The 71,494-nt window shown below is 47.1% G+C and overlaps 2 protein-coding genes and 2 pseudogenes across 6 annotated transcripts; all 4 read left to right on the top strand.

Annotated features, from left to right (window-relative positions):
- The first annotated feature begins 23,902 nt into the window (after nucleotides 1-23,902).
- Nucleotides 23,903-27,899, top strand: LOC125552502 (uncharacterized). Its single transcript, XM_048716083.2, has 9 exons — nucleotides 23,903-24,214; nucleotides 25,451-25,760; nucleotides 25,858-25,942; nucleotides 26,042-26,083; nucleotides 26,192-26,360; nucleotides 26,811-26,863; nucleotides 26,986-27,198; nucleotides 27,424-27,470; nucleotides 27,687-27,899. Exons 2-9 carry the CDS (start codon nucleotides 25,540-25,542, stop codon nucleotides 27,739-27,741), a joined length of 885 nt encoding a protein of 294 aa, XP_048572040.1. The 5' UTR covers nucleotides 23,903-24,214; nucleotides 25,451-25,539; the 3' UTR covers nucleotides 27,742-27,899.
- Nucleotides 27,900-31,913: 4,014 nt separating this feature from the next.
- LOC125552503 (uncharacterized) lies at nucleotides 31,914-44,852 on the top strand. 4 transcript variants are annotated; one of them, XM_087518770.1, is made up of 9 exons: nucleotides 31,914-32,118; nucleotides 36,868-36,933; nucleotides 37,049-39,301; nucleotides 39,391-39,512; nucleotides 40,094-41,755; nucleotides 41,938-41,986; nucleotides 42,076-42,314; nucleotides 42,427-42,531; nucleotides 43,923-44,852. In XM_087518770.1, the coding sequence occupies exons 3-9, from the start codon at nucleotides 37,094-37,096 to the stop codon at nucleotides 44,149-44,151; spliced, it is 4,614 nt and encodes a 1,537-aa protein (XP_087374896.1). In that variant the 5' UTR covers nucleotides 31,914-32,118; nucleotides 36,868-36,933; nucleotides 37,049-37,093; the 3' UTR covers nucleotides 44,152-44,852. The 4 variants fall into 4 exon arrangements, with proteins under 4 accessions (XP_087374896.1, XP_087374895.1, XP_048572042.2 ...); XM_087518769.1 differs by having other exon boundaries at nucleotides 36,868-36,953; XM_048716085.2 differs by lacking the exon at nucleotides 31,914-32,118 and adding an exon at nucleotides 34,726-34,916.
- Nucleotides 44,853-49,657: 4,805 nt separating this feature from the next.
- LOC147976401 (uncharacterized) lies at nucleotides 49,658-52,111 on the top strand (annotated as a pseudogene).
- Nucleotides 52,078-53,810, top strand: LOC147976400 (uncharacterized; annotated as a pseudogene). Its single transcript, XR_015601484.1, has 2 exons — nucleotides 52,078-53,207; nucleotides 53,318-53,810. The product of XR_015601484.1 is annotated as an uncharacterized LOC147976400 (transcript).
- Nucleotides 53,811-71,494: the final 17,684 nt, after the last annotated feature.

Here is a 71,494-nt window from a genome sequence, read left to right as displayed (position 1 = left end):
AAATTCAGAGTGAAGTTGAAAATCATCGTAACAAGAAAATAAAGTTTCTACGATCTGATTGTGGAGGAGAATATTTGAGTTACGAGTTTGGTGTACATTTGAAAAATTGTGGAATAGTTTCGCAACTCACGCCACCCGGAACACCACAGCATAATGGTGTGTCCGAACGTTGTAATCGTACTTTATTAGATATGGTGCGATCTATGATGTCTCTTACAGATTTACCGCTATCATTTTGGGGTTATGCTTTAGAGACGGCCGCATTCACGTTAAATAGGGCACCATCAAAATCCGTTGAGACGACGCCTTATGAACTATGGTTTGGCAAGAAACCAAAGTTGTCGTTTCTTAAAGTTTGGGGCTGTGATGCTTATGTGAAAAAGCTTCAACCTAATAAGCTCGAACCCAAATCGGAGAAATGTGTCTTCATAGGATACCCAAAGGAGACTGTTGGGCACACCTTCTATCACAGATCCGAAGGCAAGACATTCGTTGCTAAGAATGGATCCTTTCTAGAGAAGGAGTTTCTCTCGAAAGAAGTGAGTGGGAGGAAAGTAGAACTTGACGAGGTAACTGTACCTGCTCCCTTATTGGAAAGTAGTACGTCACAGAAAACTGTTTCAGTGACACCTACACCAGTTAGTGAGGAAGCTAATGATGATGATCATGAAACTTTAGATCAAGATACTACTGAACCTCGTAGATCAACCAGAGTAAGATCCGCACCAGAGTGGTACGGTAATCCTGTTCTGGAAGTCATGCTACTAGATCATGATGAACCTACGAACTATGAAGGAGCGATGGTGAGCCCAGATTCTGCAAAATGGCTTGAAGCCATGAAATCTGAGATGGGATCCATGTATGAGAACAAAGTATGGACTTTGGTTGACTTGCCCGCTGATTGGAAAGCAATTGAGAATAAATGGATCTTCAAGAAGAAGACTGACGCTGACGGTAATATTACTGTCTACAAAGCTCGACTTGTCGCAAAAGGTTTTCGGCAAGTTCAAGGGATTGACTACGACGAGACCTTCTCACCCGTAGCGATGCTTAAGTCTGTCCGAATCATGTTAGCAATTGCCGCATTTTATGATTATGAAATTTGGCAGATGGATGTCAAAACTGCATTCCTGAATGGATTTCTGGAAGAAGAGTTGTATATGATGCAACCAGAAGGTTTTGTCGATCCAAAGGGAGCCAACAAAGTGTGCAAGCTCCAACGATCCATTTATGGACTGGTGCAAGCCTCTCGGAGTTGGAATAAACGCTTTGATAGTGTGATCAAAGCATTTGGTTTTATACAGACTTTTGGAGAAGCCTGTATTTACAAGAAAGTGAGTGGGAGCTCTGTAGCATTTCTGATATTATATGTGGATGACATATTACTGATTGGAAATGATATAGAATTTCTGGATAGCATAAAGGGATACTTGAATAAAAAAACTCAATGAAAGACCTCGGTGAAGCTGCTTACATATTAGGCATTAAGATCTATAGAGATAGATCAAGACGCTTAATTGGACTTTCACAAAGCACATACCTTGACAAAGTTTTGAAGAAATTCAAAATGGATCAAGCAAAGAAAGGGTTCTTGCCTGTGTTACAAGGTGTGAAGTTGAGTAAGACTCAATGCCCGGCCACTGCAGAAGATAGAGAGAATATGAAAGATGTTCCCTATGCTTCAGCCATAGACTCTATCATGTATGCAATGCTGTGTACCAGACCTGATGTGTGCCTTGCTATAAGTTTAGCAGGGAGGTACCAAAGTAATCCAGGAGTGGATCACTGGACGGCGGTCAAGAACATCCTGAAATACCTGAAAAGGACTAAGGATATGTTTCTCGTATATGGAGGTGATAAAGAGCTCATCGTAAACGGTTACGTTGATGCAAGCTTTGACACTGATCCGGACGATTCTAAATCGCAAACCGGATACGTGTTTACATTAAACAGTGGAGCTGTCAGTTGGTGCAGTTCTAAACAAAGCGTCGTAGCGGGATCTACATGTGAAGCGGAGTACATAGCTGCTTCAGAAGCAGCAAACGAAGGAGTCTGGATGAAGGAGTTCATATCCGATCTAGGTGTCATACCTAGTGCATCGGGTCCAATGAAAATCTTTTGTGACAATACTGGTGCAATTGCCTTGGCAAAGGAATCCAGATTTCACAAGAGAACCAAACACATCAAGAGACGCTTCAATTCCATCCGGGATCTAGTCCAGGTGGGAGACATAGAGATTTGCAAGATACATACGGATCTGAATGTTGCAGACCCGTTGACTAAGCCTCTTCCACGAGCAAAACATGATCAGCACCAAGGCTCCATGGGTGTTAGAATCATTACTGTGTAATCTAGATTATTGACTCTAGTGCAAGTGGGAGACTGAAGGAAATATGCCCTAGAGGCAATAATAAAGTTATTATTTATTTCCTTATATATCATGATAAATGTTTATTATTCATGCTAGAATTGTATTAACCGGAAACATAATACATGTATGAATACATAGACAAACAGAGTGTCACTAGTATGCCTCTACTAGACTAGCTCGTTGATCAAAGATGGTTATGTTTCCTAACCATGAACAAAAGAGTTGTTATTTGATTAACGAGATCACATCATTAGTTGAATGATCTGATTGACATGACCCATTCCATTAGCTTAGCACCCGATCGTTTAGTATGTTGCTATTGCTTTCTTCATGACTTATACATGTTCCTATGACTATGAGATTATGCAACTCCCGTTTGCCGGAGGAACACTTTGGGTGCTACCAAATGTCACAACATAACTGGGTGATTATAAAGGAGCATTACAGGTGTCTCCAAAGGTACATGTTGGGTTGGCGTATTTCGAGATTAGGATTTGTCACTCCGATTGTCGGAGAGGTATCTCTGGGCCCTCTCGGTAATGCACATCACATAAACCTTGCAAGCATTGCAACCAATGAGTTAGTTGCGAGATGATGTATTACGGAACGAGTAAAGATACTTGCCAGTAACAAGATTGAACTAGGTATTGGATACCGACGATCGAATCTCGGGCAAGTAACATACCGATGACAAAGGGAACAATGTATGTTGTTATGCGGTCTGACCGATAAAGATCTTCGTAGAATATGTAGGAGCCAATATGGGCATCCAGGTCCCGCTATTGGTTATTGACCGGAGACGTGTCTCGGTCATGTCTACATTGTTCTTGAACCGTAGGGTCTGCACGCTTAATGTTACGATGACAATTATTATGAGTTTATGCATTTTGATGTACCGAAGATTGTTCGGAGTCCCGGATGTGATCATGGACATGACGAGGAGTCTCGAAATGGTCGAGACATAAATATTGATATATTGGAAGCCTATATTTGGACATCGGAAGTGTTCCGGGTGAAATCGGGATTTTACCGGAGTGCCGGGAGGTTACCGGAACCCCCCGGGAGCCATATGGGCCTTAATGGGCTTTAGTGGAAAGGAGAAAGGGGCATCCCAAGGTGGCCGCGTGCCTCCCCCTCCCCTAGTCCTATTAGGACTAGGAGAGGTGGTCGGCCCCCCTCTCTCTCTTTCCCCCTCGGGGAATCCTAGTCCAACTAGGATTGGGGGGGAGTCCTACTCCCGGTAGGAGTAGGACTCCTCCTGCGCCCTCCTCCTGGCCGGCGGCCCCCTCCCCCTTGGCTCCTTTATATACGGAGGCAGGGGGCACCTCTAGACACACAAGTTGATCATTGAGATCGTTCCTTAGCCGTGTGCGGTGCCCCCTGCCACCATATTCCACCTCGATTATATTGTAGCAGTCCTTAGGCAAAGCCCTGCAACGGTAGAACATCAAGATCGTCACCACGCCGTCGTGCTGACGGAACTCCTCCCCGACGCTTTGCTGGATCGGAGCCCGGGGATCGTCATCGAGCTGTACATGTGCCAAGAACTCGGAGGTACCGGAGTAACGGTGCTTGGATCGGTCGGATCGGGAAGACGTACGACTACTTCCTCTACGTTGCGTCAATGCTTCCGCAGTCGGTCTGCGTGGGTACGTAGACTACACTCTCCCCTCTCGTTGCTATGCATCACCATGATCTTGCGTGTGCGTAGGAAATTTTTTGAAATTACTGCGTTCCCCAATAGCAGTATCGGACTCACGTGGCCTCCAAGGAGAGTCGCCGCCGCGATAAGAAGATCATGAGGGTGTTTGGAGAGGATGTTTCTGGCGGCTCTGAGGAGCACATCACTCCATAGGCTGAATGGATGGCAAAACAAGGCTACAGGTGGACTGATTCTGAGGAGGAGCACATTCCCGCGGCCGAGTCTGACGAGGAGCGTGCGAGCGACTACTCTGCTTGAGCCACCACTTGTGTTGTAGGTGTCCTCTCTGCCTTTTTGGCATCTTGATGCCAAAGGGGGAGAGAGAGTAGGGATTTGCCGTGTCGTGTCATGTTTTCTTCGCTTGTGTTTGGTTTGTTGAACCGTGTTTGCTTTGGTTTGGTTTGAGTTTATTTGAGCGTGTGAGACTTATCTATCATATGGTGTAAGACATATGCACTCTATCTATTGCACCTTACTGAGCTTATGATATATTGTGCTACTTAGTTCATGCTCTTATCTACTATCATGCTTAGCGTTAGCATTATTATTACAAGATATGCCATGTCTATAAAATATAGGGGGAGTGTTGATCCTAGTATATGTGTCGTGCAGTCCAAAGCACTCATCTAACTAGCACACATCTAGGGGGGCGTCTATATTTTAGAGATGTATGGTTTGCTCATGTTCTATTCTTTCTCCCTTGTGCAAATCCCGTATTGTCATCAATCCACCAAAAAGGGGGAGATTGTAAGGGCATATTTATCCCTAAGGTGTTTTGGTGATTGATGAAAATGCATTTGCGGACTAATCGTGTGTCTCGAGTATTTCAGATATTTCATGACTAGGCACGAGACGGTTAGGAGCCCCTCGAAGATTATTGAAGACGTCGTTTTTCTACGTTCCTTTTTTGGTGGATTTGAGTCGTAGGAAAGCCGTACTATTAAGAAGGGGTCCGCTTTGGAAAGATTTGGGTGGAATCGTCACGTACACGTTTACTCCCCTTTGCGCCGCCTTTCCTTTAGCACCTTGGAGCATCCTTCGTTTCTTCCTGTTTGTGCAAAAAGAAGTCTTCCTATTTGTTGTTGTTCTGAGGCTTGCGGTAGTACTGCTCTTCGGAGCGGTAGTACCGCAGGCCACTGCGGTAGTACCGCATGCCTTTGCGGTAGTACCGCAGGTGGTCACGGTAGTACCGCTCCTTGGGAACCGTAGTACCGTGAGCCCTGGTCCGGCACAACACTAGTAGCGGAAGTAGGAGCGGATGTAATTTTTTACATCCGCTCCCCGCGCGGTAGTACCGCCTGCCTTCAGCGGTAGTACCGTGTGGGACTTTTTGCACTATTTGGTATTCAGCGGAACTAGCTGTAACACCCCGGATGTAACTTTCCCTATTTGTACTCCAACTCTTGCCGTTTCCGGCATTAAGTTATCTTATTTTCTCGGGTTCGGGTCTTTGTCTCCGTGTGTTGTTGTCGTTGTCATGCATCTCATATCATGTCATCATGTGCATTGCACTTGCATACGTGTTCGTCTCATGCATTCGAGCATTTTCCCCGTTGTCCGTTTTGCATTCCGGCGCTTCGTTCTCCTCCGGTGGTCATTTCTAGCTTTCTTTCGTGTGTGGGGTTTAAACATTTCCGGATTGGACCGAGACTTGCCAAGAGGCCTTGGTTTACTACCGTTAGACCGCCTGTCAAGTTTCGTACCATTTGGACTTCGTTTGATACTCCAACGGTTAACCGAGGGACCGAAAAGGCCTCGTGTGTGTTGCAGCCCAACACCCCTCCAATTTGGCCCAAAATCCACCAAACTCTGCTCCATCATCTAGAGCGTTCGATCACGATCGCGTGGGCGAAAACCGCACCTCATTTGGACTCTCCTAGCTCCCTCTATGCCTATATATATACCTCCCCCTTCTAAAAATCCCGGATCCCCTCCATCCCTAACCTCAGATCCATTTCCACCCGCCGCCGCCGGACAAAGGCGCCACCGACGGACGTGTCCGCCCGCCATGTCCGCCGCCACGTGTCGCCACCGGGTTCGCGGAGGCGCCGCGCCCACATCCCCGCGCTCCGGCCCGCCGGGCCCAGGCGGGGCCCTCCCGGCCCAGCGCGCCGCCGCCCACCACCGACAGCCGCCGCCGCCCCTCTTCTCCCGATCCGGTCGCCGCACTCCTCCCAGCCCCGCCGCGCCATCACCGGAGAGCTCGTCGGCGCGAGCTCGCCGCCACCCGAGCTCGCCGGCCCGGCCACCGCACGCCGCCACCGCGCCCTCCGGCCGCTCCGCCGCCTCCTCGCCTCGCCTCCGGCCAGATCCGGCCGCGGGAGAGCCGGATCCGGCGATCCCCTCCACTCCGGCCGCCGTCCGCGCCATCTCCGGCAAGCAGCGCCGCCGCCTCGGTTCGCGTGCCGGGTCAACCCTAGATCCGGAGGTCGAAATTTCTTCTAAGTCCCTGTTATTTTTCAGTCCAAGTGCACATGTTCGCGGCTCCATAACTTTGCATCCGTAGCTCCGATTCATGCATATAGCATATCAAAATGTTCATCTCAGAGAGTACATCATTTCATTCCATTGCATCTTTTTCATTTGAGTTCATCTTGATGCCCGAAATGCTGTTAGAATAGGGCTACTTGAGTTAATTGTCAGATCTGCTACTCCGTTTAGCACTTTTGTCTTTTTTGCCATGATTATTGTGTGCATGATATGCCCGTGAGTTCTACTTATGTTTTGTTAAGGGTTTTGTCATCTTTCTAGAGGTGCAATCCATGTATTTTTAGGATGTGTGTGGTGACTTGTGCAAGCTTGCAAAGTGGTGCACTTGCTAATTCTGTTTTCAGGGACTTAGTGATTTCACCAAGTCCTGGAGCTGTTTATCTCATGTTGCCATATGTTCATGTTGTTTCCTAGTGATCTGTTCCTCTTTTGAGGATGATCAGTAAGGGAGTTTTGTTAATATTGTAGTGCTCTATCCATCCATGTATTTGTTTGCAATTATGGAGCAACCTAGCTTGAGTCAATCGAGCTCTACTTTTGCTACTTTGTGAATCTGGGCAGATTGTCAACTTGTTTGCAATTTTATCGGTGATGTTGTAGTTGATCCGTGCATGCTATGCTATTGTTCTTGCCATTTCTAGCTTGAATTTTGTGCCTTCTTGATGGGTGTATGCTTGTATTGCCATGACTTGCTATGTAGTGAGTGCATCGAGCTCGTAAACGTGCCTACTTGAGTTATATTTCAGCATGTGTCAGTTTTTCACAAAGTCTGAAACTGATTATGTTTTTGCTATGTTCACATGCTTGCAATTGTATTTTCTGACCCCTTTTGGCTCAAGGTCACTAAGGGACTTTTGTTAAGCTCTTTGAGTAGCTCCATGCCATGCTTTACTTTGCCATGTTCAGGTCCTGTAGCATGTAGTTTTGTTGCTCTGAAGAGGGCTACCTGATCTGAAATTCCAGGCGAGTGTTAATTTCACTAAGTCTGAGATCTGTTCGTCATATGCATTTTTGCCATGCTTGTTTGAACCTGTTAATGGATGATTTGGCCGTAGCTAAGTGCTAGACTTTTGTTAAGCATCTTGTGTGCATCCCTGCCATGTATTTTGTTGTCATATTTGGCGGCTGTAGCATGTTCATTGCGTTGCATTTAGATGCCTACTTGCTGTAAATCGCAGACCGGTGTCATTTTTGAATCGCTTGCCATTTCCAAACCGTAACTCCGATTCCCGCGTTCTTTATATCGTTTTCAAGCGATTTCACCTCATCTTTCCAGTGGCACACTTAGATTTCCATGTTGAGGCCAGGTTCATGCATTTCCTGTCATATCTTGCATTTTGCATCCCGCATCGCATTCCGCATAGCATATCATCATTTCATCATATTGCTTGGTCTTGCACGTGGTTGATTGTATCCTTATTGCTTGTTTGTCTTGTTTGGGTAGAGCCGGGAGACGAGTTCGCTAACGAGGAGCCCGTTGAGTTTGCTTTCGAGGATCCAGTCAACTCTGACAACTGTGCAGGCAAGATGATCATACCCTCGAAATCACTACTATCTTTGCTATGCTAGTTTGCTCGCTCTTTTTCTATGCCATTGCTACGATACCTACCACTTACTTGCAAGCCTCCCAAATTTCCATGTCAAACCTCTAACCCACCATGGTCCTAGCAAACCGTTGATTGGCTATGTTACCGCTTTGCTCAGCCCCTCTTATAGCGTTACTAGTTGCAGGTGGAGATCGGAGGCCGTTCCTTATTGGAATATTTATTTTCTTGTTGGGATATCATCATATTATCTTGTTATCTTAATGCATCTATACACTTGGTAAAGGATGGAAGGCTCGGCCTCTCCCCTAGTGTTTTTTTCCACTCTTGCCGCCCTAGTTTCCGTCATATCGGTGTTATGTTCCCGGATTTTGCGTTCCTTACGCGGTTGGGTTATAATGGGAACCCCTTGATAGTTCACCTTGATTAAAGCTTTTCCAGCAATGCCCAACCTTGGTTTTACCATTTGCCACCTAGCCTCTTTTTCCCTTGGGTTACCGGAGCCCAAGGGTCATCTTATTTTTAGCCCCCCCCCCCCCCGGGCCAGTGCTCCCTCTGAGTATTGGTCCGAACTGAGCTGCCTGCGGGGCCACCTCGGGGAAACTTGAGGGTTGGTTTTACTCGTAGCTAGTCTCATCTGAGTGTGCCCTGAGAACGAGATATGTGCAGCTCCTATCGGGATTTGTCGGCACATTCGGGCGGTGTTGCTGGTCTTGTTTTAACCTGTCGAAGTGTCTTGAATTACCGAGATACCGAGTCTGATCGGAACGTCTTGGGAGGAGGTCTATTCCTTCGTTGACCGTGAGAGCTTGTCATGGGCTAAGTTGGGACTCCCCTGCAGGGATTGAACTTTCGAAAGCCGTGCCCGCGGTTATGGGCACATGGGAATTTGTTAATGTCCGATTGTAGATAACTTGAACCTTAACTTAACTAAAATGAATCAACTGAGTGTGTTACCGTGATGGCCTCTTCTCGGCGGAGTCCGGAAAGTGGACACGGTGTTGGAGTAATGTTTGCGCAGGTTGCTCTCTAGTTTCTCGCTCGCGCTTTGCCTCCTCTTCTCGCTCTCTTTGGCGAATAAGTTAGCCACCATATTTGCTAGTCGCTTGCTGCAGCTCCACTCATATTTTACCTTGCCATTCCTATAAGCTTAAATAGTTTTTGATCGCGAGGGTGCGAGATTGCTGAGTCCCTGTGGCTCACAGATTACTATTACACCAGATGCAGGGCCTGATGATTCCGCTCCAGGAGACGCGTATGAGCTCAAGTGGGAGTTCGATGAAGACTCTCAACGTTACTATGTTTCCTTTCCCGACGATCAGTAGTGGTGCCCAGTTGGGGGTGATTGGGACCGTGTCGCATGTTGGGTTCTCTTTTATTTTGGCGCCGTAGTCGGGCCATGAGTGTTTGGATGATGTAATGTTATTTATATACTTGATTGACGTGGCGAGTGTAAGCCAACTATGTTATCTCCCCTTTGTTATTATTTATATTACATGGGATGTTGTGAAGATTGCCTAACTTGCGACATATGCCTTCAATGCGATTATGCCTCTAAGTCGTGCCTCGACACGTGGGAGCTATAGTCACATCGAGGGTGTTACAAGTTGGTAATCAGAGCCTTCCCCGGCCTTAGGAGCCCCATTGCTTGATCATTTTTAGCGGCCGAGTTGTGTCTAGAAAAATGTTTTGAGTCTTTTAGGAATTATATATCGGAGATATTAGGAATTCTTTTTACTTCCCAGTCTCCTCAAATTTCACTAAAAAAAATTTAGGATCACGCGGGTGTCTTGGAATTGTTCCGATGGTTTTATGATGAGAACATTGTCTTGGTGCCTCCTGTCAGGGGTTTAGTGGAAGTGTCCCGGGGAGTTGAGCTCTGAGGTGTTGTCATCATAATTTTATCGCTGCAGTTCTGGAATACCTGAGTTTAGTACGCCGACATCGAAAATCTCTTTTATGCAGTTCATTGGTGTGATAACCTCGACGCCACCCAGTACTGGGGCGGGAGTTCGGGAGTATCGCCATGACTTGTATAACGGATGCTTTTTGAAGGTTGAGGTAGATGGTTTCCGAAGGTTTCTTGGTTATGTGTTGAAGGATGGATACAGCTGGATGTCGGATTTGCTAGTTTGGGTGAGATACTATGCTTCCCCTGTATCCCCAACACCTAATTGCATAACCGGAAAGGTTCGGGAGTTTCATAGGTGGGAATTCTAGTAGCTCTAGTTCTTCTTCCACGGATATTGGTTTGAGATTGGGATTTCTTACCGATTATTCGTTCTTGATCCGTACCTTGTTGATTTATTTCTCTACCTTAATTCTACGTGGCTTCTCAATTTATGGATATGTGACCATTTCAAGAGGAATGCATTCGTTCATTTTGTTCGGATGTGAAGACTATATGTTGCAATTTTCATTCCATTGGATTCAGCTTCAATATTTCTCTATCATTGTGCTAATGGTGGTCAACCTCTTCAGGATGGCTCCTCCAACGCGCACGACTCCGAATCTTGATCCGCCACCACCTCCACCTCCTTCAGAGGCATGGCAAGCTATGATGGCCGCAACCAATGCAAACACATAGTTGATCATGCAAATTCTCCAAGAGCGCAATCAAGGCAACCAAGGGAATCAAGGCAGCAACCAGAGTCACTTTGCTACACTCAACCAGTTCCTTGCTACCGCGCCAAAGACTTTCAGCAATTGTGTTGAGGCAACCGATGCTGACGATTGGCTTGTGGATCTATGTAAGCATTTCGAGTGCAGTAACGTCAGGCCTGAGGACTTTGTTAAGTTCGCTTCCTTCCAACTCAAAGATCAAGCTGCAGAATGGTTCCAACAGTACAAGGATTCCAGAGGTGGACGTGTTATCACTTGGGATGATTTCCGTCGAGATTTCCGAGCTCATCATATTCCGCAGAGCGTGGTTGAAAGCAAGCGTGAGGAATTCCGCAATCTGAAGCAAGGCTCTTTGTCTGTCTATGACTACAACAAGTTGTTCCAGAAGCTCGCCCGCTTTGCCAAGCAGGACGTCCCTGATGAGAAGAGCATGATATACCAGTTCAGGGGTGGTCTCAGAGAAGATATCCAGCTCGCTCTTGTTCTCTTTGAGCCCTTGAGGTACGATGAGTTCTACAACATGGCACTGAAGCAAGAGGCTGCTCAGTTGAGGTGTGATGCTTCCAAGAAGCGAGTCAGAGGTGTTACTCCTTCTTCCTCTACTCAAGTGGCCAAGCAGCAGAAGTATTGGCTTCCTCCTCCTCCGTTCCGTCAGCCGTATCAGCAGAAGAGTAAAGGTGGCAGTGGTTCTTCCCACCCACCCAACCCTGGCTTTCAGAACAAGACTTCGTCTCAAGCTCCAAGATTGAGTGCTCCGTATCACCGTCCACTTTCAGAGGTCACGTGCAACAAGTGCCAACAGAAGGGTCACTATGCCAACAAGTGTTTCAACCAGAGGCGTCTTCCTCCTCCTCCTCCTGTCAGATCGGCAAGTACAGCTGTGGTCAAGCATAACCCCAAGCATGCCAAGGTCAATTTGATGAATGCAGCTCAGGCAGAGGACTCGTCAGATGTGATCATGGGTAACCTTCCTGTTAATGATATTCCCGCAAAAGTACGTTTTGACTCTGGTGCATCGCATTCCTTCATGTCATTCCCATTTGCATCGGAGAACAATTTTAGTAATAAGGCTTTACCCAGAGCTATGCAAGTCGTCTCTCCGGCTAAGCGTCTGAGTTCTAGTTTGACGGTTCCGGATATTTCTATCTTGATGCGTGATTTCAAGTTTCTGGCTTCTCCAATGATTCTTGGTACCTCGGATATTGATCTTATTCTCGGGATGGATTGGCTTTCTAAGCACAAGGCTCAGCTTGATTGTGCAGCCAGGCAGATTCAATTGACTCATTCGTCTGAGGATGTAATTGCCTTTGCCGCTCGGGATAATACCATCCGTCTGTTTTCTCTCAATGAGAAGGGTGAATTGGATGCTATCTCTCAAATTCTAGTCGTTTATGAATATCAAGATGTCTTTCCAGAAGAGCTTCCAGGAATGCCTCCGCACCGGCCAGTTGAATTCGTTATTGATCTTGAGCCTGGTATGGACCCTGTGTGCAAACGTCCTTACAAGCTCGGACTAGAAGAGTTGAAGGAGCTGAAGAAGCAACTCGATATTCAATAGAAAATGGGTCTCATCCGGCCTAGTGCTTCTCCGTGGGGTTGTGGTGTTCTTTTTGTGAAGAAGAAGGATGGAACGGACCGACTTTGTGTTGATTACCGTCCAGTGAACAAGAAGACCATCAAGAACAAATATCCACTTCCCAACATCAATGAGCTGTTCGAACAACTCAAAGGTGCCCAAGTATTCTCCAAGCTTGATCTCCGTATGGGTTATCACCAGATTCGCATTCGTGAAGAAGATATTCCCAAGACAGCATTCAGAACAAGCTTTGGTTCTTATGAATACACTGTCATGTCTTTTGGCCTCGCCAACGCTCCTCCGACGTTCTCTCGCATGATGAACTTCATCTTCAACGCCTACACCAATGACTTTGTTTTGGTCTATCTCGACGACGTTCTGGTTTTCTCCAAGAACAAGGAAGATCATGCCAAGCACTTGTGTTTGGTACTCGATAAGCTCAGGGAACATCAGTTCTACGCCAAGTTCTCCAAGTGTGAATTTTGGCTTGATGAGGTTCTTTATCTTGGTCATATCATCTCTGCCAAGGGCATTGCCGTGAATCCTGAGAAGGTGTCTGCAATTGTGAATTGGGAACCTCCTCAGAACGTGAAGCAACTCCGTAGCTTCCTCGGTCTCGCAAGCTATTGCCGAAGATTCGTTGAAAAAATTTCTAAGATCGCGAAGCCTCTCTCTAATCTTCTTCAGAAGCACGTCAAGTACGTTTGGTCTCCGGAGTGTGACATTGCTTTCAACACTTTGAAAGAGAAATTGATCACTGCTCCAGTTCTGACTCCGCCTGATGAATCCAAGCCGTACGAGGTCTTTTGTGATGCCTCTCTCCAAGGTCTTGGCGCAGTATTGATGCAAGAGAAGAAAGTTGTTGCTTATACATCTCGCCAGTTGAAGCCTAATGAGAATAACTACCCCACTCATGATCTCGAGTTGGCGGCAATTGTGCATGCTCTTTTGACTTGGAGACATCTTCTATTGGGAAGAAAAGTGGACATTTTCACTGATCACAAGAGTCTCAAGTACATCTTCACTCAGCCTAATCTCAACCTCAGGCAAACTCGATGGGTCGAAATGATTCAAGAGTATAATCCGAGTATTGAGTATACTCCAGGCAAGGCCAATGTGATTGCTGACGCTTTGATCAGGAAAGCTTACTGCAACAGTCTGATTCTCAAGCCTTATCAACCCGAGCTTTGTGAAGCTTTCCGCAAACTTAATCTACAAGTTGTTCCTCAAGGTTTCCTCGCCAACCTTCAAGTCTCTCCTACCTTAGAAGACCAGATTCGCCAAGCCCAGCTTCTTGATGCTATGGTGAAAAAGGTGAAGATTGGGATTGCCAAGAGTCAACCCAAGTACAAGTGCTACCGCCTTGATGACAAGGACACTCTTTTCTTCGAGGATCGTGTTGTGGTACCCAAAGGTGACCTCCGTAAAGTGATCTTGAACGAGGCTCACAATTCTCTCCTCTCCATCCACCCTGGGAGCATGAAGATGTATCAGGACCTTAAGCAGGCTTATTGGTGGACTCGAATGAAGCGCGTGATCGCTCAATTCGTGAATGAATGTGATGTCTGCAGAAGAGTGAAGGCAGAACACCAAAGGCCAGCAGGTCTCCTCCAACCTCTTGCCATTCCAGAATGGAAGTTTGACCACATTGAAATGGACTTCGTGACTGGGTTTCCAAAGTCCAAGCGTGGCAATGATGCTATATTCGTTGTCATCGACAAACTCACCAAAGTGGCTCATTTTCTGCCTATCAAAGATTCGATCACTGCAGCTCAATTGGCGGAACTCTATACCTCTCGTATTGTCTCTCTGCACGGTATTCCTCAAGTGATCTCTTCAGACCGTGGCAGCATCTTTACCTCAAAGTTTTGGGATTCTTTTCAGAAGGCCATGGGCACCAACATCCGTTTCAGCACAGCTTTCCATCCTCAAACTAGCGGTCAAGTCGAGCGTGTCAACCAGATTCTTGAAGATATGCCCAGGGCTTGTGTGATCTCCTTCGGCATGAAGTGGGAGGATTGTCTTCCTTATGCTGAATTCTCCTACAACAACAGTTTTCAAGCAAGTTCGGGCAAGGCCCCTTTTGAAATTCTGTATGGCAGGAAGTGTCGTACCCCTCTCAACTGGTCTGAAACCGGTGAACGTCGGCTTTTGGGTAATGACTTAATCATAGAAGCAGAAGAAATGTGCAAAGTCATTCGTGATAACCTCAAAGCAGCCCAATCCCGCCAGAAAAGCTACTATGATAGTAAGCACCGTGATTTGGCTTTCGAGATCGTAGATCATGTTTACCTCCGTGTCTCTCCTATGAAAGGTACTCGTTGCTTCAGTATCAAAGGGAAGCTTGCCCCCATATACATGGGACCTTTCAAGATTGTCAGCAAGAGAGGCGACCTCGCCTATCAACTCGAGCTTCCTTCAAACTTTGCAAATGTTCATGACGTGTTCCATGTCTCTCAGCTTCGAAAGTGCTTTAAGACTCCTGACCGCACCGTCAACTTCGAGGACATTGAGCTCCAAGAAGATCTCTCTTATCGTGAGAACCCAGTTGCTATTCTTGAAGAGACTGAACGCAAGACTCGCAACAAGTCAATCAAATTTCTCAAAGTCAAGTGGTCACACCATTCCGACCGTGAAGCTACCTGGGAACGCGAGGATCACCTCCGTTCTGAGTACTCGGCGTTCTTTCAGCCCTAGATCTCGGGACGAGATCCTTTCGTAGTGGTGGAGTGTTGTAACACCCCGGATGTAACTTTCCCTATTTGTACTCCAACTCTTGCCGTTTCCGGCGTTAAGTTATCTTATTTTCTCGGGTTCGGGTCTTTGTCTCCGTGTGTTGTTGTCGTTGTCATGCATCTCATATCATGTCATCATGTGCATTGCACTTGCATACGTGTTCGTCTCATGCATTCGAGCATTTTCCCCGTTGTCCGTTTTGCATTCCGGCGCTTCGTTCTCCTCCGGTGGTCATTTCTAGCTTTCTTTCGTGTGTGGGGTTTAAACATTTCCGGATTGGACCGAGACTTGCCAAGCGGCCTTGGTTTACTACCGGTAGACCGCCTGTCAAGTTTCGTACCATTTGGACTTCGTTTGATACTCCAACGGTTAACCGAGGGACCGAAAAGGCCTCGTGTGTGTTGCAGCCCAACACCCCTCCAATTTGGCCCAAAATCCACCAAACTCTGCTCCATCATCTAGAGCGTTCGATCACGATCGCGTGGGCGAAAACCGCACCTCATTTGGACTCTCCTAGCTCCCTCTATGCCTATATATATACCTCCCCCTTCTAAAAATCCCGGATCCCCTCCATCCCTAACCTCAGATCCATTTCCACCCGCCGCCGCCGGACAAAGGCGCCACCGACGGACGTGTCCGCCCGCCGTGTCCGCCGCCACGTGTCGCCACCGGGTTCGCGGAGGCGCCGCGCCCACATCCCCGCGCTCCGGCCCGCCGGGCCCAGGCGGGGCCCTCCCGGCCCAGCGCGCCGCCGCCCACCACCGACAGCCGCCGCCGCCCCTCTCCTCCCGATCCGGTCGCCGCACTCCTCCCAGCCCCGCCGCGCCATCGCCGGAGAGCTCGTCGGCGCGAGCTCGCCGCCACCCGAGCTCGCCGGCCCGGCCACCGCACGCCGCCGCCGCGCCCTCCGGCCGCTCCGCCGCCTCCTCGCCTCGCCTCCGGCCAGATCCGGCCGCGGGAGAGCCGGATCCGGCGATCCCCTCCACTCCGGCCGCCGTCCGCGCCATCTCCGGCAAGCAGCGCCGCCGCCTCGGTTCGCGTGCCGGGTCAACCCTAGATCCGGAGGTCGAAATTTCTTCTAAGTCCCTGTTATTTTTCAGTCCAAGTGCACATGTTCGCGGCTCCATAACTTTGCATCCGTAGCTCCGATTCATGCATATAGCATATCAAAATGTTCATCTCAGAGAGTACATCATTTCATTCCATTGCATCTTTTTCATTTCAGTTCATCTTGATGCCCGAAATGCTGTTAGAATAGGGCTACTTGAGTTAATTGTCAGATCTGCTACTCCGTTTAGCACTTTTGTCTTTTTTGCCATGATTATTGTGTGCATGATATGCCCGTGAGTTCTACTTATGTTTTGTTAAGGGTTTTGTCATCTTTCTAGAGGTGCAACCCATGTATTTTTAGGATGTGTGTGGTGACTTGTGCAAGCTTGCAAAGTGGTGCACTTGCTAATTCTGTTTTCAGGGACTTAGTGATTTCACCAAGTCCTGGAGCTGTTTATCTCATGTTGCCATATGTTCATGTTGTTTCCTAGTGATCCGTGCCTCTTTTGAGGATGATCAGTAAGGGAGTTTTGTTAATATTGTAGTGCTCTATCCATCCATGTCTTTGTTTGCAATTATGGAGCAACCTAGCTTGAGTCAATCGAGCTCTACTTTTGCTACTTTGTGAATCTGGGCAGATTGTCAACTTGTTTGCAATTTTGCCGGTGATGTTGTAGTTGATCCGTGCATGCTATGCTATTGTTCTTGCCATTTCTAGCTTGAATTTTGTGCCTTCTTGATGGGTGTATGCTTGTATTGCCATGACTTGCTATGTAGTGAGTGCATCGAGCTCGTAAACGTGCCTACTTGAGTTATATTTCAGCATGTGTCAGTTTTTCACAAAGTCTGAAACTGATTATGTTTTTGCTATGTTCACATGCTTGCAATTGTATTTTCTGACCCCTTTTGGCTCAAGGTCACTAAGGGACTTTTGTTAAGCTCTTTGAGTAGCTCCATGCCATGCTTTACTTTGCCATGTTCAGGTCCTGTAGCATGTAGTTTTGTTGCTCCGAAGAGGGCTACCTGATCTGAAATTCCAGGCGAGTGTTAATTTCACTAAGTCTGAGATCTGTTCGTCATATGCATTTTTGCCATGCTTGTTTGAATCTGTTAATGGATGATTTGGCCATAGCTCAGTGCTAGACTTTTGTTAAGCATCTTGTGTGCATCCCTGCCATGTATTTTGTTGTCATATTTGGCGGCTGTAGCATGTTCATTGTGTTGCATTTAGATGCCTACTTGCTGTAAATCGCAGACCGGTGTCATTTTTGAATCGCTTGCCATTTCCAAACCGTAACTCCGATTCCCGCGTTCTTTATATCGTTTTCAAGCGATTTCACCTCATCTTTCTAGTGGCACACTTGGATTTCCATGTTGAGGCCAGGTTCATGCATTTCCTGTCATATCTTGCATTTTGCATCCCGCATCGCATTCCGCATAGCATATCATCATTTCATCATATTGCTTGGTCTTGCACGTGGTTTATTGTATCCTTATTGCTTGTTTGTCTTGTTTGGGTAGAGCCGAGAGACGAGTTCGCTAACGAGGAGCCCGTTGAGTTTGCTTTCGAGGATCCAGTCAACTCTGACAACTGTGCAGGCAAGATGATCATACCCTCGAAATCACTACTATCTTTGCTATGCTAGTTTGCTCACTCTTTTGCTATGCCATTGCTACGATGCCTACCACTTGCTTTCAAGCCTCCCAAATTGCCATGTCAAACCTCTAACCCACCATGGTCCTAGCAAACCGTTGATTGGCTATGTTACCGCTTTGCTCAGCCCCTCTTATAGCGTTACTAGTTGCGGGTGGAGATCGGAGGCCGTTCCTTATTGGAATATTTATTTTCTTGTTGGGATATCATCATATTATCTTGTTATCTTAATGCATCTATACACTTGGTAAAGGATGGAAGGCTCGGCCTCTCGCCTAGTGTTTTGTTCCACTCTTGCCGCCCTAGTTTCCGTCATATCGGTGTTATGTTCCCGGATTTTGCGTTCCTTACGGGGTTGGGTTATAATGGGAACCCCTTGATAGTTCACCTTGATTAAAGCTTTTCCAGCAATGCCCAACCTTGGTTTTACCATTTTCCACCTAGCCTCTTTTTCCCTTGGGTTACCGGAGCCCAAGGGTCATCTTATTTTTAACCCCCCCCCCCCCGGGCCAGTGCTCCCTCTGAGTGTTGGTCCGAACTGAGCTGCTTGCGGGGCCACCTCGGGGAAACTTGAGGGTTGGTTTTACTCGTAGCTAGTCTCATCTGAGTGTGCCCTGAGAACGAGATATGTGCAGCTCCTATCGGGATTTGTCGGCACATTCGGGCGGTGTTGCTGGTCTTGTTTTAACCTGTCGAAGTGTCTTGAATTACCGAGATACCGAGTCTGATCAGAACGTCTTGGGAGGAGGTCTATTCCTTCGTTGACCGTGAGAGCTTGTCATGGGCTAAGTTGGGACTCCCCTGCAGGGATTGAACTTTCGAAAGCCGTGCCCGCGGTTATGGGCACATGGGAATTTGTTAATGTCCGGTTGTAGATAACTTGAACCTTAACTTAACTAAAATGAATCAACTGAGTGTGTTACCGTGATGGCCTCTTCTCGGCGGAGTCCGGAAAGTGGACACGGTGTTGGAGTAATGTTTGCGCAGGTTGCTCTCTAGTTTCTCGCTCGCGCTTTGCCTCCTCTTCTCGCTCTCTTTGGCGAATAAGTTAGCCACCATATTTGCTAGTCGCTTGCTGCAGCTCCACTCATATTTTACCTTGCCATTCCTATAAGCTTAAATAGTTTTTGATCGCGAGGGTGCGAGATTGCTGAGTCCCTATGGCTCACAGATTACTATTACACCAGATGCAGGGCCTTATGATTCCGCTCCAGGAGACGCGTATGAGATCAAGTGGGAGTTCGACGAAGACTCTCAATGTTACTATGTTTCCTTTCCCGACGATCAGTAGTGGTGCCCAGTTGGGGGTGATTGGGACCGTGTCGCATGTTGGGTTCTCTTTTATTTTGGCGCCGTAGTCGGGCCATGAGTGTTTGGATGATGTAATGTTATTTATGTACTTGATTGACGTGGCGAGTGTAAGCCAACTATGTTATCTCCCCTTTGTTATTATTTATATTACATGGGATGTTGTGAAGATTGCCTAACTTGCGACATATGCCTTCAATGCGATTATGCCTCTAAGTCGTGCCTCGACACGTGGGAGCTATAGTCGCATCGAGGGTGTTACACTAGCCACGGACGTTTTTATGTCCACGGCCTTCCCAGGCTGGTCCAACCCTGCCTTGCGGTAGTACCGCAAGGGTGTGCGGTAGTACCGTAAGGCCTTGCGGTAGTACCGCTTGGCAGGCGCGGTAGTACTGCTTATCGCGGGCTGGTTAAGTGGATAACGGTTGGATTTCTCTCTCCACTATATAAGGGGTGTCTTCTTCTCCGTGTTGACTACCTCTTCCAACCCTAAGCTCCATTGTTGCTCCAAACTCCATTTTCGCCCGATCTCTCTCCCTAGCCAATCAAACTTGTTGATTTTCTAGGGATTGGTTGAGAAGGCCTCGATCTACACTTCCACCAAGAGAAATTCGATTCCCCCCACTAATCCCTTGCGGATCTTGTTACTCCTGGGTGTTTGAGCACCCTAGACGGTTGAGGTCACCCCGGAGCCATATTCCATTGTGGTGAAGCTTTGTGGTGTTGTTGGGAGCCTCCAATTAAGTTGGGGAGATTGCCCCAACCTTGTTTGTAAAGGTCCGGTCGCCGCCTCCAAGGGCACCAATAGTGGAATCACGGCTTCTCGCATTGTGTGAGGGCGTGAGGAGAATACGATGGCCCTAGTGCCTTCTTGGGGAGCATTGTGCCTCCACACCACTCCAACGGAGACGTACTTCCCCTCAAAAGGAAGGAACTTCGGTAACACATCCTCGTCTCCACCGGCTCCACTCTTGGTTATCTCGTACTGTTACTTGTGCAAGCTTATTTGTGTTGTCTCCCTTCCTTGCTTGTGTGCTTGTTGTTGTTGCATCATATAGGTTGCTCACTTAGTTGCATGTCTAGACAACCTACTTTGATGCAAAGTTTAATTTGCTAAAGAAAAGTTAAAAATTGTTAGTTGCCTATTCCCCCCCCCCTCTAGTCAACCATATCGATCCTTTCAGCCGCCTCCTCCTCTCTCCCACTAAGGCCCAATAAGGCCCATACACTCCCCGGGGGGTTCCGGCAACCTCCCGGTACTCCGGTAAATGCCCGAACTCACTCGGAACCATTCCGATGTCCAAACATAGTCATCCAATATATCGATCTTTATGTCTCGACCATTTCGAGACTCCTCGTCATGTCCGTGATCATATCCGGGACTCCGAACTACATTCGGTACATCAAAACACATAAACTCATAATACCGATCGTCACCGAACGTTAAGCGTGCGGACCCTACGGGTTCGAGAACTATGTAGACATGACCGAGACTCATCTCCGGTCGATAGCCAATAGCGGAACCTGGATGCTCATATTGGTTCCTACATATTCTATGAAGATCTTTATCGGTCAAACCGCATAACAACATACGTTGTTCCCTTTGTCATCGGTATGTTACTTGCTCGAGATTCGATTGTCGGTATCATCATACCTAGTTCAATATCGTTACTGCCAAGTCTTTTACTCGTTCCGTAATGCTACATCCTGTAACTAAATCATTAGTTACATTGCTTGCAAGGCTTATAGTGATGTACATTATCGAGAGGGCCCAGAGATACCTCTCCGATACTCGGAGTGACAAATCCTAATCTCAATCAATGCCAACTCAACAAACACCATCGGAGACACCTGTAGAGAATCTTTATAGTCACCCAGTTACGTTGTGACGTTTTATAGCACACTAAGTGTTCCTCCGGTATTCGGAAGTTGCATGATCTCGTAGTCAGAGGAACATGTATAAGTTATGGAGAAAGCAATAGCAGTAAACTAAACGATCATCGTGTTAAGCTAACGGATGGGTCAAGTCAATCATATCATTCTCTAATGATGTGGTCCCGTTTATCAAATGACAACTCTTTGTCTATGGATAGGAAACTTAACCATCTTTGATCAATGAGCTAGTCAAGTAGAGGCATACTAGTGACACTCTGTTTGTCTATGTATTCACACATGTACTAAGTTTCCGGTTAATACAATTCTAGCATGAATAATAAACATTTATCATGATATAAGGAAATATAAATAACAACTTTATTATTGCCTCTAGGGCATATTTCCTTCTATATGACCAAACTAGAGCACACTTGTAGTTCAAATTTGAATTACTCGATGTAAATCACTAGAAAATTCAATAGATCAAGGAAATATAGACAAAAAAACTCCCAAATTCATTAAAATTGGGCAGTTAGAATTCCGTGTAGTCTACTTTAGGTGAAAACTAAAAGGGCAAAATTTATAATCTTATTTCTCGCACTTGCTTAACAAATAAAGTCATCTTGGGCACTCGAAAAAGGAAAAATAAATTATTGTTGTGGTATTGACAGTTTATCATTCCCCCCCACAAGCTAGTGCACCTAAAAGGCTCCCATGCAAAAGGATTTCAACTTTTTGAGGCTTTTTCATTTTCTATAATTTCTTCAGATTATTGTCAAAATTACATGGATGACTAATAATATAAAGTGGTTTGGAATTTGACATTTCTTTGTGGCTACTGCCAACATTCCTAATGTGCAAGCTAAAAATTATTTTCAGAATTTATAGGACCAAAACTAGAGCACACTTGTAGTTCAAATTTGAATTACTCGTTGTAAATCACTAGAAATTCAATAAATTAATGAAATATAGACAAAAATACTCTCAGGTGGAATTCCATGTGGTCTACTTTAGGTGAAAATTGAAAGGGCGGAATTTATAATCTTATTTCTCGCACTTGCTTCACAAATAAAGTCATCTTGGGCACTAGAAAAGGAAAAATAAATTATTACTGTGGTATTAATAATTTATCATTTTTTTCCACAAGCTAGTGCACATAAAAGGCTCCCATGCAACAGGATTTCAATTTTCTGAGGCTTTTTCATTTTCTATCATTTCTTTCAGATTGTTATCACCATTGCATGGATGACTAATCATATAAAGTGGTTTGGAATTTGACCTTTCTTTGTGGCTACTGCCAACATTCCTAATGTGCAAGCTAAAAATTATTTTCCAGAATTTATAGGACCAAAACTAGAGCACACTTGTAGTTCAAATTTGAATTACTTGATGTAAATTGCTAGGAATTCAATAAATCAATGATATATACAAAAAACTGAAATTCATGAAAATTTGGCAGCTGGAATCCCATGTGATCTGCTTTAGGTGAAAACTGAAATGGCACAATTTATAATCTTATTTCTGGCTCTTGTTGACAAAAAAGTCATCTTGGGCACTAGAAAAGGAAATTTTACTTTTTATTTGTGGTATTGCTAGTTTATCAATTTTTTCCCACAAAGTAGTGCACATAAAAGGCTCCCATGCAATTTTGAAGCTCTTTTCAATTTCTATAGTTTCTTTTAGTTTGTTGTCAAAATTGCATGGATGACTAATCATATAAAGTGTTTTGGAATTTGACCTTTCTTTTGTGGATATTGCCTACATTCCTAATTTTCAAGCTAAAAATTGCATGGATGACTAATTTTACATGTGCTTCCACAAGAAGTGCATATTTGCTTTGCGTGAAATCATAGTTGTTCTGCTGGAAAAAAAATATGCTTTCATGAGAAGCACATATTTGCTTATCGTAGAAGCACGGATCTGTTCTGAGTTTTTCAGAAAAAATAGTGTGCTTCCATAGGAAGCACATATTTGCTTCTCTGAGCTTCTCGGGGAAAAAAGTGTTCCCACAAAAAGCACAAATTTGCTTTGCGTGGGAGCATAGATTTGCTTCCGCGAGAACTTATCCAAAAAGGGGAAAACACAGCCTGTGCTTCTAAAAAAATGGAAAATCGCAATTGTACTTTCGGCTCTAGTTTTTTCTTTCGTTTTTTGCATTCGTTCTTTTTTGCGCAAACCAATTGTTTTTTGTTTTATGTATTTGTTTTATATTTTTGTTTTTTTGTTAAAAAAGTACGTTGAAATCTATTAACATGAGATCTAGTTTTGAAGACCTCGACACGAGAAATCAAACGCTAAAAACGGTTCGGCATTTGGATGTGCGATTCAAAAGATGAAATATTTTGGAAAAACAAATTGTGAAAGAAAAACTCTTAGGTTACGACAAATGACATCTATGCAATGCGCCATATATCGATCTAGAGAAGGGGAAGTGACATTCGCAAGGTTTTCTAGGCTAACACACGTTTACTTTTTATTGCTCAATAATGTTTAGAGAAATACAATTGATAGAAAGTTGCAAAAGCCATAAATGACGTCTTTCAGATAAACTAAGCGCATGTTTAGTGATGCTATGTGCCTCCAAATTCGATGCTCTTCCTTCAAAAAGGAAAGAGCATTCTTGGAATTCCTATGCCATAATCTTTATCTCCCGGATGATATGACCATGTTTTTTGCCCGTCCCATCCTTTATGTTTGACACGACACCTTTACAGTTTGATGCAACAATGGTGCTTGTTTGTAACAGGTCAGATGGCAGGGCCATGGCCTCTCGGCAGGCTAAAGCTTCAACCGTAGTGACACATTTGCAAGTGGATCTGCAAGGTCGACAGGGTGGGCTGTGGGATTTTAGACCGGCCATATACGACAGGAAATTACAGATGGGACTAAGAAAGAAAAGCCCAACAAAACTCGTCCCGACCCGTCTAGCCCAACAAACAATGCACCTGATTCTCAAGATTGTCTCAAAAAAAAAACCTGTTCTCAAGGGGGGAAAACGCACCTAGGGGACACTGGGACAGACGCGCCGAGCCCCTGCGCGTCCCCGACCTCGGCGGCTCGGCTCCCGATCTCGCTGGCTGTCTCGCCGGACGCCGTCAGCCGTCGCTGTCTGCCTCGTCATCGCTAGACGCCCAGGAGCCGCCCCTGCCCGCCCGGCCCGCCCAGCGCTCGGCGCTACTGCGCTTCCCTAGCGCCCCTGCAAGCCGGCGCCGGCCGCCCAGTCCGCCCTCCACCGATTCCGGCACTCGGCCGGCAGTAAGCCTTGAGCTCGATTTGAGGACTGAAGGTAAGTTGTCCACTGTGGCACTGCCCATTCCCCAATTTCTGATTTAGGGTTTGCTCTTTGCTGTCTATTGCATCAATCAGGTGGAAGAGTCAAGTCTATTGTTGCGTTAACTGAACAACAGGACTTGCTATCCAGTACATGCACACACAGTCCTGTGAATACATACACATAATTTTGCTACCCAGTACATGAACACCTGATTATTGACAAATTAATGACTTGTCTGATTGTTTGCCACTCTAACATGTTACTCTAACAATGCCACTCTTTACAAATTAACAATGCCACACAGTCTTTCTTGAACTTCTCAAGGTATGTATTATGTAGGCTTCTCTTAGGCAATTGAGAATTTTAGTACTCCCTCCGTCCGGAATTACTTGTCCACAAATGGATAAAAGTAAATGTATCCAGAACTAAAATATGTCTAGATACATCCATTTCTATGACAAGTATTTCCGGACGGAGGGAGTATGTCTGTAAGACCATATTGATCTATTTCTATCTGCTATTGGTAAATTAATTAGAACGTTGGCATGTCATATTCGTTGTCAAAAGAAAAGGTTGGACCACCCTGCTCGTTAGGGCCCCTTTATTGTTTATGTGACAATGTACGAGACTTGACTTATGTGATTAATTTAGTAGGATAGCAAAATTTGATTATTGGCTAGCACACAGGTTTGATTTTGACCTGCAAAAACTGAGATGCAGAGTAAATCACATTCATTGAGATTTACTGACCCGATACAAGAAATGGGTGGAAAGATAATACAAAGAATGAGAATTAGGAGAAGACAATACAATAATGGTCCTTCTGAATCGTCCTTGTTGAGAGAGACTTGAGACAATTTGATGGACCAAATGCATATGTGAATGGTATCGTTGATGTTGGACCTTGCTGGACTTTCTTCTTTCGATTTGTGAATTGTTGATCAGTGCATGCCTATATTATCTTGTAGTATATGGTAATGTATTGCTAGTTCTTTAGCAAAGGTCATGTCATATGTTTCTTGCACCGAGCCTTGACCAGCTTGCGTGCTTCACGAGCTTGGCCGGAGGCTTGGGCCTGGCTTGTTGTATCTTCGAGCCCTGAGCTTTCTGTCCAGCCCTAGTTGTGTTGTAATATTTGGAAATTTCAAACATTTTTAGTTAACTCTAATGTTGTGAGACTTGATTAAGCTATTCATATTGCTCTTCTGGTCAATTTCTTATTACTGTGTTATGTCGGTTTTTTTGTAGGTGGCCCACTGGATTATTTGTTTCTAGCTCAGCCACTGCCTCAGAATAGTTTAGGACCTGAGAAGTCCTTTACTCCATTAGGCAAAACAATGGAGGACTGTGCAGCCACCCCTGTTCGCCGCCCTGCCGACCCCTCTTCCCCATCCCCAACCCCATCTCCCTTATCTCTGCGCCAGTGGCGCCCAGCGGCGCAGCGCAACCTGCGCAACCAGTGGTCGCGCCTGCTTGCCGCCAAGACCCGGTGGCTGGACGCCGCCGCCAGCGGCCGCTCCCATGCCGCCACGCTCGTCAACGCCTACCTCTCCCGCAGGTTGCCCCCTCTCTGGCTCTGTGTTTCGGCGACGCTTGAGTTTTTGAGATTTTATTAACTAGTTACTGACTGCGCCTTGTGCTTGTCATTTTGTCAGTTACATGCCAGGGATGGATTTGGGGGTGCTCAAGGACATGCCCAGGATCCGCGACAGGGCGAGCGCCAAATTGACCCACAAGGAGGTAGCTACGCTGTCGCCAGGAACTCAGCCAATCCTCCTCAGCAGCATGGTTTAATTTTCTTGTTCATCCCCTCATTTTCATGTCCCTTGCTTGGTTCAGGTGCAATGCCGCGAGATGCTTCTATCAGCCTACAAGGAGATGGTAATGCTTCATACAAAGCCCATGCTTGTTCATGTCATTTTAGCCGGGACCCTGTAAGCCATTAATGGTTGTTTGACTTTTGGTGCTCTTCCTATTTCCTGGTAATAGGTCTGTGCCATGTCCGACTTGGTTAAAGCTTCTCATGCCATGCGGTGTTTCTCCAAAGTATCTTCTGGTAGCCCACTAGTCCGATTTACTGATCGGCAGGATGATTTGAATGATTTAGGGGATGGTGGAGGAGCTCCAGTATACAGATGGATCTCCATGTTAGAATTTGGTGGGTTACTCGCATTTTTTTATGCAAAACTGGATTAAGTTCCGTAATCTTTATTTCCCCTTCCCACGTGACATTACTTGCTTTTAAGAGATTCAGAAATTTTTATTCTGAAAGACGTACTAGGATTCGGATAGACAGATGAACTTTCTTTTCATTTGTGTTTGGCATGACAGAAATGCATTCTTGGAATCAATTTTGTGTAGTTTGGGAAATAGCTCCAACTTAGTCAGAAAATCAAGTGAATTTTATATAGTTAGTAAATAATTTGCAAGTTATTCAGTGTAGCACTGCCACATTAGATCAAGTTGACTGAATAAATATCTGGTTTCTTATATCCAAAGTGATTTGTCCGTAATTTCTTTCTAAAATAGCTACTCAAGATCAGATCTTTCTGATCCAGCAAGATACGGCTAATATATTGATTTGTTGTTATTCGTGACTTGATCTCAGAAAACCTCGCCAAAGAGCTTGTTGAGATGTTTGTTTCAGAGCTACGATTGAAGGTATGCCATCACACAATTCTGCTATGTTTTAGCTTGTGCACTTAGAAATCGCATTTTTTTACATCCCTGTTTCTCCTGAACTTTTGGAAAAATCCTGACAGTGGAAATCATTTTTAATGTAGAGACTGATTGTCTTGGACCTCCTGTCAATTAACTTAAAAGAAGGTGCAGATCCTTCATTAGAATGGTCAGATGAGTTATATGACGGGGAATTCAACGAATTTCAGAGGATTGGCCTGGGGTCTGGAGACAGCTTCCCACTACCTGAGAATTGGAAGGCTGATGTCTTACAGGCACGGCGACCTGGACATACCCCATCCCATGAGGTTTTACAGGTGTTGATCCAATTTTTGCAATAGCTTTGCATTTATTCCCTTAGAAATCAACTGTCTCTGTCCTGATGTTTAGATCTTTAATTGTTTGTTTGGTAGACATAGCATTGTGTTGGCTCATTGTAAATAAAGGATGAGAGCACCATCTTTGGATTAGATCAAATATGTTGTGCTCATTGCAGCATGCTTTCTAACAAGGGTTGTGTCTTTTCAATTATTATTTTACAGGTTTATTTAACCTCTTGGCTTGCTAATGTGAACATCAAGACGAGTAGGTAATTGCTCCATCTGCTTTAGCTTTGGATTTTACAAACTAGTATAAGGATACCTGAATTTCGAAATTAAGCTGTATCATATACTCCCTCCGTTCCAAATTACTCGTCGTGGTTTTAGTTCAAATTGAACTAAAACCACGACGAGTAATTTGGAACGGAGGGAGTACTAGTTTTGTTGATAGTGTGATAGTATTGATCTCTTGATTTTATTTTCAGAATTGACGAAATATTTGAGCTTGTTGAGGAAGAGATGCAGATCAAATTGCGTTGAAGATTTCGATTCATAGAATTTAAGTGGGAACCATTCGGGAATGTTCAGGGGTTCTTTTTCATTAACGGAAGTGATTTAGGCTATTTAGCCAGTGTGGTCTGCCCTAAGAAAGAGGGCTCATATATAATACTTATCAAATGCATTACTGTTAGCTTGAATACAGTTTGTGTAACAAGGCTGAGCCACGAGCCCACCGGCTCCTGAAAATCCAGAATGTCTTGCCTTGCCCCTGTGGTTGGCGTTCCATGGAGTACGTAGTAGCTGAAAACAGCCTGACACTGGACTCTGCTTCTAGTGCTGATTTCAGGATCTGCTGGGAAGACGTGGGAGAGAAATCAAGCACAGTGTGGGCGAGTATCCGAGTTTCTCCATGTTCTCGTGGAAGTTATATATGACAGGGAATCTCCCAGGCCTTGTTTTGGGTGGTGCCGCCTCGCCCGTTTCCAGCAGCACTCTTCTTCTCCGGCCACAAATTCGAAGCTAAAGAAAATGCCATTGCCATGGAGGAGCAATTCACTGGTGCTCGCCCAAGGTTCGATGCTAGTAGTAGACAGGAGGAGCCCAGCTTATTATTGGCAGTAGCATATATCATGATTGGCTGCAAGGAAGAGAGCAGAGGAGTCAGGAGGAGGACCCCAGAGCTCTGTTGAACGTGCCCATGCATGCTGCCCCGGACAAACGAAACGATCCAGGAGCTTTGTCTGCCGCATGCCCTTGCCCTTGCCCTTGCCCTGTTCCATTCCACTCCATTTAAAGAGGGAGATGGAAAAAGAAACTGAACGTCCACATGAGATATCACGTCCCTGTTCCCGGGCGGGACACTGGTCAACCATGTGGCTCCTGCAGTGCCTCTCTGAATTAAAACCACAGGACCTTTTGGCTCCTGCTTGCGACAGGCTGCTGGTTTCCTCCGTTTCTTTTCTCCTGGGATCACATGACCGCCCACGTCAGGCGAATGGACAGACGGCCGTGGCACGGCATCCAGTCCGGCCCGGCAGGGGGGGACACATTATTCTGTTCCGTGGCCGTGGGGAGAATGATGCCACTCCGGACGCGGCGGCCAGCAGCGGCGTGCGATCCGTGTCACGAGCTGGTCAATCCAATCCAATCCAGCCGCGTGAGTAGGAGTACTAATCAATCAATGCCCCGTGAGAAAGAAAGAGAATGTCGTTCCTTGTCGTCTCCACTTGGGGATCTGTCGGGCTCCTCTCCTGGCCCTTTCCGATGTTCTTTTCGAGGGCGACCAAGTTGTCATACTACTCCTGCTTATAAATATACTACTAGTCCACTCGATATCGCATCAGGTCCAGCCACGAGTCCACCTGCCTCTGCCTCTGCCTCTGCCTCTGCCTGGCAGTGTCGTTGTCCAGGTGCCATGTCTGTCCTGGTCCTGGTCCTGCTCCTGCTCGTCGTCATCATCGGAAAGTGCGGCGCGCACGCACGCACGCACGGACGCGTACGGGGGACGAGAATCCGGCCCTTGTTTATGGGGGGGAAAGAGGAAAGTCGCGCTTGCAGTTGCGTTGCAGGGTGTCCATGTCAGCTTGAAAAGAGCCGGCCAACTCGAGTCAACCTCAGGCTTAGCCAGCCGGACGTGTGTTCGGTTTTAATTCTAGGCTGGAGGAGAAAGAGAGGCCAGAAAGCAGGTTCCCATCCATCCAACAAAAGGCTGGGATTACTTGATCCTCTCTCTCACTCTCACGTTCGAGCTCAGTGAGTGAGCGAGTGACGCAAAGTACAAAAGGGGCGCGCTCACGATGTGACCAGATCAAATGACCCTCCCCACTTTTGCTTGCATTTATTTATATAACGCACGCACGCACGCACGCACGCACACAGAAAGGATTTCCCCATGGATGGAAAGTTTGTTCGGTCGCTTTACCTTATCCGTCCAAGAAGCTTGGAGCAAGCAAGCTTGTGATTGGCCATGCAGCTGGCTGATTCGGCCCCTGCATGCATGTGACGTTGCCACCACCGCCACGTCTGCCGGCCTGTCTGACCCGACCCGACCCGACCCTCCTAACGCTGCTGACTCGCAGGCGGGCAGCCGACACCGGTGGGCGCTGCCGGCCGGATAGGGCAACGAACAGGTCACGGTCTGTGCGTCGACCGATGCCGCCGTCCATCCAATGCGTGCAGTGCACCTGCGAGGCTGTGCCCCTGTGCTTGCGACTGCAACGGCCGCTTGTCCTGTGCTGCCCCTGCACCTTTTGTGGCCTTGCTCGGGTCGCAATTAAGCGAGCAGGGCCTGCCATGCCCTGCCCGCATCACCATCACCCCCACCGTGTCCTGTAGCAACTGACTCACTGGTCAGTCACTGCTGACCGATCGACTGATTCTGATGCCGCGAGCTGCCGCTTTGGCATACGTGGATGGACTGGCCAGCAGTGGCAGGGGGCATGCAGGGGATGTTCCAAAGGCCCCAGCAGCGGGTGTACTACTGCTGCTCCACTAGGATGGCATAGTCCCCGGCGCCCAATGGCATGTCATGTGACGGTACGTGCGCGCGTGCGTGTGCGTGCGTGTGATGTTTGATGACGAGATGGAAAGGGCGGTGTACTTTATAGTGAGGTGTGCCCACCGGGAACAGCATGTAGGAGTACGTGTGGCAGGAGGAATGGAATGGAATGGATGATGAGCGTGTCATCATAATAACTCCTCCTGTTGTTGGCGGCTTCTTTAACAGACGGTCTACGTACACGGACGGCCTCACGTCCTTCTGTTAAGCCATCGGCACTTTCAAATTTGGATGAGGGCGGGGACTAGCTGGGCTGCAATGAGGTGAGCGATGGCCATGCATGGTGTCGCCTCGTATGTCCCCAGATGAAACTTATCAAAGCCATTTTTTTTTGTTCCAGCTAACACAATAGGAGTGTTGATCATTTGTTTTCTAGGTGTCTTATATATAATACCTAGGGTGCTTTCAGTGACGTAGCCAGGATTGGGCCAAGTTCTAGGCCAAACACTAGCTACTACGCTAAACAGTGTTAAAACAGGAGGAGTTAATCCTGTTAGAAGTTTATCAGTTGGTGCATACTTGCCTTAATTAGGTGTTGTAACATTCTCTTCTTATTCTATCACTATGTCTTTTATGTCAGGTGTTGGAGCATGGTGTTGCTTTTAACTAAGTTTTCACTATGTGGAATGATCAATATCCAGTTATCTATATTCTTGTCCTAGTTGGGGGGGGGGGGGGGGGGGGGTCCGTCGTCCCTTCTAACATAAAACTTGATAAAACTCTATCACGCCTAGATTTTGTATCCACGTGTAAAGATAATGTAAGGGTGATATTCTTCTTATTAACGTGTGCCGGGATGGGCAACATGCCACTTACCCGTGTTCAATATGCAAGTTCGATGGAAGATTTGTTATGGTGGAATTCTTTGAAAATGTGCTACAACCATAGGCCACAAAATTAATCCATGTGTTTCCAAGCCAATAATTATGGCCTTCCCATCTATTTGCTCCAGATAAACACTTGTTCTTTCCTGAGCTTGAAGCACATGTTAAACATTCAACATTTCAGTACACAAATACATAACTCGTTAGACACAACTAAATCTTGCAAATGCAAATGGAGCTAACTTATTTACTATGCTTATACCAAGTGGTTTACCTAGTTGATTTGCCCTTGGTATGCATATGTAACTATAAGATACAATATGATGTATGTGCCTTTTTTGCAAGTACCATCATGTATACACTCTTGATTAAGTTAAAGAGCGGAATACTTCAGCCATGAAAAATGCTAAAAATGACGCCTAATGATAATGCAGGCACACGTGAGATATGTATGCTACCAAAACGACAACACACCAACTGTCTCCATCCCTCGCAACCGCAAGAATGACAATACATCATTTATGGCCAGCCTAGACCTCGACGAAAACGACAATACAAAAGTATACCACTTATGGACACACACTAGATGGTGCCTCACACTCCAGCTACGAGCGCATACCTCGTATGACACGTGGTGGATCATGGGGAAAATGCATCTGAAAACATTAAAAACATATACACCATGGCCATACAACCTCTCCACTTAAAGTAAAACATATCGAACTACCGTCTCGCAACTCACCCCCGCCCTCAACATAATACCCGTCTCCGCCGCCCCCATCCCCATCAATATAAATTGAGGACTAGGGCGCAAGATAGGTCTTGCCTTGTGTTGTACCCCTCTACCCTAGTTCTGCGACGGCGTGGTTAGGCGGCGAGGAAGATAGGGCTAGGCGGCTCATCTGGGACAAAAGGGGAGGGCTCGCCCTTACTAATCCTAGAGCGATTGGGTAAGGAAGAGAAGAGGGGGCGGGCTGGGAGTTCTGGCAGCAAGTCTATTCCCTTCTTCTTGAACGGATTTCTCACGATCACAAGGTATAAAATCCAGATCTATGTTTTGGGGGTGGAGATCCAGATCTATTTTTCTGGGGGTGGAGATCCAGTTCTGTTTGATCTTAACGGGATAGACCTCACTAGATGGTAATCTTAGTGTCTGATTTACCTTATTTTGTAATGAGTTTCATGCCAATTTTTGCGCCGCGACTTGTTGTTAGGATAAAATATGTGTTGATGGCTGTGTGCAGATATTTGTACATATAGCCCACTAAATCGTGGATTGCGCCGGTAAAAAACCCTATGGATTACTACTTCTATGGCGTGCCATGGCTGTAGTATCATGAATCGAGGGATCTCCTCCTTGTGTTTGGCAGTTGATTTCAATTCACGTGTGTCTTTTTTTTGCGAATCACGCGTGTCTTTCTTGTGTAGTTAACTTCTTAGGTTTATGATTGATTACCATGACTGAATAATAACAGTTGGGCGAACAACTAACCCCCTTTTTTAATTAAAAACTAGGTAAAACCAAATTTGTTATACACCGTGTTTGTTGTGGCAATCGATGTGCTCATTCTGTTGCACTTTGTATGACATATTAGTGAATTTACTAGTTAAAAAAACTTGTTGAACTAAAAATAAACCTTTTATTTATTCATGTCATGGACGTTTGATTTAAGCAGTGGCGTAGTCATAGTTTTCATATACTCTCCATTCATGTAATACTTCATGTAGATCATTGTATTATAACTTTTATTCAGTCTTGCTTCATAGGCAATGAGAGGAGAAACATGTTAGTGTGGTGGGACACAACATAGAAGATACTTTTTTCATCAACTTCTACCGTTGCGTGTAGGAACAAAAGGTGAAAGAGATGTTTTTTCCTATGCACCAATACATAAAGGGACATGGTGAGCACATAAACAATGAAATATATAAGAATGATACAATTTGTTTGCCATACTTAAGGTTGGAAGGGCACCTTGTTTCCCATTCTTGCAAACTTTTTAGGGGTCATGACACTTGCTTCATGAGAGTGTGACACTAACATCTTCTGTAGATTTATGTGTGTGGTGGTACATATTATGAGATGTCATGTTCTTATTGACATCCTATTGAAGTCATGTGGTTATAGGACTAGTAATGAAGTCAGGTTTTTTGTCTACAATATATGCAATATGTGTAGAAAACGATAAGAGGGTAACCTCATCTCATGTTCAATGGCTCATTTAGTTAATCCTACCCCTGTTTGGGTCAGCGGGATCAACCCCAAGCCGCCCACTTTGTGTAGCGCCTTCGGGCACATCTGCCCGGTTCTAATCATGATTCAATCCCTCGGACCACCCATTTGCTTGGGCTTTAAATCTTCTTCTTCCATCCCATAAAAGAAATCCCCAGACATTAACTGGGGTGCGAGAGTGAAGATCATTCAACCCGTGCAAGGATGGGATCCCCTGGAAGATTGAATCCCAACTGAACCGAATGAGTGAGGCCTAAAAGAGGTCATCACAAGCTACATGGTCTCAATGACACAAAAATCGCTCTACCCAATTCAACCAAATTCTTTTAACTCCTCTTCCTAAAACCAATCTGATCAGTTCACTCTCTTACAACATACCCATATATATTCTACCTCTGTATTTAAATATAAGACGTTTATGCAAAAACGTCTTACATTCTGACACGGAGGGAGTATCTTTTATCCTAGGGATTATAGTACTCCTATTATGTTACCTTGGGGCAAAATAGCCAACCACACTTACTTTGAGCGGTAAAAAATGAGCTTGATTAGCCCACTGTCCTGCAAACCCACACTTTGAGCGGTGAAAATTCTTCCAACCCATAAAAAAATCCCAGACATTAGCCGGGGTGCAAGAGCGAAGATCATTCAACTTGTGCAGGGATGAGACCCCCTGAAAGATTGAATCCCAACTGAACCAAATGAGTGAGGCCTAAAAGAGATAATCACAAGCTATATAGTCTCAGTGACACAAAGATTGCTCCACCCAACTCAACCAATATTCTTTTAACTCCTCTGCCTAAAACCAATGTGATCAGGTCAGTTCACTCTCTTACCACATACCAGGTATATACTACATCTGTATCAAAATATACGACGTTAATGCAAAAACGTGTCTTATATTCTGGTACGAAGGGAATGTATTTTATCCTAGGGATTATAGTACTCCTATTATGTTACCTTGGGCAAAATAGGCAACCACACCTACTTTGAGCGGTAAAAAACCAGCTTGATTAGCCCGCTGTCCTGTCCTGCAAACCCACACTTGCTTTCTTGAGCGGTAAAAAAAGGGGTTACCCATGGCACTCACCGCTTTCCTTTCTCCGCGGGGGGGCTCGCATCCCCGTAGCGGCCTTTCCTCCTTTTCTTTCCCACCCGCACCACGCGGCTGTCCTTTTCCTCCCCTAACGCCGTTACCCGCCCCCGTCCCGGATCCGACGGCCCCGAGCCCCGCCCGCCCCCATCCGACGGCCCCGATCGCCCGGCCGGGCCCACCGCCGGGCGCCTTCGTTGAAAACTTCGCAGGGCCAGTATACCACGCTTTATCTTCGCCCGTCCGTCGCGAGCGAGCTAGAGAGAGAGAGAGAGAGAGAGCTGCTGGCTGCCCGATACTACTCCCGGCTCCGCCCCCCCCCCCCACCCTCCCCCGCTCCTCTCTCCTCGGCGCCGCGGAGCTCCAAACCCTCGCCATTTGGCCGCGCCGAACCCTAACCCTAGCCCGCCGGCCGCCCCCCCCGCGGAGCACCCCCGCGCCGCGGCCCGGGGCTGACGGCCGCGCCGATCCGATCCGCACGCACGCCCGGCCGCCGCGCCGATCGAGGTAGGTCTCGCACGAATCGGCCCGGAATTCGCGGGGGCCTCTCCGTTCCTGGCTGCTGCTCGCTCGTCTGCCGCGCGTGAATCGGGCGGTCCCTGTCCGCCGCTGCAGCTGGGGGAATTATTTTCGGGTGGGGGAGTTTTAGGGTTTTTTTCCCTCTCTCTCGGGGGATCTGCGCCGGTGGGCGAATTGGGAGCTCCCCGGCGGTCGATCTCGGGGGCGCGTGGCCTCCCGCGCTCGATAGGCTGCTGGTTTCTGGGGCGCGTGGTGGGTAATTTGCGCGCGACGGGCCCGAGGTTTGGGTCGATTCGAGCTTGAGCTCAGCTCACCTCGGCTCGTGCTCGTAGTCGAGCGTTGGTTGGAGCTTAGCTTGAGCTGCCCTCTGCTCAGTGCTCCGGGATTCGGGCGTCTGCTAGTGGGCAGGGAGACGTGGGGGGATTTGGGGATGCTCCAGCAGATGCGCGACGCTTGGTTTCTGCTGTTCCCTTCATTTTTTTTGTCGCGGACCTACTTTCCCCTGTCTCCCTCCCTCTGAGCTCCGAGCTCTGAGCGGCTGCGGCAGCGTCCGGGCGGATTCTCTCTTGTCTCACTTGCATCTTTCAAGATTTGTTCAGCTGTACCCCTCTTCGGAAGTTGTATGTAGGAGAAAGATGTGATTTTTAGGCTTTAGCGAGGAGATGGGAGTGATTCTTGTGCTAGCATCGAAACATTGTAACTTCATTTTGTCTTAGTTTGCTTGATTTGCTCCCCGTATGAGGGGCATGAGGTGTCTGCCGTGAGATTTGACTGTCCGTTGATTGTAACAAGATGATGTTGTCTTTGTCCTAGTGTTTCTCATTAGAGATTGTGGTGCTGTGTTAGTGTTTCGGTTTTGGATAATGGTTGTGTTTCGTGCGAGGTGAAAGATGTGGTTTTGCCTGTGCTAGTTAAGAGTATTTCTTGCCAGACACTCATGATATAACCCTGCTTTTAGTGGCCGACCATCTAGATAACGAGCTCAAGTAGGATAATTGCCACGTACTTGTTCCTGAGTTGTTTTGAACCTTTATCCCTTGCATTGTGCTAATTGGCTTCACTTGCCACCCACAAGCTAACAAAAGTGCAACAAGTTCACAGTTCAAGCTTAAATTGCACCTCCGTCTATTTCAAAACTGTTCTTTTCTGGCATGGGCGCACACTTGAGGTTGTGGATGCCCATATTTAAGCCACCCTCACTAATTAATCAACCATGCTTCTTAGGGCGCTCCCAATTCGTTGGCTCTTAACGCGTTATCATAGGTAGTGAATTTTTTTTAGAGATAATCACCACATTGCATCGCATATTACATTTTATTGGTTTAGGACCATGTTTGCATCTCAACCTTGTGGCCTAATTGTGGAGAGAAGGGAATGATTTTGTCCGATATCATGCTCCACTGGCCTTTTGGCCTCCGGAGTAAAAACTAGGGAGATAAGCCACACTGGATCAGAGCATTGAGTACACCGCATAGGGAAACGAGCTAAGAGCCGTATCTCCACTAACATACAACTTCCCTCTCTCTCTCTTCTTTAAATAAAGTGCCACCTCAGCATTTTGTCTGATATTGTGCTAAGAGACAAGCATTGGGAGTACCCTTAATTCTAATGCATCTACGCCGGTTGTTTTCAGTTGCAGCTCTAGGGACTTGAAAGGATAACCTTGATTAATTTTCTTATCGCTGTTAAAACATGTTTATGGCTTTAATTTGAATAAGTTCCAAACCCCACAATAGATATGGTTGGCCAAGGTAGTTGGCATATGCACCATTACTTTGCATGCTTTTGATGCTGAAGAATTTTCCTCAGTAGGCTTAAAGTGTTGTCCTCGTGAATCATGAATGCGTGGTCCTTGTGGAATATACTGAACTGGTACTGATTCATTTACTGTAGAATCTTTGAATAATGTTCTTATGTAAACGTTCTTCAAAATGGGCAGGCTGCAGATAAATAGAAGGGACATCTACAGATTCGTTTAGCCTGAGTAAATTCTTGTCAGTCCAGGGTGAGCCTTCTTTGGATGCTGTAAGTTCAGTGGAATCATATTCATCATACTAGGAGGCAGTCGTATCTGGTCGTATTGTCATTTGATATGAAACTTTGGGATTTGCCAATTGCAGACAGTTCACGCTTTCACGGGCATTAGACCCGTAGGGACTTCGGAAATGTCACAGTTTCACCACACACAGCATGGGGGTGATGGTGATTTTCAGATGTGGCAACAACAGATGATGTACAAGCAATTGCAGGAGTTCCAGAGACAGCAAAATGCCCAGCAGATTGATCATGGAGCCAGAATGCAGCCCTCTTTTGGACAGTTTCAAGCTCCAGCAAGAGCAGCACCTGCTGATCAATTGCCGGTGATAACAAATGAAATGCCAAACAATGAGGCCACGGCTTATGCGTGGCCACAAAATTTTGCTAGTGGTGACCCAAGGTTGCCAGGCAACTCACAAATGGTGAATACAGGTAGCAACACAAACTGGGAGCAGTATGGTGGTGCTCCTGCCATGGGCAATTTCATGAATGGTTCGGTATTTCCAAATACTCAAAGTCAACCGATGCGACCAATGGGGTTAGCTACACAGCAAATGAACCAGTCCTTCTATCAAATACCTGCTACCAGCAGAGGCGGGTCTGTTAACCAGTACCCCCAGTTCTTAGGGATCCCTGCTGATCTCCAGAATGCAATGACAAGGGCAAGTACTCATCAGCCTGAAAAGGTATCAAGGCCATTTAGCTCGTTAATGGATGAACCTAGTCCGCAGGAGAAAGGTGCCTCCAGTTCTATGCAGAATTTTCGAGGAAAGGGAGGCTTCTTAAGCAATAGTCCGTTACAAAGTCAAGGTGATAATAACAAGGCAGGCAGCCCTGTTCCAGTGAATCATCTACGACATGGTTTTCAACTCCAAGATTTTCATGGTAGGTCAAACCAACTCCAAGCGGGCCTGCAAGAGAAATCAACAATGCAGGTAGCGCCAGCAAGTGGTGGCGCTAGCCTTGACCCTACCGAGGAGAAGTTCTTGTTTGGGGATGATGAGGATAGCAACTGGGGAGCTTTGTTGAAGGGAGACAACGATCATGGTAATTCTTTGGATAATGATAACTTTGGTGGTGCTTTGCCATCTCTACAGAGTGGGAGCTGGAGTGCCCTTATGCAGGAAACATTACAGTCTTCAACCAGTAAAGATAATCCCAAGGAAGAATGGAGTGGCCTCAGTTTGCAGAAAACACAGACAGTTGCCAATAGCTCAACTTTACCAGCTCGTGACCAAAGTAAGCTTGCTGCATTAAGCGGTGGACTACAGAATGCACGACCCTCGTCAGCATCTAGCTATGGTGATGGAACAATGAATAATCCAGATTTTACCAGTTTTCAGCATGCTACAAGAAGTCCGTACGAGCAAAGAGACAAAACACCACATGAATCTCCTCGTGCAACTGTTACCAATCATCAGTCAACTGCAGAAGCCAATAATGGGTATATTCAGCAGAGCTTGAAGCAAAAGCAGTCTGATGAATATGGGAGACAAGAACAGGTGCATTTGTCAAATGGCAATTGGGCTCAGCAGAAATCTGAAACGCCAAGAAATAGCTCACACTCAACTGGTGCACCATCAAGTACACATGGATTTTGGATGTCACAACAAAACACTGTTGATAACAATATCAACCAAGAGTCGAGCAATAGCCAGAATGACTGGAAAAGCAACAGCCCCCTTGGACAAGACATCAGCAGTACCCAAAATGTCTTTAATAGTGATGGAAACTTTTGGAAGTCAAGTGGAGGTAATGCAAATTCAGTCCACAGGCTTCAGCAGATGAAGCCTGATATAAGCACTTCGCAAATGCAGAAGGACAGTTCTGATGGTAAAGGTGTTAGTATGATGGGATCAAGCATGTCAACAATAAACCCGAACCAGCATCAGATGGTTATTGGTCGAACGGGTGAGCATGGCGGGGTAAACCATAACATTGGACGTAGGGGTTCAGAAACCTCAGAATCTTTAAGAAGAAGTGCTGAGCCAAGACCAAATGACTGCAACCAGGAGTACCAAAATGCAATACATATGGAAAGGCCAGGAAACATTTTAAATCCTGGGCAGCATGTGAACAGTGACCATGCTGCCAGGAGGCATCCTTCCTTTGCTGCAAAAGAATCCCAAAATTTGGGATCAGGTCAGCAAGCAGGGGGATCTTACATGTTGCAGAATCATGCTATGGACAACACCGGGGGAAACATTAGGCATTCTCCGGGTAATCCAGTTTCGAACAATCAGTTTCCGCCTCAGTCACTTCAGGGACAAAATAACCTGAAACCACGATTTATCACGAACTCCCAAGTTGCTGCCAATATGGCTTCAGTTAATGAGGTATGGATATCTTGCTTAAACAAGCTTTATTATTTACTCATTTTGTTCTCTTGTAATATTACTTATGAAGCTACTTTCTTAATTTTTAGAAAAAAATGCTGGTGGGGGATGAACACTTTAAATCTCGACATGGTGTCACTAACAGTTCCAGTGCATCACCCTTTGGAGTATCTGATGCCGGTCAGTCTCAGAATAGAGCAGTTCAGAACAGGTACTTACTCCTTTTCATTTGTAACTACTCTAACCAGGTTATTCCTGAGTAAATCCTAAATATCCCATCGTTGAAGTGTTAAAGCTTTACCTATGCAATTTATTTTGTGCTCTTGTTTCTCTCGACTTGTAGAATAATATCTGGTTAGTTTCGACAAGGTATGACTACCACTAACGAAGAAGGCCCACATCCTTGTACGCTACCAATGACAGTATATTTTTTCCAAATAGTATCAGAAGTGTAGGATCATATTAGTATTGCAGAATCATATATGTATGGAAATGGTCTGGAGAGTCGTTATAGTATTGAAATAGTCTGGAGAGTTGTTATAAGTATTGAAATGGTCTGGAGAATCATGATTGTACTGAAATGGTCTGGTAGGATAAGGGTATCGTAAGATTCTAAGATACATATCGGGACACTGACAACAATGCTTTGATCTATTCCAGTAATAGTCAACATTTTTTGTACCACATGATATTATCTTTTGTCATGATTAGTCCTTCCAACAGTTTTCACTAGCAATTTATGCTTGTTGTTCTTTATGATAACTGACAAATATATATGTATGTTTAATGTAGTCAACATATGCTGCAACTTCTTCATAAGGTGGACAACTCAACAGATAGCAATGCACTTACTGACATGGCCAACAGTCCTCTTGATAATGTTGCTAATACTCAGCAGCAACTTAATCAATCTTCTTTGCAAGGATTTGGATTAAGACTAGCACCACCGTCCCAGCGACATCCAGCTTCAGATCAATTATGGTCTAGTCACACTAATGCTGATGGCAAGCAGCCTGAACACTCAGCAAGGGGAGAACACCAGGCCCAGCTACCTTCCACTGCCACCAATTATTCGTCACCTGCTCATCCAAGCTCACAGCCGACACCATTTCATTCTTCGGAAATGGGTGGTACTGGACAGCCAGCTGCACATTTCCCCCAGTTAAGTTCCGGGCAGCAATATCCCGTGCCAGACGCAAGATCAGGTTCTGTACCCATGCCTCAGCAAGACAGCACAGCAACAGTATTCAAGAACGTATGGACAAACATATCGGCGCAACGTCTAGCTGGCGGTACCCAATCTAACAAGATAACACCCAATATTCTCCAGTCTATGATGTTTTCCAACAACCCCAACTTATGGGGTTCGCAAAAGGCAGACGACCAAGGACAGAAGGCTTCAACACCACCTGATGTAGCCACCAGTTCTGCCAATTCACATAATCAAGAGACAAAACAAGCTCTGGACAGTGATGCAGGGTTAGCCTCTTCTGAGATGGCAAATTTTGATTCGACTGGAGCTGCTGTACCCAGGGGGAATCAAACCCTGCAGAAGCATTCTTCAGACGGGAACTTTGCCATTCCTGCTTCATCCTTGGCACAATTGCGTCAGCAAGGTATCATGAACCCTAGGCAGGGAGAGAGCCCTGCAGCTAACTTTCAGGTTATGAATACTTCTCACAACACTGGTACTAATATGAGTGGCATTGGGTTACATGGAAATCCAACACCTTCAAACCTCCAACAGACAAATTTTGCTCTTCTGCATCAAATGCAAGCAATGGGTCATGTGGATGTTGATCCAGGCAATAAAACTGGAAAGATGCTTAAACCAAATGAGATTAGTTCTGACGCGTCGCAAGTTGACTGGAAGTCTGCTCAGAGGTTTGCACATGGAGCCACTAACTCACTCAGGTCGTCCATAGATAACATTGGCAGTACTAGTGTCCAAGGGTCATTCCCTTCAGACATGAAAATGCTAAGCTTTGCTCCAAGGAACAATGAGGAGAGAAGTACAAGCATACCTTCTCAGATCCCTTCTAGGGAAGTTCTCTCTCATGGTATGGTCATGCGTAATGATCATCAAAGTCAAGTTCAGTCTCTTGGGACAAATGCATCATCCAATTTGATTGAAAGAAGTGAGAGACCTGGGATAAACCCTCAAATGGCACCCTCTTGGTTTGAACATTATGGAAACCAAAGAAATGGTCAGAATCATTCTGTGTTTAATGCTCAGAAGACCCCAACTCCACCATATAATGTTCCAAAAGCTTCTTGGTGCATGGAAAATAACTCTCTCGAGGATAGAGCTGATGCCGGCCAAGCTGCCAGGCCTTTGGTGCCTAATATGAAGACAGCTTTGGTGACAAGGCCAAAGAAGCGCAAATTTACAGAACGTGCTCTTGTTTCTTGGCATAAAATCACTGCAGGCACTCAAAAGTTGAGAAAGACAAGGTGAATTTTCTCCCCTTGCAGGGCAGTAGTTTGCAGTAGTGTTGAAGCATATTTTCTGTCCTCTTACTGTTACTGTCAGCACCAGTAGTTTATGTGACTTGCAGTTATTTATTTGTTGAGTTGTTTATCTTATGTTGCCTTGATGTTGCTAACAATTGTAACCATCTTCAATTGCTGGACAGCACGAATGAGATGGATTGGGCTTGGGCAGCAAATAGATTAATTAAGAAGGTTTGCACTGCTATACTATTTCAGCTACTTTACGTCTTGCATATTGGTTCAAAGGGTTTTCATTTGACACCAATTAAATTTCTTAACAGTCCGAGGATGATCCAGAAAGTCTGGAAGATGCCCCGGTAAATTATTTACCGCGCAAAAGGCTAATTATGACCACAAAGTTGATTCAGGAAGTTTTCCCTGCTATACCAGCAAGAGTTCTCAGAGCACAAGCTGTATCAGCTTATGAAAGTGCTACATACAATATCGCAATGTTCACTCTAGGAGATACATGCATCATCTCATCAGATAACTCTCGCGCTCTTGCAGATAATGAAAATAAGTAAGTCTCTGTAAACTGTTTTTTTTTGCTTATTCTCTTGTGGTCATGAAAGTAAGATTTACTTTTATAACCTCATTGCTGAAAGGCTAATTATTACACTGTCATTGATCAGCCCATCTGAACAAAGAACAAGTGCCAAGCAAATGGAAGACAAGTTATCAAAGGTTGTGGAAGTCTTTGTTGGAAGAATCAAGAAAATGGAAAACGACTATCTGAGGTACGAGCACCCTCCATCCCCACCCCGCCCACGCACATTGCTTATTGGCTAGCTAGTTTAAAAACAACATTGCTGTTTTCCATTTATTTATGGGCTCCTGTGTGGTGTGTGCGCGTGCATACAAAAATATCCAACATAATTTGGTAGAACATCAGGGCCTCTTTGATTCGTAGGATTTTGAAAACATAGGAATAGGAAAAGTGTAGGGTTGGAGTGGCATGCCCATTTGAATCCTATAGAATTAGCAATGATTGTTTGATGCCACGGGAAAAACAAAGGAATTGTAAAAAGAGGTTCGAGTGGATGTTAAATTTCCTATGAAATGTAGTACAGAAGATTCCATAGGAAAAATTCCTATGGGATCCAATCCTATGAATCAAAGGACCAACATAGGAAAAAGTCCTAAGGATTTCAATCCTCCAGAAATCCTATAAAATTCCTTTGAATCAAAGAAGCCCTGAGCATGTTAGAATATTTGTACATGTAAATAGTTGTGTAGTAAAAATAATTGTATGCACTGTGCTAGAAAGATAAAAGATTGCCAGAAGGGAAACATTTGGGGCCTTCTGGACAGCTAGATACACCAGTCAATTTTGAGGGGCTTATGAGATGTTAGCTGGCTTGGTTCTTCCTTTCTTTTACTTACTTTCGCTAAGATCTTAACTTCCATTTATATTGCGTTTTCATGTGAAGAATAATAATGTTCGTCTACTTCATCATAACATTTTAAACCTGGGCTTGGTTGTTGATGATATATTTAAATATCTCTAGGGCCCTAATTCTTTTTGACTTTGATCATATGGTAGGAATGGTCGTTGATATGTTGAATCTATACCAATATAAAAAGACCCAAAGGGGCAGATCCAACTGATCTCGACCATCGAACTAAGTCAATCCAACGACCTAGACTGCTCCAATGGCGAGCGTTAAACGTGTTTAACGTGCAATTAATTCATACCAAATATTGCATTAATCACAGGATTAACACAGAAATAATATCATACCTGATATACGCATGCAATTAATATATTGCCTAAATATTAACGTATGTTGCACGTGCGCATTTACTAGTCATAACAAAATGAACAGTGAATATCACTTAGATATTTTATTTATTCAAATAAAGTTACACTGTTTCCCTATTTTTCTCAAGAATTTGTTCTTCAACTTGCATGTTTCATATGCCTGGCAATAGTCTAATAACCAACAGTTTACTATGTGCAGAGACTTCAGTTGCGGCACATTTCTGAAAACCTTAACTGCATTTGTTGATCTTTAATTCCTTGTGCACTCTCACTCATGACACCAATTCCATTTTACTACTTTGTTGTTGACTTATCTCTGTTTAATTGATGATAGTTCTCTCAACACCGTTTTCCCTCTCGTTGCAGCTTGAGCAAGAGGGCTTCGATGCTAGATGTGCATCTGGAGTGCCAGGATTTGGAAAGGATTTCAATCGTAAATCGTCTGGGAAGATTCCATGGCCGGAACCATGCAGCTGGTGTCGAGGCCTCGTCTGGCTCACAAATGGTTTCTCGCAGAATTTTCCCTGATAGACATGTCATGTCTTTCTCCGTGCCAGGAAATCTTCCCGAAGAGGTGCACTGTTTGGCACTCTAGTGCATTGATTTCTTGCATTGTTCCTCAACCTCTCCTCAGATCACCTCTCTGGCTACAAGTGTGGTTTTCCAATGCTCCTTTTTCTCCTGCAAAGCATGGCGTTTATACAGAACGGTCAGATCCAGGGGTGGTTTGGAAATCCCAACCGTCGCACATGCCACAGAGACGCCAAGGGATGTGTCCAGCCGATCAAACTTAGTGCGGGCTGTTGTTATTTCTCCCTTGTATGAAGTATAGGTCCCTGTATATTGTTGAAAGTATGAAGGAAAAAGAAGCCGTGGGCCTCGCATCATTTTGCTGATGAAGGAAGGGCGTTAGCTTCACAATTCGTTAGGGAAGTCGATGCTTACTAGCTTTAGTACATCTAGTGGAAATTTCCGCTACTTGTCATCTTTTTATCCATGATGATGAAGAAAGAGTGTTGGCAGTTTAGAGGGGTGAATAATAACGAGAGCCTTGTCCTCTGGGTTCTTTTGTTCCTTTAGGAATGGGATGCAAATTGGCTAGCGGTGTCCAAGTCGAACTGACCTCTCCCCCTTTGTTGTTACTTGTTAGTCAGCAGTTGATTACTTGTGTTATGTAGTGCTGAGAGCAATTCATGGAATGAACAAAAACGCCGGGTGAAGCGCTTGTAAAATGTTGTAATCTTATATAAATCCCTGCGATGTTGAAAGCCCTAATGGGTTCTTGTAAATTTTAAAGTGCGATATCACCGAGGCCGTTTTATCATGTTCTGAAGCAGAAGTTGGCGTGGCAAGGATGTCTGCAGCTACTATTAGATGTCTGAAGAGTGCTGCTGATCCTATTCGGCTTAGTTGCTGTACATGTTTTGTAGTTTGGTTTTGGGATGGGTTTTTGCTGAACCAGGAGTAGGTCGTTCGAAGAGTACCTCACCTATCCTTTTCTTCTGTCCCTCAGGGGCCGGCGATCAATCTCCTTTTGAAATGAAATCATATTCAGGTGGGGATTTCTATCTCATTTTTTAAAAAAGGGCAACGGGAATACAAGACCTTTTTTTTTGGAAAACGCTAATGCTCTGCCGGCTGATGGCGCGGAGAGTTCCGCCACCCGCGCGAACGTTGGATCGACCTTGATCCACATGTCCTTAAGCACACTCACACACGTTTACCTTATCTCGCAACAACAACAGTGTTGCAAACCAACTTAGACAAGTTTTTGCAACATCAGCTTTGTTACAGAAAAAAAAACCGCAACAAAACCTTTGTTGCAAGAAATATCTACGACCAGAACTTTGTTGCGAAAAAAAATCCGCATCGCAACCTATATAGCAGAAAAAGTCCCGCAACACAATTTATGTTGCAAAAAAAAACGCAACACAATTTCTGTTGTAAATGTTTCTGCAACAAGACATCTGTTGCGAAGTGGAAAAATACGTTCAACCGCCAGATTGTGCTGCATCTAACGACCCGCGAGGCGGCGGATCTTTTAAAATGATCCGTCGGCCGACGCGTAGCGATCCCTTTTTTTTTGGGTACAAGATCTTGATATAATGCACTGAGAAAGTAACTAAAGCAATTGCAAGTCTGGAACTAACTATAGAAGGAACAAAAGATCTAACCTGTCTACTTGACACCTCTGAACCAACTTCATTCCTGGCTAAAACGTTGAGCCGTATTCCTGAAATAATCATCTAGTGACAATCCACCACCACAAAGCCACAAACACAAGTCCGAATTTGTGAACCTAGTACATCTCAGCGGTTCATTTTATTTATTTATTTTCTTTTCTTTTTCGAAAATGTCCCCCCTCCACTCACCCAAGTCACGCGAATTGCTACTCGAACAAACAAAAAATGGATGAAGGAGATGAAGAACAAGGGTCTTCGGAGTTGCGTTTTGAACTGAATGCGTGACAGGCTCGGCCGGACTACGCGTTCCCGCCGCGTCGCGTTGGGTCATGGGCTCCGGGGTGAACTCGGAGGCGTGCGTCACCGCCGCGTTGCGTTGACGCCATGGTAGAGCTCGGGATTTCGAATCCGACTCTGGAGCCTGGACGAGCTCGGGGGCGTGGCCGCCACGCGATCACGGCGATATTAGGGCCCCGCCCCGACTGATTCGATCGCGCTCTTCCCCTCCTCCGCCTCCCTCCACATCGTAGGTACGCGGACGCGCTCTAGTTGTAGATCCCACCAGCCACCCCACCTCCAGACGGCGAACATGGCGCTCGCATCCGGGTTCTGCCCGCCGCCGTCGTACACCCCGGGTGCGTCCCAGCGCGGCCCCTTCTTCCTGGGCTTCGACTTCGGCGGCGAGTGCTGCGCCCCGTCCTTTGCCGGCTACTACGACTACGAGGAGTACGCCCCATCGAGCCCTGACTACACTCCGGCGAGCCCGGACTACGCTCCCGCGAGCCCTGACTACACTCCGGCGAGCCCGGACTACACTCCGGCGAGCCCGGACTACACTCCGGCGAGCCCCGACTACACTCCGGCGAGCCCTTCGCCGTCGCTGGAGTACACTTCGTCGAGCCCTGTTCGGCTCGCTTTCATGATGCCGTCTCCTCCGCGCGGCGCGTCCCCAGACTACACGCCCCTGACGCCGTCAGAGCACGCTGCCTCATCACCTTACTATACTCCGTTGAGTCCTCCCGGTCCCGGGCACGCTTCTTCGCCGGATTACACGCCCAGTACACCGCCTCCGTCCCCCCTGGTGGTGTCTGACGCCGAGTCGTGCGCGTCGCCATATTACACAACGTCAGCTCCTTCCAGGCGCGCCGAGTCGCCGGACTACATGCCCAGCACGCCGCCTCCATCGCCCCTGGCGTCAGAAGCAGAGTCCTTCACGTCTACAGCGCGCTGCCGCCACCATCCGTACCAGAGGAGCGGCACTGGCCGGATCAGCCGCGGTGGACGTCGGCGATCATTGGGATATTGACATCTCGTAAATTGTAATAGGAGCAAAACAGATTGGATTCTCTTTGTGTAAATCTCGAATTGCTATGACTTTGTTTGTTCCTTGGGCAAATCTTGTATTACTCACGAATCGATGAATATATCTGTATGGAGCTTTTGTTGAATATATATGCGAGATTGTTCTCTGTTATTGCTTCTCGTTTTTTTAATGCCGAAGCATATTGTTGCTGTTGCTCTGTAAAACTGAAGATTGCCGTCTGAATGTTGAGCTTGATGAAACAGAGCCTGTCACCTGGAAGCAGTCTACTGCTCACTCAGATAGCTGTTTTTCTATGGCCCCGGCAAGGTCCAAGTCGAACTGACCTCCCCCTTTGTTGTTACTTGTTAGTGATCAGCAGTTGATTACTTGTGTTATGTAGTGCTGAACCTGAAAGTAATTCATGGAATGAACAAACGCCGGGTAAAGCACTCGTAAACTGTTGTAATCTTAAATCCCAGCGATTTTGAAGCCCTAATGGGTTCTTGTAAATTTAAAGTGCAATTACCACTGAGGCCGGTGACTAATCTTTTTCATATTCTGAAGCAGATGCTGGAAACGATGTCTGTTTGGTAAACATCGGGAGTAGACTCTGTATGGCTACATCAGCATGCTATTGTGCTAATCCTGCTAGGCTGAATTGCCTTGCATGTTTTTGTAAGTTTGGTTTTGTGAGGTGCTTTTGCTGAACCATGGTTCAGTAGCTTGGGCCATGGGTACACAGCATAGCATCTTGTACCTCTTGTTTTCACCTCTAACTAAACTAACTCGTTTGCATCTACATATACTAAAGCAAAAGAAGCAAAAGTAGGAGAAAGAAAAGGTTAACAAAGCGCATGGATAGTGTCCAAGCAAGGAACCTTGGAGAGATGCTCTGTGGGGAGGAAGGGAAAGCAATGTATTGCCCATTACACCCCTCCATCCATCTATCGATCTGCCATGGCATTCTCAGCTCCTCCGAAAGCCGGAGCTCTGCCGCCACCGGCGTGAGACCGTCTTCAGTTTCGAGCGAGGGGATCAGGTGACGCATCTCTTCGCCTATCATATCTCTGTGCATAGGAATGCCACATGTAATTAAGCTGCTTTTGGTTTTTGCCTTGTCAGATCAGCAACTTTTGTGGGGAGCGCAGGGTGTTCATTTAATCTGCAGGCGATGGGCTAGCTAGATATACATGCCCGGCCGTCATGGTTCTTTTCTGCTGCTGACACTAGTGGCAGTAGCAGTTACTAATTTCTTTGGAGAAGATCAAAATGGGAGATACTAGGAGTATATTGGTGAGTACCTCTCTCCTTGCTAACCTCATGGCACGGGCTACGTATGTCTTTGTTCAGACCTTTTAATTAACCTTAGTGCAAATGACATCCTACCTTCTACTACATTGCTAATCAGCTACAGTACATGATACCAAGCAAGGATATATGGATCAGTTATTTTGTGCATATTATTTGAAAGAAAAGTTATTTTGTGCACCTATAGGTTACTTCCGTTTTATATTTAAACTTCCAGACTGGATGCATTTCTTGCCGACCTTATAGGTAACATCACATCATTCATTGTACCCCGCCGCTGCGTTTTGGCTAGCCGGCGACGGATCCGGCGGTGCCGGGTGCGGATCCGACTCTCCCTCGGCTCGCAGCACCCAATGCTCCCCTCGCCACCCTCATCCTCTCTGACGAACGATGCACCCCGCCCCACCTCGCCTCGCTCCCCACAGATCCTCCTCGCCCCCGTCCTCCTGTGCGACCGGAGCGGGGCGGCCGCAGATCCGGCACCGACGTCCCCTCCCCTCCACATCGGCGACCCGTCCTGCGCCTCCACCCCGCTCGCCCTCCCTGCCCCCGCCCCCCTGCGCGCCCGTCACGGACGGGCTGCGGCTGGTCCGGTGGATCCAGCGACGGACCCCTCCCGGCCTCCTCGCCTCCGCCACCGCAGGTCCCTGCCGGGATGAACCTCCACTCGGGTGCCCCCACCCTCTGTCCACCTCCGACGCCGCCGGTTCCTGCCGGGAAGGACCTCCACTCGGCAGTGCCCCCACCCCCCTGTCGTGGTACAACGGCCCCCCGCTACTCCACTACCCCACCTCGTCTCCACCCTCCTCACCGGCGGCCTGCTCCACTCGTCCTTCCTCGGTCCACCATCCGCCTCACATGTCTGTCTCGGTCTTGTCCTCTGTCGCCTCTCGTCTCCACTTGGATGGCGGCCCACCATTGACGGATGTGCTACGAGAGAAATCCCCGCTGACCTTGTCAGCTGACCACGGCGGCGCTACTCCAGCGTCACTTACCCTCTTGGGGGCGTGGCTCATGTGCCACTCCTGTCTCTCGGTCCGGATTCGCAGCTCTCGGCTCTGCCCTCTGGGAATTTAACCGGTTATGCTCCAGGCGAAAGCTCTGTGACGGCGTCATCCTCGGATGTCGTCCACCTTCTTGAAGGCGTCACTAGGGAGCTCCTTGCCGCCATTATCCTCCGTTGCCCTTGGGGGTTGGTCATCCTCTTCTCTGCTAGCTCAAGACCCTCTCATGTCTGTCGTCTGTTTTGGTGAGCTTCGTGCTCTTCGTGCTATCTCGGTTCATCTTTGCTCAACTACGACGCAACGATGCCTCCCCACCTTGCTAATCGTGTCAGCTTGCTGTGGCGGAGCTTCCAGTTAAGGTTTGTGATGGGTCACTCGTTGATTGGTGCTGCTCCTCTGTTGTGCCAAGGGGTTGGTACGCACGCCGGTGTGGTGCGTTAGGATAGTTGTTTAGTGTTGGTATTGTGATTCCTCGACGACACACCACTTCCACTCGACTTTTATGGTGGTGGTCTCCATATGTTCTCACCCTATGTAATCCTTCCCTCCTGTGCGGTTTTTTTGGCCCGGTTTCCCTTATAAACGGGGTCAACCTGTTAAGGTTTCGATCCGGTCTTCCTTATAAACTGGATCAAACACTTGGCATTTTGGCCACTTTGAGCAATATATTCAGGTGGGGACTCTCTCCCCCCAGGTGACTGTTCAAAAAAAAAACACTCCCGATTTTATTCATGTCAAATGATGTAGCCATTGAAACTATGGTAGTCATATATGTCCCACGGAAGAAGCGACTAACATCGGTTCATTACTACATGAGGTAGATGATTGTGTTTACCCCACCAGTGAGCTGCTAGAGTTTCTGCAATTTTCAGACTCGTCATATTATAAAGGCAAATTATTCTTCTTGGAAAGCTGGTACAACTGGGGTGTAGGAGCCTCTGCTCTTCTTAGAGCCACAACCGAATTCCTGAAATCCAGAAGATGTGATCCTAGCACAAGATAGCATTTTGGAAAAATTATCCATGTAGACTGCTCTATGTGGAAAAATAGAAGATCTGTGCAAAGGGCAATTGCGTAGGAGTTAAACCTTGACCATTTAATGCCCATGTTTGATAAGCAAGACGAGGATGATGATTTTAGTGGGATAGACTTCAGCTTCAGGGTAGAGATACCAAGCATCGGGAGTGAGATCAATGCATATCTAAGAAATGAAAGATTTCTGATGATTTTTCATTATGGGGGAGAAGAAGTAATTGATCTGGCAGAATTTGGCATTCCTGAATTTGGAGCCTATGCTTTAGGAAAATTTTTATGGAGCAGTTATGTAAGATTTCAGCTCTCACCGAGAGGAAACGAGTTGAAGTTCAATTCTGGTTATGTTCTAGTAATTCGTTTATATCTTAAGGGTCCTTCAACTATGAGCCCACTATTGTGTCATTCATTGCGCGAAGAAGTTGTTGAACTGATTGGTTACACCGGCATGGATGGCATCAACCCAACAACAGTTTTGAATTGCTTCTTGTACTCACTCTTCCTAACAGAGAAACAACATGGAAAACCTATTAGTGTTGACTATGCTTGGGATACTCATGCTTGTAACTACTGGATATGTGATGGCATCCTTCAAGGGGACAAAGCCTATGAGGTTGGCAGCGCATTGCATGCAGTGATGCAAATGTTGTGCTACCCATCCGACAGAATAAAAGAATTGGTAGACTATTTTGGTCGGCATGGAGAACAATATGAACGTTGGATTTCAATCTCATCCAACCAATCAAGAGATCAAGACATCTCAATTGTTCCTGTCAATGCATCATCCTATTTCCTAACAGTTGCGGGCGACAATTAGGTACAACTACCAAATGATATGTTTCAACTAGCCATGAACCTCCACGTGCTAAAACTCCACAAGTGCAGCTTTGATTTTGCATCCCCTCCTTTCCGATTCCGCCACAACCTAAGATTCCTTTGGCTTGACCATTGCACAAACTCAAGGGGGGGGGGATCAAGGTGGATGGCAATGTTTCCCAAACCTGTTGGTGCTTGACATGCGCTTCATAGATTTTGTCTTGCCGCTTGCCGATAGAGATGACCGAGCTGATGACCAATCTTAGGGAGGTAAATACAAAGGGCATCTCATGGAGGAATTTAAGTCATGCATGGAAAAGGCTACACAACCTTCACAAGCTCCGAGTGGCCGAATCCTTAGATGTTATCACGGTGGAGACATGCTCTTTCGTTGATATGATAAATCTTGAGCTCTTGGACTTATCGGGTAACATTCATATGAAATCATTGCCTGCAGTGTCATCATCAGGAAACTTGAAGATGCTTGTTCTTGATGGTTGTTCCAGATTGAAGCATGTTGCACTCGAGGGATCCACTCCACAACTCGAGAGTTTTAGCTTTGATGGTTATGGCCCATCAGTGAAATGGACACATGATGTACAACTGCCAAAGACAGAACTGCGTCCCAAGTCCCACAATGCTTCACTTCCAAAAGCAGAGGTGAGACGGATCTCCCTAAAGGGTTGCAATCATTTGCACAACATATTCTTGCATGCATTACCCAGTCTTAAGGAGTTGGACCTCTCTGGCACATCTGCTAAAACACTTGACCTCTGTACAATGGGTGTCTCACGGCTCAAGAAGCTACTCTTGCTGGGTTGTGAGCAACTTCGTAGCCTACTCTGGAATCAAAGCAACACTTCATTAGAAGTTCTACATGTAGACACTTGAGGGAAGAGCAAACCATTGTTTTACTTTGGAGACCATACGTCCCATGCCTTTGGGTTACTTATGGCTTTTACACATGGAAGTTTCTTTTGGTTTGCAATGAGGGGATTCCATTGGCAGAGTTCTATGTACAGCTACAAGGTGCGCCTCCATATCTCTTCTACAATCCAAAGCCAAGTCAACATCACCAAATGTGTTGACACGCTTGGTCGTAGCCTAGAGGGTTTGGTTCCAACAAGGCCCTTCTTACCTTACAACGATATTGTACTTAAGAAGGATATTGTCACGTGCCGGTCCTTGGTGTGGGACCACCGACAACTTTATCCTTTAGGTGTGCATATCGAGATTGGTAAAGGAAGCCACCATTTAGAGAGCATGAATCCGATGAAGATTGCAAATTTTCCATAGACTACAAAGTTCAATCATTGCATGTGCATGACAATATCTTGATCACAATGGTCCTTCCGGGGGAATCGAGATCTTGGATGCGTCTAGAATGGTGTCATGTTGAGGGGTGCCCCAAGCTACACACTTTGTTCCCTGCTCATGAACATGAGTTCTTTGAATCAATAAGGATATTTTTTGCATCTGATCTCCCAATGGCCTATTGCATCTGGGTTAGAAGCATTTGTCATCACTCTTCCAGCTTTGAAGGCTTACAATACATATACTTGCACAATTGTCCACAGTTGGTGTTTATCCTCCCTATTTCTTCCTTCACCTTGCCACACTTGGAGTCCATTCAAATTGCACACTGTAGTAATCTCCAACATATATTCCCACTGAACAATGAGTGCCCTCAAGAGATAGCATCTAAAGTAACATTCAAGAAGCTGAAGCACATCAAGCTGTACCATCTCCACAAGCTAGAGCAGATATGCGATACTAGACTGATCATCGCATCGGCCTTAGAGACGATCAGCCTCAGGGATTGTTGGGGCCTGAGACGGCTACCAGCCGTGTCACTTGAAGGTCCCAAGCCGGTGGTGGACTGTGAGAAGGACTGGTGGGATAGGCTGGATTGGGACGGATCCGAGGCCAGCCATGAACCATCACTCTTCAAGACATGCCACTCGGTTTACTACAGGAAGACCCTCCCGAGGGTCTCCGTTCTAAGGTGCGTTCGATGTGGATTTTGTTCTACTTATAGATAATATATTGGGCAAGTGTCATTGATTCACTATAAGATTAGTTGATGTTTTTTATTTCCATTCTTCATGACCTTAGGTAATCTGAATCACGCAAAGGGAGGTTGATCGACTTACGTTGACCATACATCAGTCTATTGGTGTCACAATCAAATTGTGATCTCTCACAACTCTCAAGTGTTTCCCATGTTCCGTGTGATTTGCAACTAGGTGTGTTTGTCACAAGATCCATCTGCACCGCTGTGCGCGTGCAAGTAAGTCTTGCTGCTACGTGCTTGCACAATGAAGAATAAATGGTGTGCTTTCTACAGCAAGCTATACCTGATGTGGATATGCTTCATTGGATTGGATTGGATTGATTTGGTGTATCACGCAACACTGGGTTGCTCCAGCTTGGTGTGGTGTTCACGATCAAGCTGGCTGGCTTGTGTTGGTTTACTTTACTTGTTTGTAATAGCATGGTTGTTTGTGTCCACCCGTGGGCATGCAACCTAGCGCGCGCACGCATGTGTGATTGATGAACTATAAACTGAGCTTAATTTGTGTCTGGTTGAAAAAACAAGAAATGTTATACTGCGATATGGTAATTTTCGGTTGTGCAAAAGAGTTTGAGTGGGTTATCTTGTGATGTTGCCATCTTAATATAGTACTCTCCCTTCATTTCTAAGTATAAGTATTTTCTAGAGATTTTAATATAAACTACATATGAAGCAAAATGAGTGAATCTACATTTTAAAAATATGTTTATATAATCTGTATGTAACTTTTTTTTGCGAATACGCAAAGGAATTCAGTTTGCTTCTACCGGCTGATAATACGCACTTGTAAGCCGCCTCCTTCTTGTGATGCGTGTCCCGCGTGGGTCTCACCACTCGCCCTGTCATGTGCCTTTTGCTTCCCACCGCAGAAAGCCCCTCTTCCTCTCTTCCTGTAGTCTCAATCCCATCTCACCAAGGCAGCAAGCAAGCCGCAATTGTGTACATGGAGACGTCGGAGGCGATGCCAGCCGCTCCTGCTGCAAGATCCCGTCACACGATTGCTCCGATGCTGCAGGAGGAGGCTCCGCCGGCGAGCGGTGCTGGCCCCGGGCACTGCTAGGCAGTGGCTCAGCTGCCGCTAGCACGCACGAGCTGCTCCACGGGGCAGGCGAAGACCACTAGTGATGCCCTTGTGTTCCAAGTTCCAACAGCCCGAGGCAACGACGAGCGTGCGGACTCAAGCTGACGCAAACCCAGCGTCACGGCCGCTGCATTGCAGCTCCGGTGATGTCGTGGCCGCTGTAGTGAAGCTCCGACCGCGTCGATGACTGCTACATCGCAGCTCCGGCGACGGCATGGCAGCTACATTAAAGCTTCGACGGTGTCGACGACGGCTGCATCACAGCTCTGGTGATGTTGTGGCCGCTGTATTGAAGATCCGACGACGTCTAGGACCTCTGCATGGCAGCTCCGGTGGCGTTGACTCCGACGACGGCCGCTGCATGCGACGTCATGGCTCCTGCATTGAAGCTCCGACGGCGTCGACGACCGCTGCATCGCACCTCAGGCTGTGTCGACAGCCGCTGCATCGCAGCTCCGGCGATGTCGTGGCTGCAGCAGTGAAGCTTCAACGATGTCGATGACCGCTGCATCGCAGCTCCGGTGATGTCATGGCTGCAGCACTAAACCTCCTACGGCGTCGATCACCGCTGCATTGCAGCTCCGGCGATGTCATGGCTGCAGCAGTGAAGCTCCCACAGCGTCGATGACCACTGCATCGCAGCTCCGGCAGCTCCGACTCTGAGGGCCGCTGCATCGTAGCTCCGGCGACGTCGTTGTTGCTGCATTGAAGCTCTGATGGCCTCGACGACCGCTGCATGGCAGCTCCAGCGGCCTTGATGTTGTGGCCGCTGTATTGAAGCTCCGACGGCTTCGACAACCACTGCATGGCAGGTCTGGCGACCTCGACTCTGATGGCTGCTGCATCGCAGCTTCAGGGACGTCATGGCCCCTACATTGAAGCTCCGACAACATCGACGGCCGCTGCATGGCACCTCCGGCAGCGTCGACTCCCATGGCCGCTGCATCGTAGCTCTGGCAGTGTCGACGCCGGCTGCATCACAATTTTGACGGCCGTTGCATCGCAGCCGCTGCCGTCGAGCTGCTAGGTGTGCTTGGAGCACGAGAGTGAAGATGTGCGTCGATGGAAAGTGCGATCCAAGGGACGCCAAGTGTCAGGACCCCGATTCCAAGTCAGGATATAGCCGGTAACACCTTATATCACATTGCGGCCTCACACACGGTATCCCCATGGGTGTCGCCTTACCATGGCCCGGGACCGTTTCGCCTTTTGGCTCACATATATGATAGTGTCGCTAGCATCCATATGACAGAGAACCCGGGCCGACATGGCTAGTCATGAACCCAAAGCAGCACAGACCTATGGAGACAGGCATACGTGAATCACATCGAGCATGTCGGTCATCAGTGTGTGAATCCGGGCTGTAACACTTGGCTAACAGGACTTCGGGGAACCCAGACTGTAGCAGGCTAGGCAGGACTCCGGAAGTCACCGCGTGACATTTCCCCGAAGGGACAGACATAGGAACAAAGTGAAACACATGCCGGCCAGTCAAGTGCCCGAGCAGTAGTGCTGGGCTAGCAAGACTCCGGTGAACCGGGCTGTAGCGGACTACTATGGCTCGAGGAACACTAGACTACATTTCCCCATAAGAAAAGCTGCCAAGGATAAACAACTAGATTGTCGGATCCCACTCATACCAAGCATTTCAATCATACACACAATATGCCCGATATGAGTACATACAACATGGCATCACAACAGAACTCTACAACTCAAGTACTTTATTTAAAAAGGCTCCGAGGAGCCATACATAACATATTCATACAGGTAGGGGTCACACGACTCGACACTCAAGTCATACAATCATACAAGCACATGCGGAAGCAACTAGTCTGAGTACATACACTAGAAAGAAAGAAGGCTTCTCGAAGCCTGTCTATCTACATAGGGCCCTCCATGGCCAGGATCACCACCTGGGTGGCTAGTCACTCATCGACATCAAGGTCTACATAGAACCCATCGGAGAGGGCGGTGTTGTCGTCTGAAAATAGTAATTAAGCAAACATGAGTACAAAGGTACTCAGCAAGTCTTACATCAGAACCTACTATACATGCTCATTCTCAAGAAGGTGGTGGAGTTATTGCAGCAAGCCAGCTTTGACTCTTGGCTAAGCTATCCTATGAGACTCCACTAATAAAATAGTTTTCGCACACGAGTCCACTACTCACCAACACAATACCCCACCGGGGATCCTCCCTCGTCATCCTACGAGAGGGCCATCATCGGTACTCACACTTATCTTGAGTCTTTTAGTAGTATCCATTAAATTGTCTATGAACTGTATAGGCAACCAAGTAGTCCTTTATCGCGGACGCGACTATTCGAATAGATGATGTTAACCCTGCAGGGGTGTACTTCTTCATACACGCTTTCACCACTTACCGCCGTTTACACGACATGTACTCGGCAACCTTCAAGCGGAAGCCCAACGAGGGTGTCGGCCACGGCCTACCTAAACACTCAAGTCTCTAGTCCAGGTTTATCGCCTATCCAGATTCCATCCGCAGGGAGTCCGGCCGAGGTTTCCACATACGGCCCCGAACGATGTGAACAGGGTCCCGAGACGCCAAACGGGCGCCCGGCATACCCGGCCACGGTGTATCTACCGCAACATAGCCCACCCCTAGGGTCAGCGCTACGCACGGCCGCCAACACATAACCTACAAACACCAGAAACTAATTGCAACTCCTGGACAGAGTACTAGGGTGATTAAGAAGCCGAGAGAGTCCATTGGTTTCGGGCCCAATGTATGGTAGTAACTGAATCTTAAATCACACATACAGATCTCAGTTCTTAGGGACGGCCTTAATAAAAGAACCCACCATGTACTCCTACATGGCCCCTCATTGATACCTTTACCAAAACATGTTCAACACATCCCTCACATTACCGACATAATCATTTCACTCTAGCCCATCACCCAGATGAACCAGACCTGACACAACTCTAAGCATAGCAGGCATAGCAAGGTAGGAAACACAAACATGGCTCAATCAACTCCTACACATGCTAGTGGGTTTCATTTAGTTACTGTGGCAATGACAGCTCATGCAGAGGATAAGGGTTCAACTACCGTAGCACACAACAGTTTGAAACGATGTTGTCTTAATGCAGTAAATGAGAGCAGAGGCGAGAACATGGGATTGTATCGATATGATCAATGGGGCTGCCTGCCTGATGGAGTGGTAGTAGGGTACTGCCCTTCAGTTGGATACTCGGAGATATCCTCGGAGGCAGAACCTACCACGAAGGACACACAGAAAATAATCAACACATGACAATATGCAACAATATGATGCATGCTATGACATGGCAAAATGATGTGTCCTGCCTAATGCAATGTGAAACAAGTTGAAATGGGTCCATTTGAACCAAAGATTCAAATGGAAGTTAAAATTCTTATGCATAAAAAGTGTATTAGCTTGTTTCACCTAAACAGCAAGGTTAAAGTGGTTTTTCATGCATGAAACCATTACAGATGGATATATTGAATTTTTCTGATCATTTTTCATATATAATTTGTTTGATTTGGAGCTATGGTTGATTTTCTATGATTTTTAGAAGTTTTGGCTATTTTCTAGAATTTCCTATTAAAGAATAAATCCAGAAAAGGATTTACTGCGTCAGCCTGGCGTCAGTGTGACGTCAGCGGTCAACTGAGATGGTCCAGGTCAACCCTGACCTGTGGGTCCCGTCTGTCAGTGTCAACTAACTAACTAAGTTTAGTTAGTGTTAAACTAATACTAACCTAGTTTAATTAGTGGCCTGGGGCCCACACGTCAGTGAGTTAGGGGAAAGTCAAACTGGGGTCAACCCGGGTCAAACTCATCGGAGTTGACCCGGGGCTCGTCGCCGGCAAGGCCAGGGACGGCGGAGGGGTGCGATTTTCTTCCTCCGATGACCAAATGGCCGACGGAGGGCATCTATGTGACGTGGGCACTCGTCCGCGTCGAGTGGTGTAGGTGGTTGGGCCTGGGGTGGCCGGAGTCGTCGCCGGCGTCGACCTTGGCGGTCGCCGGGGCTCGGGTGAGGTCGGGGTCGTCGATGTGACGGTCGTGGTGGCTCATGCGGGGCACGTACGTGCTCTACGCGGCGCGGGGAGTTATCTGGGCATGACGGCCGGACCATTAGATGGCCGGAGACTCGTCGGCGGCGAGCACAGGCGGCGGTGCGTGCGGGCGAACTCGAGGCGGCGCGTACGGTGCACGAGAGCTAGAACGGAGAGGGGGAGAAGGGTCAGTGGCTCACTGCGGTTGCAGGGGAGCGAACGATGAGCTCGGGGAAGAGCTGGAGCGAGCGGGGCGGCGAGGGGGATCTCCGGCGACCGAGGTTGAAGACGAGCTCGGTGAAGACGCTCGGGGGCCTCCGGCAGGGCGTGGCTCGGTGGGACGGTCGAGGAGGGAGTGGCGGAGCTTCAGGACACGATGGTGCGGCGCGTTGACGACGGTGGGCACGGTTACGGCGGCGGAACGTCGGCGGCTGCGTCGGCCATGGCGGAGGGGAGCGAGGGAGAGAGGCAGGGGGAATGGGCGTGTCCAGGGGGTTCAGTGCACGACGTGGAGGCGTGTCGAGGCATCACGCTGGCGCGGGCGACGGCAGGCAGGTAGAGAGGTGGCGTGGCGAGCTCCTGTGCTCGCCGTCGAGCACCTGCTCGCCTCGCTGGCTAGGCGAAGCAGCTGCGTGGAGCGGCTGCTGGGCCGGGCCAGCTAGGTGGGCCGGCTGGGGGGGCTTCCAGGTAAGCTCTAACTCTCTCTCTCTCTCCTTTCTGTTTTGCTTTTATTTATTTCCTGCTATGTGTATTGAAATAGAATAAATACTATTTCATTTCCAAAAACTCTGGAAATATTCAGAGGCACATTTGGGAGTATTCTCAACTGCCTAAAAATGCTTCCAAGATTATTTGAGCACTTTAAAATATTTATAGCATTTAAAATGCCCAAATTCAAATACATATGGCTTGTTCAAAAATCCAGAATGGCTCCATAAATTGCAAGACCATTTTTGGCAGAGGTTTTAGTCAAGACCAAAAATGGTGGGCTTTTATGAAGGGCATTTTGGGTTCATTGAAATTCCAATTGTTGGAAATTAGCATTTTCAGGGGGGTGTTGGGGTTGATTAGGCCCCATTTCAAGTTTAAGAGAAATTTAAACATGATGCACATGTTCATCCAATCCTAATGCATGACTAAAATCAGGGATGTGACAACTCACCCCGACTCAAAAGAATCTCGTCCCGAGATTTAGGATCCTCCGGGAAGAAGGTGGGGTACTCGAGTCGAAGACGATCCTCCATTTCCCAAGTGGCTTCTTTCTCGGAATGGTGTGACCATTGAACCTTGAGAAACTTGATATTATGGCGTCGAGTGGTACGCTCGGCTTGATCAAGGATACGAACGGGATATTCCCGATATGAGAGGTTATCTTGTAGATCAAGCGTTTCGTGGTCCACTCCACGGATAGGGTCCGCGAAGCAACGCCTGAGTTGAGAAACGTGGAAGACATCGTGAACTCTGGAAAGATGCGAAGGTAGTTCCAATTGGTAGGCAACTTCTCCTTGTTTGGCAAGAATGTGAAAGGGTCCAATAAAACGAGGAGCCAATTTGCCTTTGATACCGAAACGATGGGTTCCCTTAAATGGAGTAACCCGAAGGTAAGCCTTCTCGCCGACTTCATAAGTCATGAGCTTATGTTTACGATCATATTGGCTCTTTTGACGAGATTGGGCTGTTTTCAATTTCTCACGAATAACGCGAACCTGCTCCTATGCTTCCTGAATCATATCCAGGCCAAAGAGTTGTCTTTCCCCGGTTTCTGACCAGTTAAGAGGCGTTCGACATTTTCGTCCATAGAGAACTTCGAAAGGAGATTTGCCCAAGCTAGCTTGATAACTATTGTTATAAGCAAACTCCGCGAATGGAAGGCATTTCTCCCAACCCATTCCGAATGGACAGAAGCTCGGAGCATATCTTCCAAAATTTGATTGACTCGCTCTACTTGACCACTTGATTGAGGATGGAAGGCGGTGCTAAAAGAGAGACGAGTTCCCATAGCATTTTGGAAACTTTCCCAAAATCGAGAGGTGAAGAGACTCCCACGGTCTGAGTTAATTTCTAATGGAACACCATGAAGAGACACTATTCGGGAGATGTATAAATCAGCTAGCTGGCTAGCGGTGATACTCTCACGAACAGGTAGGAAATGGGCTACTTTGGAAAGACGGTCGATCACGATGAAGATGGCATTATTCCCTCTCTTGGTCCTGGGAAACCCAGTAATGAAATCCATACTGATTTTATCCCATTTCCACTCAGGAATAGCCAAAGGTTGAAGGGTGCCAGCAGGCCGTTGATGCTCTGCTTTAACACGACGACAAACGTCACAATTAGCAATGTATTGAGCGATTTCTCTCTTCATCCTAGTCCACCAAAATCTCTGGCGTAGGTCTTGATACATTTTAGTACTACCGGGATGAATGGTGAGAGGGGATTCATGAGCTTCCTTAAGGATCAGCCGCCTCAGGTTTCGTGCCTTGGGAACCACTAAGCGATTTCCAAAGTATACGACACCTTGATAATCAACGGAGAAACAATTCACGACTCCTTTCTTAATGTTTCTCTTAATACGGGAGATTCCCGGATCTACCTTCTGTGCCTTGATGATCTGATCCGTAAGGGTAGGTTTCGCCACCAGGGTGGATAGGAATCCTCGAGGAACAATGTGAAGATTAAGCTTACGAAATTCCTCATGGAGAAGTGGTTGACTTTGTTGTAACATCAGGTTGTTACAATAAGATTTACGACTTAGCGCATCAGCCATGACATTGGCTTTGCCCGGGGTGCAAGTTATTCCTAAGTCGTAATCCGAGATCAACTCGACCCAACGTCGTTGCCTGAGATTCAAATCCGGTTGGGTGAAGATATATTTCAAACTTTGGTGATCGGTGAAGATCTCGCAACGATTACCGAGGAGGTAATGTCGCCAAGTTTTGAGTGCATGGACTACAGCTGCAAGCTCTAGATCATGTGTGGGATAGTTTTCCTCATGTGGGTGTAATTGCCGTGAAGCATAGGCAATTACGTGACGATCTTGCATGAGTATGCAACCTAGTCCTTGTCACGAGGCGTCGCAATAGATAATAAAGTCCTTGGAGAAATCTGGTGGTACCAGTACGGGAGCAGATGTCAGGCGTCTTTTCAGTTCCTGAAAGCTGAACTCGCACTGTGGGGTCCACTCGAACTTTTTATCTTTCTTGAGGAGTTCAGTTAGAGGTTTAGCAACCTTGGAGAAATTCTCGACGAAGCGACGGCAGTAGCTCGCTAAACCAAGGAAGCTCCGAACTTGCTTGACCGTCTCAGGTGGAGTCCAATCAAGGACGGCTTGAACTCGCTCGGGATTGACAGCAATACCCTTACCAGAGATTACATGGCCTAGATAGGTCACTTCTGGCAACCAAAATTCACACTTGGAGAATTTGGCATAAAGGCGATGCTCTCGAAGTTTTGTCAATACCAGCCTTAGATGTTCGACATGTTCCTCTTCATTCTTGGAGTAGATGAGTATGTCATCGAGGTATACTACGACGAATTTATCCAAATACTCCATGAAGACCGAGTTCATTAACCGAGAGAAGGTGGCTGGGGCATTGGTTAAACCGAAGGACATAACAGTGTACTCGTATTGGCCATAACGAGTAACAAAGGCCGTTTTGGGAATGTCCCCATTTCTGATTTTGATTTGATGGTAGCCCAACCTCAAATCCATCTTGGAAAAGACTGAGGATCCAGCGAGCTGGTCATACAGATCGTTGATCCTGGGAAGCAGATACTTGTTCTTGATAGTGACCAAGTTGACAGGTCGGTAATCTACAACCATCCGATCCGTTCCATCCTTCTTCTTGATGAAAAGGATGGGGTAAGCCCAAGGAGAGGAACTAGGACGGATGAAACCCCTTTTCAAGGACTCACCGAGTTGGTTCTTAAGCTTGGCTAGTTCTAAGGGTGCCATCTTATAGGGTCTTCTAGAAATTGGAACGGTTCCTGGAACAAGGTCTATCACAAACTCGACATCCCTGTCAGGTGGAACACCTGGCAGTTCTTCTAGAAAGACATCCGGAAAGTCTCGGACTACCGGAATATCCTCAAGGTCTGGAAGGGGGTTGGCATTTAGGGAGTAAAGCTGGCGCTTGGCCACTCGAGTTAAGACATTGACTGTCTTGCCCGATGGGTGAGTAAGTTGAACGGTTCTAGTGGCACAATCAATCTTAGCGTAATGAGCTGACATCCAGTCCATACCCAAGATGATGTTTATGTCTGAGGACTTGATAGCTATTAAGGATGCAAGGAAGACAAGTCTATCAACAAGAATTTCGTTCCCATGGCTTACTCTAGAAGTTTGCCATCTAGAGCCAGGGGTTTGAATTTCCATGGTAGTGGGCATGTCACAGAATGTCGTGTTATGCAATCGAGCATAGTTCTCGGATATGAATGAATGAGATACTCTAGTATCGAAAAGAACAGATGCCGGATGGCAATTAACAAGGAGCGTACCAAGGACGACGTTAGGATCCTCATGAGCCTCCTCGGTTGAAACATAGTTGACATCGCCACGTGCAGTGGTGACCGGCTTGGCGTAGATGTCTTTCCCGCTGGCTTACCACGACCAACGGACTTTCCAGACTGATTGGGGTTGTTGTTCTGGGGACACTCTCGACTATAGTGAACCGGCTCTCCACACTTGAAACATGTCACAACATTGGGGCGTGGAGCAGCATTAGCAGCGGGGCCACCATAGGGCTTGGGCGGTGCAAACTGCTGGTTGGGACGAGGCGCCTCAAAGGATGGCCTCGGAATGAACCTGGGTGGCAGTGCCGTGCTTGGAATCCACACCCGGCGCTTCTGAGATCCAGAGCCGGATGAAGAGCCAAAATCACGAGAGTGCTTGCGTGAAGCGTCATAGTCAGACTGGCCTGTCTCAGCACTGATGGCTTTATTGACCAACTTCTGAAAGGAGGTGCACTCGTGCAGATGAAGATCGCGGCGAAGCTCAGGGCTAAGTCCCTTGCGGAACCTTGCCTGCTTCTTAGCGTCGGTGGATACCTCTTCAGGAGCATATCGTGCCAGATTCCCAAATTCATGACTATATGCATCCACAGCCAGTCTTCCTTGGGTGAAATTGCAGAACTCTTCCCTCTTGCGATCTATGAGACCTTCCGGAATGTGATGCTCACGGAAAGCCTCACTGAATTCAGCCCAAGTAGTGATTTGGCCGACCGGGCGCATAGCTTCAAAGTTTTCCCACAAAAGACTAGCAGGGCCTTCGAGGTGATAGGCAGCATAAGTAACCTTATCAGCTTCGGCTACGTTGGCAGAACGTAGCTTGTGGGTGATGCTGCGAAGCCAGTCATCCGTGTCGAGGGGCTCGACGGAATGGTTAAACTTTGGTGGGTACAACTTGATGAAGTCATTGATTGACACCAAGTCATTTCGCTGATGGCGTGTAGTGTTCTGCTCAATCCGCTCCAGCAAGCGGTTAGTCTCACGCTTGTTTCTTTCCGCCTCCAGCATCACTTCGGCCAGAGAAGGCGGGTGAGGCAGATTTTCACCCCTAACTGCACTGGCTTCCCCCTGCTCCGGGGCAGCAGGGTTGCTGCGGGTGTTGACCATCCTAGGAGAAAACAAGACAACGGTTTAGATAAGGATGGCACAACTTAGCAAGGAAGTGCAGAATGTAATGGATAACACGGAATGCAGAGATGTTCATCCGTATGTCATGGTAATATAGAACTGCCATATATATACCAACAGTCATACACACCATACATAGTTTAGTACAAGCCCAGGCTACAGTACAACTATGATGAAAGACGTTACATCTCATCGGAGGCATTCCAAGCTCCTATACATTATTTGTCTACACCTCTGGAATTGATTACGCACTAAGTCATATTCCACAAGTCACGCAGGATAGTGGAGATACAACTATTACAATACTAGTGATACTACTACTAACTCAGACAGCTCTGTAGTAGTCCTCATAGAAGTCACCTCCATAGCATGGAAGTTCAACGTGATCATCCGGGAACAGACGGTCCTGAGGAGCCTGTGGACCAAAGGGGCTAGGGTGAGGTCTTTGACCAACAAACGGTGGCCTGCGGGGACCACGGGGTGGGGTGATGCCTCCCACATCACGCCAATCCACTATGTCTGGCAGAGCAGATCTCACAGGATACAGATCCCTCGTATCCATACATCCAGCTTGCACAGCCGGTGCAAACCGAGTCAAAGTGGCCCAATGATCAGCACGGGTGTTGAAAAGCTCCAGTCTCAAGGCCCGATTCTCTCGGTCCTTATCCTCGAGCATCTCGGCAGTGGTACGAGTTAGTGAGTCCTCCTGAGTGGAGTCAGCATAGATAGCCTGGAGATACCCTTGCGCTCCCGGGAGTGAAGCTGGCATATAACGGAAGTCGGTGTTCCGAAGCAGGCCAGTCCGGACTCGCATGATGGTCATCATGGAATAGGCAGCATCCTGCACAGCCATCTCAACAGTAACCCCTAGTCCATAGGAACAGTGGAGGGGCTCGGTAGATCCAGGATAAGAAGGAAATATCCTGACGGTGCAGAAATATTGGCTTTGATTAAAGTCTCGGAATTGCTCTTCGACAGTGTATTCGGGATACCAACGGTAACCTGTCTTGATCATTACCCGGACTAACATAACAGTATGACCGGGCACATCGAGGCACCGGGTCAGGCGAACCACTTGGTTTTGAGCACGAGTGGCCATCTGAAAGCACAACCACAATGCAAAGACATTAGAATTTCTAGGGAAAATTGGATAGCATAACAGCTGTAAATGCTCAGAAAAAGATTTGAGACATCCACAACAGTTTGCAATACCACTCAACAACATCATATCAAGGTTCTGATTCAACTGGCAACATACTAAAAGTAGTAGAAACTGTATTGAGGCTTGTAACAACAACCCTATAAGCTACTACGGATTAGTAACACGTGAACCTGATAGAAGAAGCGAGCTTAGTCCTTAACCCATGTTGAATGAGAAGAGAATGACTCATATCAGAGGGCATAAGGTAAAGGAGTAAAAAGAGCCTTACGTTCCCTCCCACAATCAATTCCCCTACATATAACTAAAGCATTTCTAGACTCGACATCGACCAGTTTGGCTCAACGAACGGCTCTGATGCCAACGCTGTCAGGACCCCGATTCCAAGTCACATCGATCTAGCCGGTAACATATCATATCACATTGCGCCCTCACGCACGGTATCCCCACGGGTGTCGCCTTACCATGGTTCAGGACCGTTTGCGCCTTTTGGCTCACGTATATGATAGTGTCGCTAGCATCCATATGACAGAGAACCCGGGCCGACATGGCTAGTCGTGAACCCAAAGCGGCACAGACCTATGGAGACAGGCATACGTGAATCACATCGAGCATGTCGGTCATCAGCGTGTGAATCCGGGCTGTAGCACTGGGCTAACAGGACTCCGGGGAACCCGGGCTGTAGCAGGCTAGGAAGGACTCCGGAAGTCACCGCGTGACATTTCCCCGAAGGGACAGACATAGGAACGAAGTGAAACACATGCCGGCCAGTCAAGTGTCCCGAGTAGTAGTGTTGGGCTAGTAGGACTCCGGTGAACCGGGCTGTAGCGGACTACTATGGCTCGAGGAACACTAGACTACATTTCCCCATAAGAAAGGCTACCAAGGATAAACAACTAGATTGTCGGATCCCACTCATACCAAGCATTTCAATCATACACACAATATGCCCGATATGAGTACATACAACATGGCATCACAACAAAACTCTACAACTCAAGTACTTTATTTAAAAAGGCTCCGAGGAGCCATACATAACATATTCATACAGGTAGGGGTCACACGACCCGACACTCAAGTCATACAATCATACAAGCACATGCGGAAGCAACTAGTCTGAGTACAGACACTAGAAAGAAAGAAGGCTTCTCGAAGCCTGTCTATCTACATAGGGCCCTCCATGGCCAGGATCACCACCTGGGTGGCTAGTCACTCATCGACATCAAGGTCTACATAGAACCCATCAGAGGGGGCGGTGTTGTCGTCTGAAAACAGTAATTAAGCAAACATGAGTACAAAGGTACTCAGCAAGTCTTACATCAGAACCTACTATACATGCTCATTCTCAAGAAGGTGGTGGAGTTATTGCAGCAAGCCAGCTTTGACTCTTGGCTAAGCTATCCTACGAGACTCCACTAGTAAAATAGTTTTCGCACACGAGTCCACTACTCACCAACACAATACCCCACCGGGGATCCTCCCTCGTCATCCTACGAGAGGGCCATCATCGGTACTCACACTTATCTTGAGTCTTTTAGTAGTATCCATTAAATTGTCTATGAACTGTATAGGCAACCAAGTAGTCATTTACCGCGGACGCGGCTATTCGAATAGATGATGTTAACCCTGCAGGGGTGTACTTCTTCATACACGCTTTCACCACTTACCGCCGTTTACACGACATGTACTCAGCAACCTTCAAGCGGAAGCCCAACGAGGGTGTCGTCCACGGCCTACCTAAACACTCAAGTCTCTAGTCCAGGTTTATCGCCTATCCAGGTTCCATCCGCAGGGAGTCCGGCCGAGGTTTCCACATACGGCCCCGAACGATGTGAACAGGGTCCCGAGACGCCAAACGGGCGCCAGACATACCGGGCCACGGTGTATCTACCGCAACATAGCCCACCCCTAGGGTCAGCGCTACGCATGGCCGCCAACACATAACCTACAAACACCAGAAACTAATTGCAACTCCTGGACAGAGTACTAGGGTGATTAAGAAGCCGAGAGGGTCCATTGGTTTCGGGCCCAGTGTATGGTAGTAACTGAATCTTAAATCACACATACAGATCTCAGTTCTTAGGGACGGCCTCAATGAAAGAACCCACCATGTACTCCTACATGGCCTCTCATTGATACCTTTACCAAAACATGTTCAACACATCCCTCACATTACCGACATATTCATTTCACTCTAGCCCATCACCCAGATGAACCAGACCTGACACAACTCTAAGCATAGCAGGCATAGCAAGGTAGGAAACACAAACATGGCTCAATCAACTCCTACACATGCTAGTGGGTTTCATTTAGTTACTGTGGCAATGACAGGTCATGCAGAGGATAAGGGTTCAACTACTGTAGCACACAGCAGTTTGAAACGATGTTGTCTTAATGCAGTAAATGAGAGTAGAGGCGAGAACATGGGATTGTATCGATATGATCAATGGGTCTGCTTGCCTGATGGAGTGGTAGTAGGGTACTGCCCTTCAGTTGGATACTCGGAGATATCCTCGGAGGCAGAACCTACCACGAAGGACACACAGGAAATAATCAACACATGACAATATGCAACAATATGATGCATGCTATGACATGGCAAAATGATGTGTCCTGCCTAATGCAATGTGAAACAAGTTGAAATGGGTCCATTTGAACCAAAGATTCAAATGGAAGTTAAAGTTCTTATGCATAAAAAGTGTATTAGCTTGTTTCACCTAAACAGCAAGGTTGAAGTGGTTTGTCATGCATGAAACCATTACAGATGGATAGATTGAATTTTTCTGATCATTTTTCATATATAATTTGTTTGATTTGGAGCTATGGTTGATTTTCTATGATTTTTAGAAGTTTTGGCTATTTTTTGGAATTTTCTATTAAAGAATAAATCCAGAAAAGGATTTACTGTGTCAGCCTGGCGTCAGTGTGACGTCAGCGGTCAACTAAGATGGTCCAGGTCAACCCTGACCTGTGGGTCCCGTTTGTCAGTGTCAACTAACTAACTAAGTTTAGTTAGTGTTAAACTAATACTAACCTAGTTTAATTAGTGGCCTCGGGCCCACACGTCAGTGAGTCAGGGGAAAATCAAACTAGGGTCAACCCGGGTCAAACTCGCCGGAGTTGACCCAGGGCTCGTCGCCGGCAAGGCCAGGGACGGTGGAGGGGTGCAGTTTTCTTCCTCCGGCGACCAAATGGCCGGCGGAGGGCATCTACGTGACGCGGGCACTCGTCCGCGTCGAGTGGTGTAGGTGGTTGGGCCTGGGGTGGCCGGAGTCGTCGCCGGCGTCGACCTTGGCGGTCGCCGGGGCTCGGGTGAGGTCGGGGTCGTCGATGTGACGGTCGTGGTGGCTCATGCGGGGCACGTACGTGCTCTACGCGGCGCGGGGAGTTATCTGGGCATGACGGCCGGACCATTAGATGGCCGGAGACTCGTCGGCGGCGAGCACAGGCGGCGGTGCGTGCGGGCGAACTCGAGGCGGCGCGTACGGTGCACGAGAGCTAGAACGGAGAGGGGGAGAAGGGTCAGTGGCTCACTGCGGTTGCAGGGGAGCGAACGATGAGCTCGGGGAAGAGCTGGAGCGAGCGGGGCGGCGAGGGGGATCTCCGGCGACCGAGGTTGAAGACGAGCTTGGTGAAGACGCTCGGGGGCCTCCGGCGGGGCGTGGCTCGGTGGGACGGTCGAGGAGGGAGTGGCGGAGCTTCAGGACACGATGGTGCGGCGCGTTGACGACGGTGGGCACGGTTACGGTGGCGGAACGGCGGCGGCTGCGTCGGCCATGGCGGAGGGGAGCGAGGGAGAGGGGCAGGGGGGAATGGGCGTGTCCAGGGGGTTCGGTGCGCACGTGGAGGCATGTCGAGGCATCACGCTGGCGCGGGCGACGGCAGGCAGGCAGAGAGGTGGCGTGGCGAGCTCCTGTGCTCGCCGTCGAGCACCTGCTCGCCTCGCTGGCTAGGCGAAGCAGCTGCGTGGAGCGGCTGCTGGGCCGGGCCAGCTAGGTGGGCCGGCTGGGGGGGCTTCCAGGTAAGCTCTAACTCTCTCTCTCTCTCCTTTCTGTTTTGCTTTTATTTATTTCCTGCTATGTGTATTGAAATAGAATAAATACTATTTCATTTCCAAAAACTCTGGAAATATTCAGAGGCACATTTGGGAGTATTCTCAACTGCCTAAAAATGCTTCCAAGATTATTTGAGCACTTTAAAATATTTATAGCATTTAAAATGCCCAAATTCAAATACATATGGCTTGTTCAAAAATCCAGAATGGCTCCATAAATTGCAAGACCATTTTTGGCAGAGGTTTTAGTCAAGACCAAAAATGGTGGGCTTTTATGAAGGGCATTTTGGGTTCATTGAAATTCCAATTGTTGGAAATTAGCATTTTCAGGGGGGGTGTTGGGTTGATTAGGCCCCATTTCAAGTTTAAGAGAAATTTAAACATGATGCACATGTTCATCCAATCCTAATGCATGACTAAAAGCAGGGATGTGACACCAAGCGAACGGCTATGATGTACACGATCAGATGGTTATCAAGGCGGCTGATAACTATGAACCATCAGCCGGCTTACGCCTAGGATCCGTCATACGCAAAAGCTTTGCGTATCATTGCATTGATAGATAGAGTAAAATTACATTGGGTGAATACAGAGGGGGGTGCCCAGCCAACTAGCGAGTACACAGAGATGGCATGGAGAGGGTGGGCCATGACACACGGGGAAAGCGGGCGTGTCAACCACGTGTGGCGTAGGCTACGTCTCGGGTAGGAGCAGGGACATCCCTGTAGCGCCAGCGCGAGCCCACGACCATTCCTCGTCGCGTATCATGCCCACAACGCAGCCAACATCTGGAGAGGTGCCATCGAATAGGCAGCCATTGCGGTGCCGCCAAATGTGCTAGGTGGTAAGAATGGCGAGAGAAGCGAGCCCACGCCACAAACAACTAGTAGTACTGGATAGAGCTGAAGATAGGCACCATGAGAGCACCTCATGCCATATTTAGCGGGAGAGGGAGCATCCAACCAGAAGATGTTGCATGGTTTCTGGTTCCTGATCACAAAGTTGGCAAAGCGGCTTGTGTGGGAGGTCATGTCGCGCCAGGCGATCGGCGGTCCAGCAACGGCCAAGCAGCGCTAGCCAGATGAAGGATTTGATGCGAAGCGGTGACCAGGAGCGCCAGATGATACGCTAGTTTGGGTCAGTCGTGGAACAATGGAAGAGAGCTTTGTAGCAGGATCGGGCTGTGTAGGAACCTGAGGTAGTCCATTGCCAAGTGAGCTTGTACGGCACGTCAGAGAAGTCGACAAGGCAAAGCCGACGCCATAGAGCGACGTATTGCACTGCCATGGCTGCGCCCATGGCTCCCTGGATATCTGTATGTAATTCATATTGAAATATCTGAAAATACTTATATTTAAGAAGAAAGGGAGTACGATAATGCATGCTAGCATCCTGTCATTTTTAATCAATCACTCATTTAATTATCTCCATCCAGTAGGTTTCGTTCAAACGGGCCACTTATAAACAGTCCTTGTTGTTGCACGAGTAGATCGAAAGAGGTGATAGTCATGGCTGCCACGCTAAGGACATTTCCAACGCCGACTCGCAAACCGCTCGCAACCATTCGAACAGTACGGTATGGACGTATTGTGCCATTCAACGTGGCCTTGTACCAAACAGCAGGGCGGTCTGGACATATTTTCTCCTACAAACTAGAGACAAATGTTGGGGGGGGGGGTGAGGGTGTCCGGGATTAAGGGGTCCTCGGGTGTCCGGGCTGTGTGATATGGGCCGGACTGATGGGCCGTGAAGATATAAACTAGAAGGCCTTCCCCCGTGTCCGGATAGGACTCTCCTATGCATGGATAGCAAGATTGGTTTCCGGATATGTAATTTCCTTCTTCTGCAAGCCGACTTTGTACAACCCTAGGCCCCTCCGGTGTCTACATAAACCGGAGGGTTTAGTCCGTAGAGGCTATCAGAATTCACATAGGCTAGACATCTAGGGTTTAGCCATTACGATCTCGAGGTAGATCAACTCTTGTAACCCCTATACTCATCAAAGTCAATCAAGTAGGAAGTAGGGTTTTACCTCTATTAAGAGAGCCTGAACCTGGGTAAACATTGTGCCCCCTTTGTCTCATGTTACCTTCGATCCTCAGACGCACATTTGGGGACCCCCTACCCGAGATCGGCCGGTTTTGACACCGACATTGGTGCTTTCATTGAGAGTTCCACTGTGTCATCGCCAGAAGGTCCGATGGCTTTTTTGATCATCAACAACGATGCTATTTCCG

This window comes from Triticum urartu, chromosome 4A, assembly GCF_056163025.1.
Source record: "Triticum urartu cultivar PI428250 chromosome 4A, HENAU_Tu73, whole genome shotgun sequence".
Classification (NCBI taxonomy): Eukaryota; Viridiplantae; Streptophyta; class Magnoliopsida; order Poales; family Poaceae; genus Triticum; species Triticum urartu.
Note: the sequence above shows the minus strand (reverse complement) of the source record. Positions and strands in the feature narration are given on the sequence as shown.

Bases quoted from the DNA above. Each gene is read 5' to 3' on its own strand.
- LOC125552503 (XM_087518770.1), top strand. From the start codon at position 37,094: ATGTCACAGTTTCACCACACACAGCATGGGGGTGATGGTGATTTTCAG. The intron at 39,302-39,390 runs GTATGGATATCT...CTTAATTTTTAG, and splicing joins ATATGGCTTCAGTTAATGAG to AAAAAAATGCTGGTGGGGGA. The intron at 41,756-41,937 runs GTGAATTTTCTC...ATTGCTGGACAG, and splicing joins CAAAAGTTGAGAAAGACAAG to CACGAATGAGATGGATTGGG.
- LOC125552502 (XM_048716083.2), top strand. From the start codon at position 25,540: ATGGAGGACTGTGCAGCCACCCCTGTTCGCCGCCCTGCCGACCCCTCT. The intron at 26,361-26,810 runs GTGGGTTACTCG...ACTTGATCTCAG, and splicing joins GATCTCCATGTTAGAATTTG to AAAACCTCGCCAAAGAGCTT. The intron at 27,471-27,686 runs GTAATTGCTCCA...TTTTATTTTCAG, and splicing joins GTGAACATCAAGACGAGTAG to AATTGACGAAATATTTGAGC.